The sequence below is a fragment of the Cinclus cinclus genome, chromosome 1 (assembly GCF_963662255.1).
Source record: "Cinclus cinclus chromosome 1, bCinCin1.1, whole genome shotgun sequence".
In the NCBI taxonomy this organism is placed as follows: Eukaryota; Metazoa; Chordata; class Aves; order Passeriformes; family Cinclidae; genus Cinclus; species Cinclus cinclus.
The window spans coordinates 112,614,474-112,686,562 of NC_085046.1; the positions used below are offsets into that span (position 1 = coordinate 112,614,474).

Here is a 72,089-nt window from a genome sequence, read left to right on the forward strand (position 1 = left end):
TTTAGTCCCTTCCTTCATGTTGAAGTGGTGAGTGCAAGCCTGAAGAATACCTCTCTGCCCAGGGCAGGCAGGGAGACCTGAGTGCCAAGATTTAGAGATGCCAAAACGATCTGAAATTACGGAAGACTTCAGGGGATCATGGAGGGAAAGAAACGAATGATATTTAGGACAAGCTCATGTGCAAGCACTGATGTTTATGTGTATTTTCAAAATGTAAACAAAGGTGAACTCATGAATGAACAACAATTCTGACAGAGCTGTTCCTGTGCAAACCTGTCCTCCTTACATCCATGTCAATGTAAATATGAATAACTCAGGCTGGAAGTTATAGGCACCACACTGATCCTCATCAGATTTTGCACAGGGCATTTCAGAGTTATGAAGCCTACAGATGGATCTGGAGTTGGCACAGTATAGGGCACAAAACAAAGGTGGAGATCTGAGTGTATGGTATTCTGCTAAGTTCAAGATGAAAAATTAAGCAAAAAAAAAAGTGCCTAGAGGAACTAACAGTGAAGGTAATGGAAATAAGTGTACAGAAGACAAACAGACTCTAGAAAGAGATTCATGTTGATTTTTCTACAAGACATTGCCTCTACAGAGGAGGTCAAGGACTATAGAAAATGCTTTGCTACACTTTATAATAACATAATACATTGGCAATAAAGTTCATAATTCACATTCATGTCAATGACTAGTTATATTCATAGTAAGGAAAAGGACGAACGCTGACAAACCACAGTTAGCAAATATCACAGTATGTATCAGAGATAAAAAAGCATTTCCAAAGTCATCTAAGAACTTATGTGAGTATGCATATTACATAGTAATTTAGGTAGAAAATATTGCTGACTTTCCACATTCAGCCTCCAAAAAAACTGCACTTCATACTGCTAGTAAGGCAATTTAGTTTGGATCAGGTGAATTAACTATAAATTTAAATACATTTATTAAACAGAATTAAGTTTCTAAGTGTTCAGTTTCATTCAAAATTAAAGTAACATCAATATAGTATGACATAATTTTCAAAGTGAATTAAGCAAATCCAAATTAAGGCTGTCTTAGTCCTACGAAAAAGAAATCCCTGTAGGTGTTCACTCTAATTTAAACAGTCATTTTCACAAGTCCCTTTCTTAATGCTATGTAGTTTATTCTCTGGGCTTCTTTCAATTAACCCAGAAATAATTTTAATAATGTATGAAAAATCTCCAGTCAGATCCAATATTCTTTATACAGGGCAAACTGCCAGAAACTTAATAAATCACAAGGAATATTTGACTTATGATATTTGTTTTCCAGAGGATAACAAATTAGCAACAACTAGGCCTCAGACTAATGAATAAAAACAAAGGTTGTTAACTGACAAGGAAATGTACTGAGTTAAAAACAGAAGCTTTAAGTTTATGCAGCAGTTCTGGCAAATATCTGTTCATACGTAATCAGTTAAAATCAGGTACGACCCACCCATTTTTTTCTATTGTGAGATGTTCTACACTGATCCTTCATCTGAATCTGCTCTATGGTATTATGCTTGGAGATTTATGTATCTTTTACTACAGCATCAGTTGCACATTTTTGTTTGTTGCAATTTTTTTATAAAAAAAATAGATTAACTTCTTTCCCTAGAGAACTCTATCTTCCTTTTATTTACTGCTTTCTTTTGATTAGAGCACTTTATTAGGCTCATCTGATACACAAAGCTATCCAACTGACTTCTTTAAGGAAGACTGAATTTTATTTCTCTTACATTATTGCACAACTAAAATGCATGTTTACAGCACTTTATGTCAGATCAGAATCAGAATGACTTGTAAATAAAGAAGAAGTGCTGTTGCAACTCGAAAGACTTAAATAAATAAACATATTCACAATTGTGTCCCTCAAATGGGACTTGAGAGAAAACTTTCAAACTTAACTTGAAAATAAATTTAACATCAATTACATTTCCTTTGTGTGTCATGAATAAGTAGTGAACAGAGCAGACAGTATCACTCCCAAACATTGAAAATTCATGATCTAGTCTAGTCTCACACTGCTTAATCAATTTCCTATCAAAAATAGCTGCATTAAATAGTATTTCATATTTTTAAAGCAAAATTCCTTAGGTAATTTTCTCATAGAATTTTCTACAACTCTAATATACATCTATTTTTAAAAGCTACAGATATTTGCAGCCTTTCAATAAACTCAATATGCAGAGAGATAGTTAAAATACTCCATCATATCATCCTCATGCATTCCACAGCAACTTCTAAACTCCCTTTACAGGTATAAAATTCACATACAATTTTTCATTTTCTCTTTGAAGTGCACTCACACAAATAATGACTTCTGAATTTCTCAGTGTTTCTTCTCCAGTGTGGGGAAACCAAATTAATTCAATACATTTATTTTGAAGAACTTCTGCTTATAAATATTCCCTGGATTTTCTTGCATCACTCAGTGAAATGCAGTGAGCAATTTGCTGCAACTCTAGAATTTTCTTCAGAGAAATTGCTTAGGGACTTGTTTTACAGTCTACATTTCATTAATCATGTGTTCTTGCATATAGAAAATGCTTCTGTAGGTAAGTGTTTCATTTTGGTACACCAGCTCAAAAAATTCTATTTAAAGTATGTCTTTTTTTCTTAAGTCTCTCATATTTTAATACTTTATGAATAAAATTACAATTATTCTGAAAATGTAACTTTTTCTTTTCGCAGGCAAAATATGAGCTTATTTATATCCTCACTGTCACTGGAAAAAAATATTTTCTAATACAACAGAGAAGACAGATATAGAGTCATAGAATGACAGACTCATAGAATTATAGAATCATAGAGTAGTTTGGATTGAAAAGGATCTTCAAGACCATCTAGTTCCATCCTCCCTGTCACAGGCAGGTACTTCCATTACAGGTTCTCAGAGCCCCATCCAGTCTTGTCTTGAGCATTTCCAGGGATGAGGCATCCACAGCTTCTCTGGACAAACTGTTCCAGTGCCTCACCACCCCCATGATATAGAATTTCTTGCTAATATCTAACCTAAACCTACTTTCTTTGCGTTTAAAGCCACTCCCTCCTGTTATATGCTATAATGCCACTACATGCCCTCATCAAAAGTCCCTTCCCAGCTAAGTTCTAAGTTCTCCCAGAAGCCTTCTCTTCTCCGAGCCGAACAACCCCAACTCTCTCAGCCTGTCTTCATAGGAGACAGTTGCAAAATTGAAAAATTTAGTATTTCCTCCCAGCGAAAGACACTTCATTCGTGTTTATTAGATCTCGGCAGGTAAATTTGTAATGTGAAATTCAGATTTTCCGGGTTTCACTGCAGTCTGTCATGAGGAATGAAGCAGTACTTCAGCAGTTCAGCCACAGTAACATCGATACCACCTCTGCTGGTATGAGAAGGATCAAAAAATCATCAGCACTTCAATTAAAGGCCTTATAATCCTATCCCTCTCGACGTACCTGCAGTAATATGTGTCAGCCCTAGAATTAAGCCATGGATGGTATTTTAACAACCTTCCAGCTGGAAGTTTTCAGAATTATCTGGTACTCAGATCTGCCTTGTCTTAGGAGAGGAAACTTTTTTGCCTTCTTACACTCTCCTCTTGCAAGTTCTTCATTGCAAACCCCACAAAAATATATTGCTAAATTATTTGGCTGAGAAAGGTACACTCAGATTTTTCCCTCTCTGGTTTATTTTGTTCATAACATTGTATTTTTACTTAGACCTTTATAAATGCAGGTTTTCTCACCCATGATTTTGTGGTATTAGTAAAAGGAACCTCATAATCTAAACCGAAACATTTTATTTCACTGAAGTGCCAGTTGTTCTTACATATATAATAATTGCAAATTGCCTAGGGCAACCTGCATAACTAGGCAAGACATGAGAAGTCCTTTGGCGCTGACAACTTGCACATAATCACTTTTTTCTTTAGGCGTGAGCAGCAGAGATCCTTGCATCTGTGTGTTACCATGCCCTCACTTCAGTTTCAGTGCACAAGGCTGATGCTGGCCTTAGGAGCTGTTCATCTTTAGATTGCTCTTGAAGGCAAAAGTGGGATATGCATGCCTCCCACGGAGAGGTGAGAGTGGCTCTGCCTCTGTTGCCTCCTGAGGAAACCTGAGCCAGTGATCCCAAACAGACTGAATATGTCCCAGCATCCACTTGAACGAATTACCTTGAGCCCGTGTCTCATACGTGTCTCTTACTTCAATGGTTTGTTCAGTATGGGGATATTATTTTGAAGTTTTCCTTTCCAGATTAAGCTCTTCCCAGGTCAATTCTGGGGGAAACTGCTGGTAAGATCAACTAGCAAGTTCATTTGTATTACCTTAAATTACAAGTTCCTTTCTGATAACTGACAGTATCGTGATGCAATAGTTTTCATATTCATGAGATTAGTCTACAAGTAATAGTCCTCTGATTTTTAGCCCTACATGTAAGCACCAACAAGTCTACTTGATTTGTTTTCATCTCACTTTTAACAAAATTTTAAATTCCACTCCTAAGGTAAATCCACCCAATAATCATGAAGGTGACAAAAACAAATAGCCACCCAAGCAAGCTGAGTGAAGTTGAATTAAAGAGCACATGTGCGGTCAGGTGGAGATAGATTTGAGTAGTGGCTGACTTACAACACCTTGGTACCAATTTAAACTACAAAACATCTTGGCCTTCAGTGTGGCATTGACTTACAAAGTCTCTTACCTTTTCAGCTGCACAGTTATAACCATTTTTCAGTAGGAGTGTAGCACATTTACATATTTAGAATTTTTCCAGAAAAAAAAGTATCGTCCCAATATTTTCAGGGTTATATTTTAAAAAGTGAGACGTAAGTATGGAAAACAAACTCCAGGATAAGTAATTATGTTTGCCTGTAGCATTCATTTCCCACAGTCAAGCTAAATTCAACATAAATTAAAATTAGGAACTTACAGTACTGAATTGCATCAATCTAAGATGAACTACCCTGTAGAACAGAGATAAAATTCAACTACTCTTGAGAAATTATAAATTCATCTAGATTCCATATTTCATTGAGAAAAAAAATTCAGTAAAGTTTTCAAATCCTGGAGAAAATTGCAGAGGTTGAATTATATTAGAAATGTTCTCACAAGTCTGTGAATTGGTTTTCTTTTCAGCCCAGGGCTTTGAAATATGTTAATCATATTGCTCTATCATATTCCACTCCATTTGCCTGCTCGGAGTCCACATTTTGGCTTTGGTGAGGTTTTACATTTGTCCTTGAGTAGATTAGGAAATTTATAAATAAAAAGCATGAAAGAATTAAGAGAAACTTAACTATTACCTCCATCAAACCAGTATCCCAAGAACACTGATGGTGTGGATCATGGATGACAGTGCCCAAGTAAGGAACAAGGAACAGGCAGAAAATGTTATAGCCAACAGTAGCAAGCCTTAGCAGAAAAAAATCCTACATGGAAGTATAAATAAGTGTTTGCGCAAAAAATACTTGTCAGGGAGAGAGAAATTATCATAATGGATTAAAAAAAACCCAAAAAACAACATTCTGGTATAGAAGCTGAATAAAGAAATAAGTCAATGCCATTACAGTTATAATACCTATAATTCAGCATGAAATATCATTTGAAAGACATAAGCTTAGGTGAAAAAAATTACCAGGATAAATTTATTCTAGTGTTCTGGATAAGTTATTGGTAAACATAAAACCTTCATGGCAAAACTAAAACAATAAACAGTCATTTTAGCACTCTCTGGAGGTCACTTTTGACATGCCTCCGACTTTGGTCCATCTCAGAAATTCATAAAAACTAGGAAAAAAAGTCAAGCAGGTTAAAAGTGGTTTTGAATTAGTTTATTAACATGTCATATACTACTTCAATATAGTTTCATTGCTGGAGATTCATGATAGTTTATGTACATACAGAAGAAATTGAAGATCCTCATTGTCAATATCTCTGTTCTGGTACTGAGCTACAGTTCAGGTGTTTAAGGTGATTCTTAGCAGCTTTTTCTTGCCAGTTCTTGTCTTTGCTATGTTTAGCCCCTGAGAGTTTGCCAATCATCATTTGATAATCTTTTGGTTCCCCAATCAGGTAAAATTTTTAAGAGCAAATAATCATAGAATCATGCAATTTGCTGAGTAGGAAGGGACCCAACAGGATCATTGAGCCCAACTCTCTGCCCTGCACAGCACCATCCCCAAGAGTCACACCACGTGCCTGAGAGCATTGTCCAAACGCTTCTTGAGCTCTGTCAGGCTTGGTGCTGTGAGCACTGCCTTGGGCAGCCTGTTCAGTGCTCAAACACCCTCTGGGTGAAAATCATTCCCCTGTTATCCAACCTAAACCTCCCAACTCAACTTCATGCCATTTCCCTGAGTCCTGTCACTGATCATGAGAGTGAAGAGATCAATATAAAAGATGGCAGAGTAGCTTCTGTATGAGGTACTTGGAACTGCTCATTATAAACCTCGGTATTTTCAAAGTAGTCTCAGTGTTCTGGTTCAAAAGCATTTCCTATTTTGAAAAGCATTCACCCCTATCTTCTTAGTGAAAGTTCAGTATATTCTTCTAAAGAAAATAAGACATTCAACTGCAAATATAGGTGTTTCTGTGATTTTCAGTTTTCTAAAATATATCAAAACCATGATTTCCATCATCTTACCTATATCCTTGTCCCCATATTTGCATCTGCCCATCCTACAATGAGATAAGGAGTACAAGATGTGTTTTAAATCTTGCATTCCTAAGGAAGTTTTCTCAAAAAACTGACCAATTTCTAATGGCTACTTTCTAATTCTTTCCTCAGAATTCTCATATACTGGATGAAGGGTAAGCCACATGTGAGACATGATATCAAACTATAAAATGAAGGTCCACAGCATGCCAACAGAAGACTTCAGGGTTACCCAACAAATTTCTCCAGCCACCCAAATGCTCAGAAAGATCAAAGTTCACACACATGGCCCTTCTGAACTGTTGTGTACACCTACAACATATGGCAGAAATGCCTGCAGAGGAGCCAAACATTTCAACAAAATCATGCAGTTTTGAAGCTTTTTTTGAAGAATAGTATGGAAAAGTAAAAAAGGAAATAATTCATCAGCACTTGGAAGCATAAACACCAGAAGGAGCCCTGAAGAGATGTGTCTTAATGCATTTTAAACAAATATCAAGGTAGGTATCTTGAATGATAAACACACTGCAATTTGATTTCAGTAGTTTATTAAATGAACAAAACCACATTTGTTTATCTGAATTGCTAAAATTGCATAAGTTGTCATGTTATTTTCTAGCACCATTTTAGTCTCAAGCATTAAATACAGAGGTGAATTTCACTTGTTTTTTTGAACGTTTTGGTACCACAGTCCAACACACAGAATATACGCTCCATAAATTTTCTGGGCAGAATTAAGGTTATGCAAACACATCATTCACCATATTTTCTGCCATCTTATGACAGCTATATCCTTACACTCACTTCTACTACTAACAAAAGTACTTACTTGGATTGTTTACAAAAAGTCATCAGATTTTAAATCATCAGATTTGTGTTCTAGGAACCCACTTACCTGTACCCCATCACTGCAGTGCTTAAATCACACACAATTGTCATGTGTAGAAAGGGACTTTAACACACTTTTTGCCTACATGTCTCTCAATTAGGTCCTGGTTCACACTTCTGACCAGTAACCATATACTCCAGGAAGAGAGTTCGTGCTCCAACCTGCTCCACTCTGCTCTGACCTATACTAAGGCAGTTTCTTCAGCCACAATTACAGTTGTGAAATTACTTCAGTCCTATAGACCATCTTTTAAAGGCATCTATAAAAGCAGATATGCCTTCAGTGCTGCATTTAAAACATACTGGCACCGAACTCCTTCAGGTAGTCAGCTACCTTAGCATTTCCGAATTAATCTTGCTTGAAATTACCCTGCAAATTTTGCCCACCTTATCTCTTTGATCTCACCACAAACACCTGGGACAGTTTCTGGGCGCAAGCTCCAGTTTTACAAATGCTGGTTCAGGGTACTTGCAGGACCATCTTTCACTCTTGGAGCAGTTAACTGAAGAGTTATACTGTAAGCTTTGTAAGGGAGAAAACATTACCAGCTTTTTTATTTTTTTTTTTTTCCCTGAAAGTCCTACAAGTGTACTAATAGTTTCTGCTAAAAGCAATTTGGAATTCACGGCCAGTTTCCACCAATGCAAGCTTCCCATGGATACTATTTGCCTTCACTTGTTCAAAACAAATTAAAAATATGGTGTGGAACAGAGTTAGCATCTGCACATTCATTTATGCCCAGCACCCTGAGCTTTAACATATGATATATTGAAACATGAATTCTTACATGATCTGAAGCCTCAGATCAATCAAAATATTGCCTACATGAACTCTTACTAACAAAGCAGAGAGTAAGAAAATAAAGAGCTGTAAAAAGTGGGTAACTCTTTTCTGCTAAAAGCAGCTGCTCAGGCTGCCTGAAATACAATAATTCAATTTGTAGCAACAAAACTGAGACCACTTGAAAATGTTCAGGGAGGTACAGAAAAATCTTTGAACACATACCTGAAAAGCCTCCCATGCTTGGAGAGACACTTATCCAGCTGGTTCCCTACTTGAGTTCCTTACCCAGCAGATCTGTAGCCCACTTTTTGCAGTGCTCTCATGACCTTTCTCCAGCTTTACACCAATCATAGCCTTGGTATCGGGTCTAACGCAGCAGGTCTGACACTGCCTGGGCTGGACCCACTTTCTGAGGAGCACAGCTAAGAGGCTGTCCTGCCTCAAGCCTCTGTGCAGATCATCTCTACCATGGCATGGGCCATTCCTGGGTCTCACATCTACCCAGAAGTGAAGTTACAACTCAAAAGTGAGTGCCAAAATGTTTTGTTTCAACCAGAAATGAAGCCACTATCTAGGATATGGGAGATCCACATTATAGTCCATGAATACCTCTTTTTAGCCATACTAAACTGTCTCTCCTCCTCCTCTTACTCATCTCTGGTAAGCACCTAAACTGCAGCCCTTCTGGAGGTTGTTGTGTTTGTTTTCACTAAAAATGCATCCTAAGAAACCGGCCCTGGAAAAGTTCTATTAGGGAAAAGTCATTGAAAAAGAATTTCAGTTTTGACTAAATACTTTCCAGTCATGAGTACAGCTCGCATGGCTGCATCCTAGGGCACAATTGTATGCTAATTACTGGGATGTGGAGAGCTCCATTTGCTGTTTACTAAAATAAAAGCAAAGGCAGGAACTTTTTCTGTCAGCTGCCAAGATTATCAATGAGCTAGTTTTCAGTGAGGAAAGTTTCTGGCAAGCTGTCAACCAGAAAATTGAAAATCAGAAAGAGAATATTTATCAGAAAGAGAATATTTATCAGAAAGAGAACATATATTTATTATTTTCCACACTTGTGAAAAACAAGTGTAGCATTTAGGTACATGCTTAGTGAAAGTCTTGGTTTCACTGCACACAGCTTGTCTGTGTGGAGTGGAAAGAAATAGGAATGTGTATCTGCTTGGGAGAGAAGGAAGGGAAGACATTAGCTGGCAAGGGGGAAAGTGCTGAGGGAATTTGCAGGAAAGTCTAATGCATCCAGTTTAACTTGTTTATTTACTTGGGAAATTCTGGACATAGGTCCCAGTGGAAGCCCTTTTCTGTCGGGCTTTTTTTGCCTATCTACAAGGAAGTTCACCTTATGCTTGCTACACAAGAGTATTTGTCTCCACTGAGGACAATGAAGAATGTTGAACTGGAAAAGATTTCATCCAAAAACACAGATGTTTGTAGTATTCATCATGACAAATTGGAATGTTGCTCTAGCAAAATCAGTGTCTTCCTACCACAGAGGCAGTGACTCTACAGATGGAAATTCACCACACTTCTGAACTCATCATACATATCAAACAACACATTTAACCTCCTAATTACTTATTGACTTTCAACACCAGGTGCATTTTGAAGTATGACATCAGATAATAGTTTTCTAGAACTAGTAACTAGCAAGAACATGTGCTGAGTAAAACAGATATGAAAAGCCTTCACACTGAGGGCTGAGGAAATGTTAGGAGTATATGCAAGGTTTACAAATTACAATCCTGATGATAGGAATCTATGACCACTTAAGGAAAAATTCCTTTATTCCCCTATGAATCCTTCTTTAATGCCATAGAAACACAGAATCTTAGAATAGTTTGGGTTGGAAGGAACCTTGAAGATCATCTTGGTCCAGCCCCTATGCCACTGGCAGGGACACCCTCCACTAGACCAGGTTGCTGAGAGCCCCATCCAACCTGGCCTGGAACATTCCCAGGGACTGGGCATCCACAGATTCTCTAGACAACATGTGCCAATGCCTCACCACCCCCACAGAGAACCTGCTCCCAATATCTAATATAAACCTGCTGTCTTTCAGTAGCCATTTCCCATGTCCTTGTAAAAAGCCCCTCCTCAGCTCTCTAATGGGCTCACTTTTAGGTACTGGAAGGCTGTCCCAGAGCCTTCTTTTCCCCAGGCTGAACAGCCCCAATTCTTCTCAGCCTGTCCTCATAGGAGAGGTGTTCCAGCCCTCTGATCATAGTCATGACCCTCCTCTGCAGTTGCTCCAACAGGTCCATATCCTTCTTATTCTGGGGATCCCAGAGCAGGATGCGGCATTCCAGGTGGGGGAGAGGGGTTGGAATCACTCTCCAGAGGAGGAGAATAATTTCCCTCAACCTGCTGACCCCTCTCCTTCTGATGCAGCCCTGGATACAGCTGGCTTTCTGGGCTGCAAGTGCAGCTAGAAGGCAAGGAAGGAACCGTCTGACAAATTCATGCCAGACTAACACTATAAAGCAGAAATTTCCTAAGTAGTGCATTTGGTTTGCAGTTTGGGTGCTACTTGTAGAAAACACCAACAAGGAAAAGACTGGCTATCTCACCCTGCTAATATATGTGCTCTTCTCTGTCCTTGTAAATAATATTGTGATTCCTCAGAGCTAGATTGAATGGTTTTCAGATATGTATTTTAAGAGACAGATAACATTGAGGTTTCCAAAGGCACATCAAGGGTGTATTCCTCATCTCAGAAACTGAGTGCCATTGTGCCAGATGAGCAAGATGCCATCTTCCTCCAGAAAATAAGTAAAAAAGACTGTTTTTCTATCCTCTTTTCTCCACTCCCTCCACTGTAGTATTTTTTTTTTAAAGGAAATCCATATTCAGGTCAGCTCTATTAATAAACAAGGCAACTTTTCCCAGATCCAACTCCTTCCCTGCTAAGTAGCAGATTTCCATTCCTTTCCTCCATTTGTTAAAGCAATGACTCAGAGGGTTCTTGCAAGTCTGAAACTCCCAGGATGTGTGAAATATTCATATCAAATCAAGACACAAGACAGCTCACTAATTCATAAAAAGCTGCTAATATCATAAAAATCCATAAACATTTTCCTCTTTGACACATTTTGACCCTTTTCTATTTGCAGGGGAGAGGAAATTTATTCTACAATGCTCATCTCATGAAGACCTCTCTCTCCAAGCAACCACCTTAAAAAAATTACTCTCTAGGCCCTGTCTGAGTTTTTTCCAAGCTTTTAAGATCAATAAAAGTAGGTGGTAGTGCTAAAATAAAACATATTTTTTGTTTCCTTCTGAAAGAAAAAAATAAGTTTATCAAATAGCAGATATACATCAACAGAAGAGATATGCAAAATTCATGGCCTGTTCCAAACTTTCCTATAGCATCTTCTGGAATGGCATATGTTCCCAAACAAGAGCAAATAGCCGAGTCTCCTGTGATGGGTTGACCCTGGCAGGATACCAGGTGCCCACCAAAGCTGCTCTATCATTCTCCTCCTCCACTGGGAAGTGAAGATGAAATATAACAAAAGGCTTGTGGGTCAGGATAAGGACAGGGAGAAGTCACTCAGCAATTATTGGCACAGGCAAAATAGATTTGACTCAGAGGAATTAATTATATTGCCAATCAAATCAGAGTAAGACAATGAGAAATTCTTACTACAGAACAACATAATGCATTTTTTAAAGCCCCACAAATATCACTCTATAAAACCTTTCTACCTTTTCCTATAAGAATTAAGAAACAAACAAAAAATGTTATTCATGTTGTACAGTGGTTGTATGAGGGCACCTACTCTGCTATAGTACATATATATCATGTGTAGGATTCCGAACCTATTTCCTTCTGTCCAGAACTGGTATGAAGAGTTAAGCAGGTGAGTTCATAAAAAGAGTTCTGTTACTCATCTGATGCTAATGGGGTTTGACTTGCAGCTGTGATCTTCATGGGGTTATCATTAGGCCATGGGACTTAACTGTGTTTTATTCTCTGTTTAAAATTCATCTATCAGAGTGAAATCAGAAATGTGGTTTCTGTCACACATAGAGCAATTAATCTTAGTACAAAGTCTGTGGAGAGAAAGGTTTGCTGTTCTTTAAAGAGCAGGTAGAATTTAACAGCAGTTTTTACAGCAGTAGCACACTTTCTGTGTTTTGCCCAGCTGCCATTTAGTACTACAGAAACCTATAAGCCTATACATGTCAAATTTTTTGCTTTTTTTTTATTAAAGCCAAGCCTATGCCAAACTCAAACAGCTCATTGCCTACCTCATTCTTTTGTCTGAGAGTTGTGGTCTCAGAAACCTCTCCCACAAGCTTCTTGGGCTTCAACATGAAGTACAGTTGCAGCTGCTACCATTTGGTGTTCAAGCAGATGAAAATAACATTGTAGTAAAAGTATTAACTTCACATATGCACCATGCTCGAATCCTGATCTGAGTCCTCCCACATAAAGTTTGAATATGTATAGAATGCTGAAAGCATCCTGAAAATGCACATGGAAAACCCTCTGCGTTGCAGAAGGTTTGTTGAATATGGAAATTGCAGTTTTAAATGGAAAAGTTTTTGTTTTTCACTGTATAAAATTAAATAAAGCTCATGGCCATAACTGAAGCATTCCCCAGGGATGAGAAAGCTTCTGTTCTCCCTATGATACCAGAGATAGCACATGCTTTTAATTTCATTAAGTGAATGAAATGACACTAAAGTCTTATTTTGTGAAGAAAAATATCCTTTTCATAACACTCTATGTGATACTATTATTATTATTATTATTATTATTATTATTATTATTATTATTACTACTACTTTTCGCTTTTATGGCTGCCACTCTGAATTGTGGAATCAATTTGTAAGTAGATCTGGGTTATGGCTCTATCAACGACAAAGCACTTTTAAAATGCACAAACACAATTAAGAACTAACTACAAAGTGCAGTAGAGTGGCTAAATGTCCCTTTGCCCTGTCAGACAAGAAAAAAGAAACTGCGTACCAGGGAGCACTGTATGTGCATACTTACATATGAAGAAGAATTGTAACATCTGACAGCTCCCATAAGGAAAAAGCACCATATTTTAATGTGATTCATATAGCTGGGGGTAATCTCTGAGTTTTAGCCACACATAGGAGTTAATAAAAGGGAAGAGGAAGGAAAAAAAAACAAAAAAATATAATATGGATTTACAGATAACAGTTTTATGTCTACATAATTTCTATGGGGTTTTTTTTTCCTTTGTTTTGGGTTGTTTTTGTTGTTTGTTGCTGTTGTTGTTGTTGTTGTTTTTCTTGGTGTTTTTTTTTGTTTTTGTTTTTACCAGAAAAGAAGACTGGCACTCAAGTGGGAGTTGAAAGAAGAGGAGGAAGGATACACTAAGTAAGCCTAATTTCTATACAGGAGCTGTCCACTCCAAACACTTCTTGCACCATGACATACAACAGAGATAAGAAATATCAGACTGAGGAAAAAAGTGCTCCGAGAGTGCAAAATACCAGCTTACCTGCTAAAAATGGCAGCCTATTAATGCTAGTTTTCAGCTGAATAAAGGCATTTTTCAATTAGTACAGTCTTGGCCATAAAAATATTCATCTTCAGGGAAGACAGAAGGAAGTACATATCCCTAAAATGCATCCTGCCATTCCCAGGGCTAATTACAGTGGGTTTGCCAAGTACATTACAGCTTCACAGTACAAGAGTATTTTCACTGATCAATCAAATATTCGTCCAACAGATGCAGGCTTTCAAAGCTTTGTTTCAGATATCTGGAAATAAGAGATAAATATAGTCAACAGATTTTTTTTGCCCATACTAAGCATTTACTGAAGAACAAGATTTAGTTGCAGGTCTGTCATTCGGCTGCCTTCATGACTGTTTCCTGGTGTTGCTTTCTGAAAAGCTTCTTGTACAGGAAAGTATTTTAAAAATGATAGTGGCTCTTTTGGAGACAGACAGCTAACTATTTACTTTAATGAGAGACAGTTTGGGAGGAAATGCATCAGCAGTAATAAGTACTTTTCTTCCAGGACATGATGGCTCTACCAAGAAAGTCTGCAGTGTTTCACAGTAGTTTCCAAACTCTCCTTTTACCTTGCACCATTCTCCCACTCTGCCAAATGTTTTGTACTTCAGTTCCTGTGTTGTCCACTTTATCTCTACATGTCAAGGCCCTCTAAATTGTTTGTGTTTTCAAAGCTTTTAGAACATGTTTCAGTTAATTTGAAAAGAAATTTGTTTGCTTTATAATATATATATAAGTGTAAACATATAAAATCAGAGTTTATAAATTAAAAGCAAAAAGAAATCTTGTACACCAATACATAGGTACATACCTGCTCACAACCTCTATTTTTAATGTCTCCTAGTTTCTGTACACTTTTCCTAAGCAACTGCTGTCACTGTCAATACAATTTTCTCATACTGTGTACCAACTTCACACAATTAAATCACTAATAGACAATAACATCTCCAGGAGGTTTACTACAGGGTTTGCTGCAGCTTTTCAGTGGAGTACAAAGCTATAGGTATTTTAGATATTTGTTTTAGTGGGGAAGTAGCAACCTAGATTCCTATAGCCATCAGTCTGCCCCAGGGCTTGTTTACTTATGAAGGAGATGGGTATTTCCCTTCTGTAGATCCTTAAGCCCACCTGAGATGTTGCCATTGGCATTAACAGAATTGAAAACTGAATAAGAGATCTTGCATTTGCTGCTGACTAACACCAACATTGGAAGGAAAGCAGACTGAACAGACTGGTGACTTCCATGATTATTTTCCAGAAATTATTGTCCTGACTTCAGCTGGGTTATCGTTAATTTTCTTCTGACCAGCAGGTACAGTGCTGTGTTTTGGATTTAGTAAGAAAATATATTGATAACACACTGATGTTTTAGCTGTGGTTAAGCAGGTCTTACCCTGAGTCAAGGACTTTCCAGTTTCCCATGCTCTGCCAGCAGGCAGGTGCACAAGAAGCCAGGAGGGAGCACAGCCAGAACAGCTGAGCCAATCTTGCCAAAAGAGATATTCCATGTCACAGGATTTCATGCTCAGTGTATAAATTGAGGGAGCTGGCCAAGAGGAGCCAGGCACTGTGTGGGATGGGCATTGGCCAGTGGGTGGTGAGAAATTGTATTGGGCATCAGGTGTCTGTCTTGGTTTTTATTTTCTGTCTCCTTTTTATTATTAATAGTATTAGCATTATTATTAATATTAGTATATTTGACTTTGTTTCCATTATAAAACTGTTTTTATCCGAACCCACAAGTTTTTTGTAGGGGCGGGAATAGGCAGTGAGAAAGTGACTCCGTTGTTCTTTGTAACCAGCTGGGGTTAAATCACAGTGGTGTAACCTAAAGCTGAGCAGCCCTTGCACACAGTGTGTGACAGCTTTTACCCAATGCAGCAGCAAAGCAGCTCCTGATCTCAGTTCCTTCCTCTAGCAAGCAGCTCCCAGTGCTTGCACAGTCTCTTGCATTAGCCACACAGTTGAATGTCAGAACACTTTTAACTAACTTATCAAAATCTGCAGTCTGAGATAATTCTACCTTGCATGTCAGGGTTTTATGCAGCAACAGTTCTCAAGCCACATGCAGTTCAACAAAAAGAAAAATCCAAGCCAAAATACATTGATTCAGTCAGTTGAAATATCTTTCAGTCTATCTGGCATTAAATAGATGTAATCACTATATTGCATTGCACACCTGTAAGATACAGTTAAAAATAATACAGGCACAATTAATTTTTTATTTGACAGATTGTATAACTTATCACAAACTCAACCAATTTTGCTGAATCCACATTTTTTTATGAAGAAGAAGCTTCAATGGGAAGAAAACAGCCATATTTACAATGATTATGTTTGATTAAGAATTGATAAGCAATTAAGGAAAAAAAATCCCAGCACAAACTCCTTGTCTTCTTTGCAAAGACTACATTAATTTACTAGAACTTAAAGGAATTCTGGCTCAAATTGGTGTGTTTTTCCTTTGTCTTTCACAGGAGAAAAATTTCACTTTCAGTTTTCCTCTGAATTTCTTGTCACGTTGAGCGATTGCTCATTAACAAAACTTGAGGTTTCTCAGCATCTGAAAATCATTTCTCTGCCATCTGTTGGTCTGTCCTGAACCAGAACACCAAGTATGTTTTCCAAATAAAACTTTTCTCAATTAAAAGATGCAGAAAACACAGAAGCGACATATTGACTATCCACACTAGTTGATTGATCGGAATTTAGCCCCACAAACTGTTCCATGACCATGCTTTTGTGGTATTGAATTTTTGGAACCTCCAAAAAGAAAGGGAGGTAAGAGTGGTTGCAGCAAGTACAACTAATTCCCAGGCTGCTTGTATGTGTCTGCCCCAAGTTACCTTCCTCCAGGGCCCATGGGGCAGCACAGCCTGTCCCTGCTGCCCCATTCCCCACCCAGACCTACTCCTGGGCCAGGCAGCTCCTACCCTGCCTTCACCTCTTGCTCCCTCCTGAAGCCAGCAAAACAGAGAAGTCAGTGGCCCAGAGCTACAAAGCGAAGTGCTTTGCAATGGGAATTTCATCACCTAGAAGCAGATCCTGTGAGCATAACCATAGTACCATTTTTAATGTACTTTCTCGTGTGTTAGAGATATCTTGGCCAGTTTTCTGCTGTTGTTCAGTGAAGTGTAGTAAGTTGCTCAGTTTGACAAGAAGCCTTCCAAGACACCTTCCTACTGCATTCAAACTAATTTGGCTGTAAATATTCCATTATAAAAATAAAACTTTAGGACACATTCCGATAACATTTTGCAAGCTTAATTGTTAGGAAGTTCTACTTTCCTCCCACTGTGATAGAAATTATGATCTCCTTCTTAAAAACATAAACCTCCAAAATTATTATTAGAAGCCTCTCTTTTTGCAAATTAAGAACATTGATTTTTCATTACAATGCAGAGCACTGCACATAATGTGTAGAACAAAAATTCTATTCAAGTACAGACATACATATGCAAATGGTAAGTCATGAATGAGAACACAGGTTACTTTGAATGAAAATAGTTAATTAGATTCTAGTCCTTTCCCATTTCATTTGCTCCTAACTTGATAAATATCATGGATTTTCAACTTTTGCCTTAAAAATTATTTTTTGTGGCCATTTAAAGGTCAGGACTTAATTTAGAAAGGTAGATGCATATTGAAAAAATGAATGAATGACAGAATAAGAGGTGAGACTCACTCAGCAGTTGTGTGAGCATCATTCATTTCCCTAGGTGAAGCAAGTATCCTGAGGTCAGCTATTATACTTCATGTTGAAACAATAAGAAAGTGCTAGACTTGTCCAGAAAGAGTTACCTTGAATATTTTAACAACAACAGCATATATCAACTTGATATAAAAAATACGTGACATACATGACTGTATTAAAAATAAAGTATATGGAAGTCCTGCAGAAGGCTGATTTTCTACAGCACTTCCACAGGAAATGCACTGCCAGCTAGTCCAAGATAAAACTCATTTTTCTACTGGTGTGCATAAAGCATTTTTGGTCTGATAGGACCAAATCAGACTGTGTTTCTGAGAAAATTTGCCATGAAATGAAGGCACCCACCTTATTCATTCTTTTGTATAAAGAACAAAATTAACAAGAAGATATATGGTGTATCTGTTCAGGGTGAAGATAATGAGAGCATTCTTCCAAATTTCAGCAACAGCAGTATTGGGATTGGTAATATATAACATCAGGAAGACAAAAGTCTACAGAGTGGAAGTTAGGCTCAGTTTTACCTTCAGCAAGCTAGTAACAGATTTAGCTGTGCCTTGACACCTCCATCTTCACAGGACAACAGAGAAAATTACTGAATTCATAGGACCATGTCAAAGAAAATATATCAGCAACAAACCAGAAACGTTTTCCATCAAATGCCATTAAAGTATCCAGTAATATTTAATTTCCTTTGTATCTATCCAGTTAGTTCACATGCTACTTCACTTGTTTCTAATTTGTCAAATATTTATTTCAGTTTGTTTACATATTGTCCAGGAAAACAAGTCACATGAGAGTGTTTCCTCCATATAATGCATGAAACACAGCTTCTCATCACTTCTGTAACAAGTGAAGTATTTGAAGTTTTCTAGCCTTTTGTTCAATATACACTCTGAAAATGCATCTATTATTCAGACTCGATAAAGAAACAATCACCTTGGAAAATCACACATACAAAGCATTACACGCAGGTGATTAAACATGTGACAACAATTCTCCTTAAATTCCAATAGTTTTGAGTGCCAAAAGGTTTTACTGTACACAAACACAATAAAATCACTTTGATGTGTAGATATATCATGCTTAAATTGGATTTTCACAGCACAGACAAGGGTTACAGATAAATTAATTGAGAACAATATCGATTATAGCTCTGGCATTGTTCACAGAGACCTAACACGGTTCACTGTTAAAGAGGACCAAGTTATCAGACTCCATACTTTAGAAGTAATCACTGCTGGGGCAGAAGTTTCTGGTATAGCTCAGTTTTCTGACCAAACGTCGCTTACTACAATGTTATGTATTGCAAAGAGAAAAGCCAGAACTATTCTTATCCAGAATCACCTGGTGCAACACTATCTCCTCACTCTGCAAAACTGTGTTTTAATGTTGACTCAAGTACAACAGATAACAGTGCCAAAAACTGACCATCGTCCAGGTCCTCTTCATTTGAGTTTATTTCCAGGAGGTTCTTGTTCATCAATAATAAACTTGCTTTAGTTCAAACTGCAGGGATTTCTGAAACATTCCAGGAATGTCTGTCTGGGTGAGTCGATTTCAAATGGCAGTGGTAATCTGTGTCAGCCCTAGGTCGTTGGACTCCTCTCTCTCCTGAGGACAGTAAGACGACATTTCCACAACTAGTCATACAGGTTTGTTTGTCCCACCTGCTTCCCTCATGTAAGCTGGGTCTTGCACAGTGTTTCTGACTCTGCTGGTGCTCTGCCTGTCCATCCTCATCTTGAAGGGGAAACAGAAGTCCTTGAAGCATCTCTTGAAGTTTTCATCCAAAAACGCATAAAGGATTGGGTTGAGGCTGCTGTTGGTGTAACCCAAAGCAATGCAGAAGTAATAGCTGGATATGGCAGCAGTACTGTGGGACACATCTCCTAGGGCCTCAACCAGCACAAAAATGTGGATAGGAGTCCAGCAGATAATAAAAACTGCCACAACCACGAGAACCAACCTGGTGATACGACGCAGGTTTCGATCCTTTTCTCGCGACCCGGAGAGAAGCCGTACGCTTTTCAGGCGCAGAATCATCAGAGTATAGCAAACAATTATAATGAGAACTGGAATAACAAATGCAAAGACGAAGACACAGATTTTCATGAAGATGTCCCACCACACATAATCTCTGTCTGGAAACTGCAAGGAGCATTCAGTGCTAGCAGTATCTAGAAATGAAGGAAACAAGAAGAAAATTGCTTTGTTATTAGACACTCTAAACAACGGCATTATCACAGCATAACCTAGGAAAAATGATTAGCATGTACTACGATGTTAATAAATTATCATTAAATCACTCCAAGGAAGCTTTCAGTTACCTTTGAAACTGTTTTTATGCAGCTGTCTCTAGAAATTACTGAGTTTTGTGCTTTATTAAATGCAAAATATTTATCCTGCCTCTTTCCCATGGGAGCATCTAAAAAAGTAGAGCACAAAAACAAAATCTGTAAAGTTGTTTCTATTTGAATCTCACTGAAATTGAAAACCAGACTGCATACCACGTTCAGCAAAGTAGAAATCTCATCATTATTATCAAACTACATATGCTTTTGTCTGTGGGTGGAGAAAGATTTTTGATAACATGACGAGTAGAAGCTGAAGGAGGTTTTGATAGTAAGAAAATTTTGCCAGTATATGATAATTGTGTAATGATCTTTTCCCATATGCCTTTTTACAGCACAAATAGAGTACACACAAATGCTTACATTCAGAAAAACTCCTGGAAACATCTTCTTTTCTGTTAAGGAGAAGCAAATTAAATACACGTGCACATGGAGTCAAATGGAAGCTACTCTTTTTGCAGATCATGCCTTTGAAAACACAGCCTATGCAGAGACTGCAGGATCTGGGCCACAGAGATCAGCCCACTCCCTTTCCCATTGCCCATGCCAGGATTCAGAGCCACAGGCTGTCACTTGAATGTATTTAACAGAAATATTTCATCTGACAGGAGGTGGCTAAGGAATTAAATACTTCAGCTTTCATTTGCTGACCTCACTGGAGACTTCCAGCATATAAAACATATAGAAAATAAATAATAAGATAAATTAAAAGGCAAGAGTCAGTACTTCGACTCTACTGAAGACAAGTCAGGGTAAAAAGGGATTCTTCACTCTGAATTGTAGCTTAGATTTTATCCTGTAAAATTATTTGGACTTTTTTTATAATTTTCTCTACTGATTTTGTCATTCATCTACAAATTATTATGTATTGTTTTTCATTGATTCAGATTTAAGAGTGGAATACTCCTGCACATCAGTTTTTCATATCTGTCTCCATCAGGACATGTCAGAAAAAAAAAAAATCAGGTCATATTTCCCAAATCAAAAAGATATTGCTGAGAAATTATTTTGAAAAACAATTAAAAGAGGAAGTTATCATTATAGTGCTATACACACATTTCCATGGGTAGTTATCAGAAAGCTGTTATGGAGCAATATTGAATATGGAAACATTTTAATAGAAAACATTTACAGCTATGAAAGCTAAATATTTTGAGGTTTTATTTTAAATAATATGTATGTTTCCAAAAGTCTAAAATGGAAAATGCATATTTTTCAAGGCCAATGCTGGATACTCAGATGACACCACAAGTATGACTCAACACTCAGTGAATTTATCTAAACCCTTTGTGATGTAGGTTTTCATAAGCATAGTTGCTTTTACTTAGTTTCTTTCTAGAAATGCCAACAATCATCAAAGAAGTTTTACTGACAATTATTACTGTTAATTGTAGTATATCATGGCTTAGCAGCAGACATAAAATGAGGATGCAGCTGTATTATTTAAATTAGCAAAGCTGCCTCCAGATGTGTGGGATAAAAACGAAGTGGGATCAGGGATGGCTACTCTGGACCACATCCAGCTACTCACTGAAACTCACTCCCAGAAGAAATTAACTCTTCAGATCTGCTGACATAATTTCATATATTTATCAAAATCATTAGGTCATCCTCACTATATTTGCTATAATTTGTGGTTGGAAATGTTATTTTAGAATTCCAAATTATCAAATACAAAATTGCTATCTTACATCTAATTGCAGTTTACTTTCTATGGAAAATCTAATTCTAAATTCACTAATATTCAAGCATTGAACTTGATATATGCAATGCCATAGCATAGTACTCTATGGAATCAATTTACATTTTCCCAGTTTACAAGTAGGAAACAGTCAATAGAAATTCTGGTCATAATGCACAATGCCACATTAATTTTCTGGAACTGGAAGTGGAACTTAATAAAATCCTTTTTTTTTTTTTTTTTTAGTTTTATGGCCTGAAAAGTTGCAGAACTATTAATATAGTCATAAACTTCAGATGTCATACTGACATTTTCCACTTTGAAAGCCAAATATTCTAAATTCATTGAAATATTTGAGGAAAAACACTGTATTCTATATGGTATTTGGTGTAGACATAATGTGCTTGATAAACTACCATTTAAGATTAGTCTTAATCTTGATCTAGGAAACATGCATATTATATATATATATCTAATATTGACTGTGTCACTTTCATAACCTTCATACCCTTACTGGCAAAATTAATAGTTAATTTTATACCTTTATTTTTTGATAGCTGAAAATTCTTCAGCAAGAAAAGCTCCATTAAGGCCAAAGCAGGAAAATTTACACAGATGTAAAATTTATTCTGCAGGAAAAAATGTATCTAAAAGGACACACCTGGGAGCAATTCTGAGCTGTGGTAACAAAATGGATTAACTGAGCACGGTGATGGAACTTCAAGTATAACCACTTTTCACTTTCTGTTCAGTTGTTGCCTAAATGTGAATCAGAGGGCCCGAAGCATATAAACAGCAACTGTTTTAACCAACATAACATCAAGTTTCAGGCCTGAGCTCCAGCTGTCAGGCAAAGGGAGAGTCCTCGCCTTTCCACTTCAGCATTTATCAGCTCAATTCATGAACACACCAGACAAGGTAATTGACACTAAATGCTCAAGCGAGACTTTAGATCAGACAAGCAGGGAGGAACAGTAGCAGCTGACAAGCAGTTGCCAATATTTCCAACCTCATTTAGTCCAGCTGTGTTCTGTATTACCAGTCTCTGTTTTGTAAGCTGAAGAAAAGGGCTGCCTTCTGTGTGGCATGGAAAAGGCATTTAATCATTGCTGGTGTCAGAGGACCCCCTTGACTGAAATGTGCTGCTGACATTGAATGACAGAAATATTCTGTTAGTTGAGCATGCTCCAGCAAAACACCTGTCTGAGCCAGTGTCCTATGGCCTTCAAGATCTTGTATGTAGCAAGATATTTTTCCCAAATATAACTGAAGTTAATGTTTCCCCAGCTAGACCTTGTTTTATAGAACCTTTCAAAACTTTACTGGGGCAAATTTACATCAAGACACATGATCCCCCAAAGCGCTGAATGAAGAGCTTTCAGAGGACTTTTCTGTCACCCAAATAAGAGAAGACTAACAGCAAGAACAAAATCTATATATCTTCAGCCAAATCTGTCAGCCCTTGAGCAGCTGTAACTGAAACAATTTTTCACATTGTTCTGTGTCAAACAGCTTAACATACAACATTTATTGTTTCATCTGCCAGATGAAACAGTGTCCTTAGGTAAACATTTGTCTCAAGAGGAGTGAAACCATTCTAAATAGAAAAGGTTGATAGAGGAGGAAATTATGAATCATTTTTCTAAATGTTGTTTACATCTCAAACAAGACTCCTACCAAATAAATGCCTTATATTTTATCCAGCCATCCAGTAACGGGATGACTCCAACCCAAGGACACCATTAGAAGTCTCCAGCCGCTTGAAGACAGCGAGTTGCCCCTGCACTGCATTTACACTTGTGGGTATGAAGCACATGTGTGTGAAAATGCTTCTCCCCCTCCTTCTCAAGGAAGATCTCGAAATCAGATTAACCCCATAGCAGAGTAAGGAGTCAGGAGCTACAGGGATAAATCCACAGTCCTTTATGGAATAGAAATTTTGAGCAAAGTCTACACATGGTCTGCAAACAGTTTTCAGTGACTTTGTGTTCTTGTAGCTGTTTCCCTGCCACAGCCTGCATAGCTTGAATTTCCATTTCCTGTGACAATCCTTATTCTCAGCTTTTCCATATAAATTCCGTATAAATTACCACCTTTTTTAAAATATGATCTTGAGATATTGTCATATATAATTTATCTTCATTTTCTCTCTCCAGCTACTGACTTTTTCTTTATTCACCATGCCTTCAGGTTCTGTGAAATGGCTGGTGATAATAAAGTCCCAAGAATTCTAATTTCTGATCTTGGGACTTCATCAGAACTATTCTCACAACACTTACAAAAAGAACCTTAAGCTCACATTTCAAGTTTCAACCTAAACTGATCCCAGATTTATTTGCCCATTGTAATTTTCCCCTGCTGTCTGCTTGTAGCTTTTGATGGACTCATTCTAGCACAGGCAGTGCTCCAAAGGGCATCTTGTTCTTCCATTTGGCACACAGGCATCTGAACTTAAATGATTTATATGTTTTATTGTGATGCTCCACTATGTATTTTGAAATGTTAGGAATTTAGGTGTACTTTTGAAGAAGGACTAAATAAGGTTTGATCAATATTTGAACCTACAGTTTTTTGTCAGTCGAGAAATAAAAAGACTGAATTTTGAATGCTCACACTCACCTTCCCTCACTTTGGTGCCTCCAAGAACTATTGCTGATATACCAACAGATGAGGACAGCAGCCAGATACAGATGTTGATTATCTTTGCTTTGAGAGGTGTACGGAAGTCCAGAGCCTTCACAGGGTGACACACAGCAATGTATCGATCAACACTCATCATGGTGAGTGTGAAAATGCTGGTGAACATGTTATAATAGTCAATAGAAATCACTATTTTACACAGCACATCACCAAAGGGCCAGGAGTTCATCAGGTACTCGGTGCTTTGGAAAGGCATGGTCGTGGTAACAAGTGCATCTGCCATAGCCAGGTTGAAGATGTAGATGTTGGTCGCTGTCTTCATCTTTGTGTACCTGCAGAACAAAAAACATAAGGCTTTATTACTGCAAGATATGATTATGGCCCTTTGGATATGTAACAGTTCATCAGTCAGGCTTGTCCATAGCTGGGGTTTTTATGTCTTTTCTCACATGTGATAGAAGTGCACACAAATACAAGACCCTTGGGATAAAAGTGAACACACTTTATTCAACCTTTCAGCACTTATGTTAGCAGTTAGAGCTATTTATCACAGGAAAACCAGGTATATGAATACATTTAATCTAATCAGACAAATTTCAATTCTGTTTTCTCAAATCCTGCTACAAGAAAATATCACTGTTAAATTTGGAAGTGATCAAAATATTTTTTGTTTCCTTTTCTTATAGCTATCTGTCAGTGATTGTGAGATATCTGGGTTTGTTTTGTGGGAGAAACTGTTATCCCATTCTCCAGTAAGAAAACAAGTTAACTGCTATGTCTGCTGGGCCAGATTGCTTCTTATGTGATAGTTTGTCTTCCTTGAATTCACTACAGTGCCAGCTGATACAGGTTTAGTTATTTTCCTTCCTTGCCAATTTGCTCTCCTTTCTTATCACCAGCTTTTCTGAGTCCCCTCTTTTATGATTGATAATGTAAAAGATCATTATTGTTTAAATAGGATACCACACTGGGCTAAAAGCTGTCATAGCAGTATTTTTTTCCTGCATTCTTTAATTCTATCAAAAGTAAGCCCTTGTTTTGTCCAGCTGGTAGGAACTTTAGCCTACATAGAAAAATAGGATCTGATTTTTTGAGACGACACCCTGGTTTTTTCAGCCACAATGACATTTTTGGGAGACAGCCTGTAAAGGACTGCTTCCTTCTATGGGCACAAAGGATGATGGAGAGCCTTCTAGCATGGGAATTTACCTATCACTCCTTTCTGAAATGCTTCTCCTCAATACTTGTTTGCTCATTGCTGTTAATTTATCATTGGATTTAATGATATTTTCTTTCTCAAAACTGCTTCAGTCCCATATTTTCAGCGTGTGTCCAAACTAGAATGAGCACACGTAACACACATAGGAACACACTTAGCTACATTTTGCAATATGTTGCTAATAATTTACAGTGGAAATACAAGATTCAACCACTTTGGTGAATGAACACATAGGACAATGTGTCTATTTGCCTTTAAAACTTTGATGTGCGGAATAAAAAAATAATTTAAAAAAGAAATAGAGCAGTGTTGTCAAGTTGTGACCAATATGTAAATTATCTATAGAATAAAATATGGGCAGGAATTTCATTTTATGACCAATATGAAATGTTAAATATAGCATTGGTTTTTCTAAAACATTCTAATTAAAACTTATCAAGGAAATAAAGCCAAATTGTGGTTTGAAGCAAAGGGGAAAACACTGCAAGGAAAGAGAGAATACATCCTTCTCACCCACATACCAACCCATCAGTCAGAGATGGGCTTCTGCCCCCCACTAGATCAATCTCCTCAACAGACCCTCCACAAGACATTCTGTCCTGTAGGCTACATTATAGCCCTTAAGGCACTCTTCAAACACAAATATGATTTCTTGCAGCTAGAAAAAGCAAATATGACATATTAAAAGACAAAAACTTTCCTCTTGGATAAAAAAAAAAGGGAAAGAAAAAATATTATCTTCAAGTGTATCTCAGCTATAAAATAAAAGCTTACTAAAAACTCAAAACTCTCTCCTAAAATAGACTCATTTTCATTAAATGAAACAGAATAGTAGAGGGAAAGTTTTACTTCTATGGACATCACTGATGATATTTGGAATTTCTGTCTTGTTCATATTGCAATAAACACACTGTGGAAAGCTGAAATGGTTACATAAAAAGCACTAAAAATAAGTGAAGGGAGTGGAGAAAATACTTTCACTAACTTAAAGAGCTGAGCACATTTAGTTTATTAGAAAGAACAGCAAGAGGTGACTTGATTGCAGTGTCTGAAGACCTTCACAGGGAGAAAATAGCAGGTACTGAAAAGTTCTTTCAGACTACACAGAAAAGCATAACAAGAGCACATACATAAAACTCTTGAGAACAAATTCAGCTTAGAAACAGTGACATCTCTTTCCTAACAGCTAAGGTGATTATTATGGAGAAAAAAGAAAGGTGTAATTTTTCCATCCACTGATGCCTGCAAATCAAGGTCTGCTGCTTTACAAGGGATTTGCTTCAGTCAAATACAAGTTACTGGACTTAACACAGGAACTTTCAGAAGAAATGCAAGGACCTCTGATATGCAGAGGTGACACAACTAATCATTGTCCTGAATCATTTTTTCTGTAGATCTTTAAAAACTTTGCCAAGGGTTTAAATTGGGAAAGTTTTCTTTCAAAATACAGAAGAATTAGCTTGACCTTTTTTCCTTTAAGAAAATCAGAAAACTGGGGGAAAACATCTAAGAGTTTATTAGCTTTGAAAAAGCAAATATCCAAAAGTCTTTATATCTCACATTTCCCATTGCTTGCAACTTTAATTCAATTATTCAGTGTATGTGCCATTACAGCTCTATATGCCATATTTTCCCAGCACCCCTTACCCTTTTTCTCCTCCCTAGCCCTCCAGTGGAAGAATAGCAAAGAAGTGTTGTAAAACAGGGCTAGTAAAGATATTGATTTCTTTTGCCTGGAAACATTGGCCTGTGTATAAGTGTGTATAAATTGGCCTTTTAAAGTTATTAGGCAGCAAAGATAAAGTCATACATTCATGTAGAAGTTTATAAGATTCAGAAATGCCTTTGAGAATCTGGACTCAAGCATCCAAACTCCTTTGAATGTTTTTAATTAAACACCTAAAAGTTATTAGATGTCTACATGCCTCTGAAGAGACGTGCTTGCAGGTTTAATCAAAAGTCCAGATAAAGTAATGGAGTGACTGACTATCAGACCTTTCAGGTGGACCCTGGTCAATCCCACAAGATGAGGGATTTGCCTGCTTTCCTACAAATCATTCAATTGCATCAAATCATAGAAGGAAATATTTTTTCTGGTCTGGGGTTTTCTTACCATACTCTTCATTCATTTGAACAAGGTCAAAACAGTGATTGTGTAAGGGAATCTTGTACTCCTTTGCAAAATTAAAATTCGTGATCAAATATCTGAATTCATTTAAGTTAAAAATATTTCTATCTGCTTTAATTAGTTTAGCAGGACAGATGGGGTAAACTTAGACATAATTGCAGCATAGGTGGCACAGCAGGAATTAATAACATTTTCCTAGTGTCTGAGGTACAAGTTTCAAAGACTATTATAATATTTAGAAACCATGGCTCTATTAACTGTTCGTGGGAAATTCCATGTCTGAAAAATGATTTGTTAAATACTGGGACTTCTTAAGAGAATGGCATAATTTCTAACAGTACATAGGAATAGGAAGTCCCTCTTTTAAACCAGATTTCAAGCAGCAGAAAAAACTGATCACTTAAGCTGGTGGATCTCAAGACTCCTTGTAAAGCTATAAGCAGGCCTCAAGCCTCTGTAGATTAAAAACTGGAAGTTATATCAAAACTGCAAAAAAATAGTCAAGATGAAACATAACACTTTCACGTGGATGCTTTTTTTTATTATTTTTTGATGGGTATATGATGAAAGCTTTTAAGGAGCAAGTTTTAAATGGTGTGTGATATGTCATTTTGCTTTTGATATGTGTCAAAAGCAAAATGACGCTAACTTTAAACTGATTCCTAGAAATTTTCCCCTTTCTCATCATTACTGTTCTTTTCCCTCTGGAGTAGGACATGCTTTTAAGGCAAGCTTTTAAGACAGTAAATAAGAAGAAATCACACCTCCAGCCTACACTAGCAATGAAATTGTGGTAACAGAAGAGGGAAGCATGCTACTAAGAATCTGGTGTGCTTTCAGAAAAAAGTCTGCTACTAGAGCTCCCTAAAGTTGTTATCTCAAGCAGAGGAGAGGAGTGTGATTCTAAAGTACACTTTAACATTAGAAAATCTGATGAAAGGTGAGAAAGTGGCTCTGGTCAAACTTTTTTCATGCAACTGTCATAGGATGAAGTAATATAATGTTCCCTGCAGTGTAAAATGAGGGATGGGGAAGGGAACAAAACTAACAAATATGCTAAAACATTCTCCAGTTGCAGAGGGAAAGTACAAACGCATAAACCACAGTGAGGAATAGCAAACACAGATTTTTCACAGATACTTGGGTAAGTGAATGACAATTAAAGCTAAAGCACATCTAAAGCAAATTGCAAAAACATCTATCAGCAGGATGCAGCCTCTGTTCCACTAGGTTCCTCTGAATGAAGTCTATGGAGATCAAGCAGCTAAAAAGCTTAGTCAGAAAAGCTCTAAATCTCAAGGCTATATTCCGAGTACATTCACTATAATACTGCGTCAGAACAGGAAGAAAAAATCAAAAAAGCAATCCAGGAGGATCTATTCCAAACCCATACCATGTCGAAAGGATGGCTCATATCTCTCTTGGATATTTGTAATCCAATATAAAATCTTATGCCAATATGAAATTAAGTCTACAGTCATTTAAAGAATATGAAAATTAATATGCTACCATTTTCATGTTTGTGTTATCACACAAAAATTATCACATTTTAAATTACCATATTTTAGCAGTAGAGAACCTCAGATGACACTTTAAATAAAGGAAAATGTTGTTACTGCTCATATTTAATGGTTGCCTGTCTTAATCATCAAATATTTTAGGACACAACAAAGAATTGTTGTCTACAGAATTATATCATAAAATTGAATTATTTTACTAACAAGCATCTAAAGATACCAATTTTAAAGCAGCTCAAAAAAGAAAAGCATAATTTTGTCTTTTAGTCTCCCCACAGCATAATCCATGTGAATGTCAAAAAGTATAGTAAAAACTTTACAAATTTTCATTACTATTTCTTCTCTGCACTAGCCATAAACTGAGCCTGAACGAAACCTTGTGGATTTAGATTGTATGTGGAAGTTGTTTTTTTGTTTTTCCTGAGCTGAAGAACCAGGTCTGAATTAGTTCAAGTCTACATATATCATGGTCAATGTGGAAGAAAACTCACACTGCTTAACAAAAATGAACTAATTTTTCTCCTTCTACGATAAAGGTTTTTAATATTTTTATGTGAGCTCAAAAGCCTCTCTTTGAAGTAACTATAAAATGGTAGAAAAAAAATACTGTGAAATTTTTGCTTCCATGACTTTGATAGGAGAGCTCAGAGGTCAATGATTAAAATGAATCAGTGAGAACACAGAATTTCACTAAATTGGTACTTTATCTAAAACCACAATGTGTAATAACATTATGAAAGAGCCTGGACAATTAGCTTAGATTATGTATGAAATTTTTTTTGTTCTCTGTTGGTAAGTAGAGATGAATGCTGACCTTGTCAAGTAACTTATTTTATCTCTTGAAAAATTTCATGGTGCTGCAGATGTCTACCAGTGACCAGTCATGCCATAGGGAGTTTCCAGGGTGTTATACAGACCATCTTATTTCTTTTTACTTGCCACAAGTACCTTGCTCTAGTGAACATTGAACCTCTGTCTCTGGTAACATCCACCTTTCCTGTTACTCTTTTTTCTTAGAAGAAGTTTTGTTTTTTTTCTTTTTTCTTTCTTTTTTTTCTTTTTTTCTTTTAATAAAGGGCATGAGCTCCCTCAGCAAAGTACTTCCCATGGGTTTATGGGAGAGGAAATTGAGTAGGACAGAGATTGCCTGGTGAGGAGAAAAAATCTCATTGCTCAAGGAAACAGGGATAATCGCTCCAGGAAAAGATTTCTCAGGGTCTTTCTTTCCTTGTTGGAAGCAGACAAGTTTTATTGAATGTTTGCTTCCCCTAGATGTTTCTGCAGGACAGTAAAAAGTGCTCAGAAACCACTCACTCGGGAGTCTTGGGGTATGGGTTTCACTCTACTTCCCAAAACAATGCACCTGGTCTCCATTTTGCCAGAGGGATGAATAACAACTCACACAATTGGGAGTGGTTTATAGGACAGCTACACACTCAGATGTGTGGAGACCCAGATCTCTGGTCAACACTCCCATAATAAAGATTAATGGGAGACAAGGGACTTTGCTCTATAACAAGTACAGGATTATGTGGTAAGAGAGCAAATGCACATATCGGTAGTGAGCCAGCTCAGAGAGAAGTCACCAGTGCCTCCTAGGAGGCAGCTGGGAGGCTTTCTGTGGATTCCTCCCATTTATCTGTTTCCCTCACCTGCCTCAGGGAAGCCCACACCACAGACCAGTTGAATACACACATTCTCAAAGGAGATGGTTCAAGTGAAATGCAGAAAACTTTAAGTCACAGTCGACAGAAGAGCAGAGCTTGTATCTTCAATGGTGAAAATATTCTTCTCATGTGCACTTCAACAAATGAGCCATTCTGAAAGGTGAGTCTAGCAGAAAGTCCTGATGCAGTCCATCATCCAGCAGCATGGTAAAACAAAACTTTTCTGAGTGTGAATACTAAATTAACATTGAATAGACTGTTGGAATTAATCCTACCATGCAGCTTTCTCATCTCTCACTACTCAAGGAGGCTTTTGCTAGTTGCCCAACAGCAGACACAGTGGCTGGACTACCAACAATGCAGTGGGAAGTGCATTTAGCAAATATAAAAGCCTCTGTGTTCCACATGCAGCACAGCTAAATTTGGGAACTCCAGACATTCATTCTTAACGCATTGCTGACTTTTGGAGCAGATATGAGCAGCTGCATGTTACAAAGGTGTATTGATATAAGAAACAGAGAAAACATGGAGGTTCTGCTCACTTTCTTTTGCAGAAGAATTTGCAGAAATTCAGACACTGAAGAAAATTGTCTTCTCATACTCATGCAGAGAATACAGAGATTTAATTGAAAATAATGTCTCAAAACTGAAAACAAAAAACTGCTTAAAATTAATTTTAACTTCCATGAGGATTAGAAGGTGAATCTAATGAGAGCTGAACCCTCTGGCTTTGGGAGAAATAAATATTTCAAAGGTTATTCACAGCCTGGCATGACAACTTCCTGATAGAACCATGTCAATTTAAAGCAAATTAACAAGTAATGTTTCAATGTTATCAAAATCTAGTATTATTTTCAACCAATATCTTAAATCAATTTCATTTTTGTGTACTGTTTTTTAAAAGAAATACTGTGCACCTTTACATATTCTTTGTTTATTTATTTTTTTAATATTTTCTGGAATGCCAGCATGCTCAGACATCCCTCTTCCAATATCCTTGTTGCATCTGTGCACACCCTTCCCCACAACTATTCCAGTTTGTGCCTGTCTGTAGACAAAATTATATTCCTACTGCCTTTTCCTCATATCTCTCTAAATTCACAAAAGAAGACAGCAATAAGCTAAGCACAAAATCTTCCTTAAGGAGAAGAGCACAGATTCCTCACCTTGCCAGAATTCTCTGATATTTAGAGATGGGAGGACCAAAATGGAGACCTGAAGTATACTTTCTGGAAGTGAAGTACAGCTGGATGTTTTTTCTTCAGAAAGAAATGTGTAACTGGAATCAGAATTCTTTTTGGGAACCGATCTGTTTCAGTGCATTTAATTTAAAGGGGCAAATTAATCACATTTTAGACAGTTGGAGTGGGCAAAACAGGAAGATTATCTTCCCTTGTCCTTATGTGTTCCAGGAATTCAAATCATCCACTTAAGAATTTCCTTTTACAACACCCTTTCAGCACATTCAAAATCCTCTCTCAGAAAAAATCTAAATGAAATGTCCCCACTCTTCCCTCATTTTGTCCTCTTCACCAGAAGGGCTTAGCCAGTCTGTCCTCCCCAACTGTGCACCTTCCCTGTGCTTCATCCAGGATCATGAACTGCCCACCACTCTCCCACCTGACAAGAAAGTTATCTCAAGCTTTCTGCCATGCCAGCAGCCAAACTGGAAAGTTCTTCTAAGTTTTCACTTTCTTCCAGTTCAAAAAAGTTCTCTGCAATTCATCGTGCTTCCAGACACTGATTCCAGTTATGCCTTTCTCTGAACTAAATGATTACCTGGCTGTTAGCCCAGCGGAAATGTCTGGATGGATACCAAATTACTTTTCAGAAGCCAAACACGTTACTCACTGTAAGCTATAGCCGCCCTTTAACACTGTCTCTAGTAAATATTCCTTTCAGGCCTTTCCTCTGCTCTCCCTGTCTATTTTCAGTATCAGCTCTTCTTATCATAGCATGTCCATGAGCTGGGTTTCTTGTCATCTTATAAATCCCAGGTCTCATTTAGTCACTGTCTAGCTGGGTTTTAAAAGTGTTAGAAATAGTAACATTTTATTTAAATGGTTTGTCCTGTCAGACTATCGATACTCTTTTATAAGCCTGTCTTCTTTCATGTTTCCTGTTGCCTTGTTCTTTGTGCCATCTGTAAAAGTTTTTGGTAATGATCAGTCTTCAAAGTCGTGATGGAAATTATGTCACGTTTGAACTAACCCTGCAGAACTGATCAAAATTACCTCCATTCAGTGAAGTAAGGCTAAATGCTCTTTGAAATCTGTGATGAATTGCTATGAATCCATTTGATGCCTCTCTGCTGGTAGTAGTAAGCTGTCAGATTTTTGATAAGCAAAAGAAAGGTTAAAAGTCCTAAACTTCACAAAGTATAGTACAGTTCGCCTTTTGCCTTTAGCAGCCGAACCCTTGATTTCATAAAAGAATGAAATCATACAAACTGCCAGCAATAGGGAACAGGTAATTCAGTTAGGTCCACTCTTCTGGGGCTTAAATTTTCAATTCAGAGCAATATTCTTTCCAAATATAATTTAATAAAATTAGGACAATAATATAAAGCAATTTAACAAGTGATTTTTAATGGTATAAAAAAAATTAATTTAAACAAATGTATTGAATCAATTTCATTGTTGTGTACTTTTTAAAAATAAACTTTTACTGTTGTTTGGAATGAATGATAAAAAAATTTTAAAAACAATCTGGCAAGGAGTCAATTTTATATGACATTTCTTAATACACTCTTCCTGTTATGTAAGATGCATTCTGTTCAATGAATATAAGAACAAAAATGTATTAGTGGTAAAATATTTTCTTCAACATTAGACAAAACAGAAGATTATAAGGTTTCTTTTTTCCCTTAGGAATCAATCAATCTTAGGAATCAATATCTGTAACACAACCTCTTCTTAAAAATTCTTGAATGTAGAAAATTATTCAGTTCACTGGAAGCTCGAAAGAGAATTTTAAAACAAATATAGGATTGCCTCTTTGGGATCCTGTTGATATCAGCTGGTCTCAGTAAATTACTTCAGGAATAATGAGGGTAAGATAAATACATAGAAAAAGTACATCTGGAGAGGGTAAGAGAAAGCACCTCCCAGTGTTTTATCAGAGTATGTTTATTGTTTTGATAAGCACAAATCCATAGTTAACTATAACTTTAGACAGATTTTCTTCCCTGTAGCTGTCACAAGAAACTACCATTTTGCTTACAGACACCATTAAAGTTTAAAGAAAAAAGGTCATGAGGGAAGAGAAATTAAGAAAAAAGCCTTTTTGCTTCCAAGAACAAATAGGTTTTTTATCCCCTTCAGCCAGCTATTTTAACTCCAGAAAAATCTTTTGAGAACTTAGAGGAAAAGCTAATCTCAAAAGAAAAGGTTTGGGGTTGAGGTGGATTCTGGTAATGCCAAGAACCACACAGCTGCAGGACTTTCCTCAGGTGAGGTCACATAACTTTACCTGGCATTTACAAACCCATTTCATGCTTCCCCTCCTCCTCCATAGGGGAAGACTTTGCTTCCCCCACAGCGCCCATATTTCCCACCAGTACAAGAGGCAACGGGATGCCCTCTTTTCCTCTTACTCTCTCCCCAGGAAAAGCAGCAGCCACAGGACAGCATCACATCCCATGTGCCATGGCTCAGCATGGACTGTCCATACACCCAGCTGACAGCAGAGCCCCTTGGGATGGTGCACGTGCTGCACAGCAGATCCCAACACGGGGACAGTTCCTGCAAACCACCCACACTGGGAGGGCCATGGGCAGGAGAAGAGTGCCAGTACACTCTCTACTCAACACAGAGTTTTTTCTGCACGTTAAAAATGACTACTCTGAGTGTGTCTGAGGAGCTCAGGCTGTTTACAATGGACCTGGTCTTTCTCTGTTATAAGTCTTAGTGACTAGACTGTGGCTTTTAAACCTAACTGTCACTGTGTCTTTAAAGAGAGTGAATGCCAACATCTCCATTTCACTTGTGACAAAACCATGAAGTGACATCATCAGGACAGGAAAAATGTTGAAGCCTGATAGTAAAACCAAGAGAAGAATCCAGGTCTCCTGATAAATGGTGTAAGAGGCCATGCTGTCAACACTGTACTGAAGGACCATTCCCAATCAGACTTCAACACAATTCTCTCCTCACAGGAACTGTATCAGATTCAGATACTTATTCTGTCAGGAGTTCCTACATGTGACTGAAGTGGCATTCTCCTCTTATTTTTTCCTCTGAGAAAGCTCTTGAGTTTTCCCTCTCAACAGGAAAACACCCCACCAGAAGTGTAAGAGATTTCATTCACCCAGCACTCTATGCACAAGCTGCTGAGATGCTGACTTGCTGGAGTCCATGAGCTTCTTTTGCAGCCCTTATACAAAAGTAGCAAAACCAGTCCTGTAGTGGTTTTAAAGCAAGGAATTGGCCAAGGCCTTCTCATATACAGGCTATGGCTGCATTTGAGCCAGTTTCTGAGGCATCTCAAGATTCTGGAGTCTCCTAAATCTACCACAGCATTGACACTTCAACACTTTGACTGAAAGTCTCAGAACACAAGGGGCTTTTTATTTATCACCCAAAAAGTGACCCAGTGTCAGGCCTCCTGGAGTGTCAGGCAGTTGGGCTAGATGATTATTGTACTAATTCCAACTGAACTATTCTAACAATATTAGACATTTAAATGAACAAAAGGAGAAGGAGTCGTGCCTGCCTTGCCTGCCTCTCCATAGGGGGTTAGGAGGAGGAGAGCAGATCTGGAATTCAGAGTTGAGAAACTACAGGAAAGGGCCTCAGACAAAGCCTGTACTCAGCTGGAAGGTAAAAAAAAGCCACAGTACATCCCCATCCCATTTAGAATTTTGTCAGCTGGAGGGGGCTATTGTGGGATGGCTGGGGGACATGATCTGCCTTTCCCTTACCATCTTCTCTCACAACTTCCCACAGACCTTGTCTTTCTTCACAAAAGGACATCACTGCAGGGTACATGGTTCATGGGTCATTAAAATCCATCCTGAGACACAATCATGCAGAGAGTGTATGTGAGGAAAAAAATGGGGGGAGATGAGACGTATGGACAAAAATTAAGAAAAAAAGGCTCTTGCAGGAACATTTCAAATACTTCAAGACCATAAGAAACATTTTAGACTGTTGGCTTGTATATTCCTGCACTTCAGCTAATGATTCTACCAGTGTTTAAAGCATTTGCCACACACAGAAAACCTAGGAGAGAAAGGTAACAAAAAGAAAATTACCAAGGGGTGTTTTGTCATATTTATTTATTTTTTTACTATGTAATCGAGAGATGGGCCAAGAGAAAAGTCAAGAAAAGGCTATTATGGGAACTAGAAGGAAAGTGAGCAATAGCTACCTAGAGCCTTACACAAAAAATCTTAGGAGGGTAGCAGAAGGAGATTAAAAAGTGAATATATATGTGCCAGTAAATTTGGATTTATTTCTGCTGCCCAGGTCACTTAATCAGCTATTTTTGTTACCAACTGATGGCTTAGAAAATTTCTGCCTTTGCAGCTGTGTGACTGTCAAATATGGAGTGTCTTTTCTTGAAGGAGAAATACAAAAAGAAATTAAATCTCTACCCTGAATGAAGGGCAATAGGGCATGCAGGGGTATAAAAATCACATCATAAAACTGGAGCCAACCAGTTTTTCTAAACGGATCTCTCTTTACTGCACTGACTGGCAAAAGGGATTTTATTTTCATTATTCAAGAATATTCACCTGATTATGACTCATCTTTTTGAAATACCTTACCTACAACTTCAGTGGTTTTCATAACTTTTCCTTATACCAAGTCTGACAGTTACTTCATCATTCTGCAGTTGCTTGACCCTTATCATACATACATTACAAAAGAGAAACCCTTCCAATACCTCCATCTTTTCCATGAACAAGCTGATTTCGTTGGAGCAATGAATACTCCACACTTCTGGGACTTGTTTTTCCCAAAAACTTTACCAGAATTCAAACGTGCTGTGGAGAAAGAGTCCAAAAAGTTGCATGATTTCAGTGCCCTGGATTGCTCATTTTCACCCTGCCCAACAGTATTGTCCTAGCAACCCTATAGATTGCAAATGAAAAGGACAAAAAGAGAGAGGAAGCGCAGTGCAAGCTAAAATATGCACCAATACACAAGTGTAAGTACAAGCATAAGTATCAGTGCATTTCATTAGGGGTTTAGTTTGAAACCTTCACTGACGTAGACACAGAGCTTTCCCCCCTTTCCTGAAAAACAATGGAAAATGTATTTCAGCACCTTCTCTGCTTTCTTCAGTCCAACACCAACAAGTGGAGTTAAACACTGCTGAACAGATAAAACGCATCCCTTGCTTTACATTAAGCCGTTCCTCCTATCTTTATCATTTCCAGGCTTTCCCTCCTTGTTAAACAAAACATTATGTGCCAAGGCAGCGATGTATCAGTGTCCTCATGACTGGACACACAAGCTGTCCCTCGGGGTCTCCACACAGTGGAAATGAAAGCTGCCTTGTAGAAGTTTCCTTCTTTCCCTGGAGCTTTTTTCCCTCGGATGCCAGCAGCGTCTCGTCCCTAGAGGGCAGCCAACGAACACAGCTGCAGGCACAAAGCGCTTTCCCTCGGGCTGCAGGATTTATCACATTTAGCCGGCTTGTCCCTTCTGTCTCTAGCACAAGTCCGGGCGAACCGCCGTGCCTGACAAGGTTTGGACCATTTCAGTTGCTTTTTTCCAGTTCCTGACGGTGGAGATTCCATAATCCACCCACTCCCCCACCCTGCCAAACTCAGGGACAGCCGTTTGCACCTCTTCCGACCGGTACCCAAAACCTCTTACCTTATGATGACAAACATGACCAGGGAGTTTCCAACCAAGCCGACCACGAAGACCACGGAGTAGACAGCAGTGATGATGATGGGGATGGCGGGGGAGATGCTGGTGTGGTTGTGCTGGCTGTCCCCAAAGAGCCCGGTGGAGTTGCTGTCGTAGTCTGCCCAGCCCGGGAGCCAGCTGCTGCTGGTGCTGGGCGGTCGGCAGGGCCCTGGGGAGCAGGTGGAGTCTGGCTCCTCACGGAAAATCTGTATGGGGGCATCCATAGGGGTACAGTCCCCACAGGCAGGAGGGAGATCAGGAGGAGAGTGCACACAGCAAGATGCAGGTATGCTGGATAGAGGGAAGAGAGAGAAAGAAACAGAAGTATTTTTACAGCCACGGAACATTAAGACTTCTGAAATTTGTATGTGTTAAGGGGAGCTCTGCTGTGATGGGAACTGTAATTTTCCAAGCAGAGATTTAAGCAAATCACATTCATATTAAATGATTGCAAGTTTTTTATCTTCCTGTGTAATGTTGCTTCTCCAAGTGCACAAGGAAAGTTTTCCTCCTCTTTCAAAGGCAAGCCAGATGGGAACAGCTCAGATCCACCCCCACACTTTAACCCTGTCTTTCCCATCTTTCATATTTTAAGTCAAACTCTATCCTAACAGGGGCTCCTCATTGCCTAAGCTCTACTATATAAAGGGGAAGGAGATGAAGAAACCCACCACCTCTCTGCACACCTGCTTTAACATCCTACCCTGAGTTATTTTTTTTCCTGAACCCATACTTGCTTTCACAGAAAAGACACATTAATGAAAAAAAAATACCTTTCAGTCCAGGAAAAGAAGCGTTGTCCTCAAAGAGGTGCTCTTTGCAGGAAAAGAAAACAATAAAGCCGCTGTGCTTGGCTCCTGGAAGTGCCACTGACCACCTAGGACTTTTGAATGTGAGGCACCTGCGCCCTCAGAGAGGCGTGCTGGCAGCAGAGCCTGTTCCCAGGCATAAGCTGCACCGTGCAGCAGCAGCAGCGTTTGCTGTTCCAGCTCCCACCGCTTTCTCTTTTCTCTCTCAGGCTCCCTCTGCCTCCCTCTCGCTCTGCCAGGGCTCCAGCAGCACTCTGCACTGATGCACACGTTCTCCACTGTCTCTGTCCCTGCAGCTCAGAAGCTCACATGACTTCTTTCTAAACACTGAGATGCAGATAAATTAAAAGAAAAGCAAGAAATAAGTTCTGTTATGAATGAATGCTTGTCTTAATACACTTTTCCAAGTTGTCTTTCCAATTCCCCTGTGCTCCCAGGCCTCAAGAAATAATCCTCTTTGCCCTATTGAATCCCACAGGATTTCAGACTAGTAGACACTGAATAAAAGAGGAATTTTAAGTTTAGATGCCTTGCCTGGTCTGTCAGCTCTCTCATGCCTCAACTCCACAACTGTGTGTCCAAAACATTTCTCACTGAAATTATAGTAGCTGTGCCCTTGTTCCTTTACACCTGCAACTCCAAAGTCAGAAGCCGGCTACCAAAGAAAAGAGGGGAACTATACAGTTTTTTCAAGCTGTCCCACACCATGTGAGAAGCCCAGAAATCCCTCTAGCACTCCATTCTCCCAGCTGCAGCAAGAAACAGGGAAGTGGTGTCTACAGAAATCACATCCCTCAGAGCTTACCCCTAACATACTCCCTCAAGCAGGAGCTGGCAAGGCACCAATATATGTGTTCAGGTATCCCTTAATTTGCACATAGACCTTGAAAACCCCACCAGAACTCTCTCTAGATGGCAAACTAGGAGAGAAGAGGCAAGACCCTGCATTATTCCTATTATTATTATTATTATTATTATTATTATTATTATTATTATTATTCCTATTATTATTATTATTATTCCTATTCAGAAGAGGTTGGGAACAGCCAGACTGGCTGCATCTCAAAGTTTGCAGCAGGAAAACCAGTCTCTGGAGGAAGAGAGAGGCTGCAGGTTTCCTTCAAGCTTTTCCTATGTTGAAACTTCACTTCATGCTCCTCTTGTTGAGTGTCTGTGTTAAGAATGAGTTTTCTATCCTAAACCAATTTTCTTCTAATCCTATAATCAAGAGATTAAATTATGCCAGCTTTGAGTGAGAAGTCATGTAAGAGGCTTAAAAGGTACAGAACACACTCTCTTAGAGGAAAAGGCTTGTTCAAATATGATGGCTTCGACTGTGGTCACTGTTTCCTCCAGAATTTCAGTAACTGCTCATGATCGTGTGTATAGAGTTGTCTAAAAGTTTCACATCTAATGATGATGGATAAAAATGCAAATTAACAAATGTGTGACAGAGATGTCCCTGAGACAGGGACACAAAACTGAGAAATAATCATTCTTTTTAAGATTAAGTAGATCCTAACATAAAATGCACTCTTATTGGAAAATCTCAGCTTTACAGAGATGGGGTAACTGAGAGGCCTTTTTAAAAATATTTTATTCTATTATTGAAGTGTTGAACATAAGAGATGTAAAACTTTGCACTATTTTATTATTTTGTAAACTTTCAATCAAACTTGAAAAATACATTACAAATCCATTTCTCACAGTTCTCAAATTCTGTTTTTATCCTCTGCAATCCATGATCTCCTGCTCATGTACTGAATGGAGCTACTGTTGCTTTATTTTCTCATAGATAATAAATCATTTTACTGGCAATTTTCAACTTTCTTCCTATTAGCATCTTCCCCAGAATTTTCCACATTCTGCAATTAAAGTATACAGGACAGATTTAAGATAGCAATGTTTTAGCACTCATTCGTAATTTAGGTCTTATGAGCAATCATTTTGTCACTCTGCAATTCCTCCAGGTAGATCCAAAACTTCTACATGGGGAAGAAAACCTATTATTGCTCTGAGTAAATCTGCAGCACAGATGATACCAAAAAAAGTAAGATAAATAGCAGACTTACAGCTTTTTCAAGCACCAATGGTAGGGCAGTAAGGTGCTCATTCTCTAGCTAAATCCTGTGATGAAACTCTCTACAGATCTTAGAGTTAGCACAAAAAAAAGATGAGCTCACAGATGTAGTCACTGGCTCATCATGGAGTTTGCACTATAATTACATGGAGCTGGAATGAGGTGGACTTTGACCACAACACTACAAATTACAGGTTGAGCCAGAGGCAATGTTTAGGTTGCCTGATGCTTTTAGTTTATGTGTGCACCATGTTGGTGGCCCAGCCTTTGCTCTCAGTTGCTGTAGGACTTAGTGATACAGTAGAAAGAGAGTACTTGGCTAAGGGAAATGGGTTGTCTTCTAAAAGTCAAATCAAAATCATATGCACTGTTAAAAATAATATTTTCCTTTCTTGCATTGGCTTTGCTAATGAAAACCTGAATATCAGTATTATCATCAGTAAATGATGTCACTGCAGGTACCAGAAACAACTGCCGTGATATAAAAAGAAAAACTAAAGGCAGAGGGAGAGCCAGAGTGCATCACCATCTTCCTCTCCTTCAACACCTAACTGCACAATGCCTCTACACCCTTCCCAACAGTCCTGTGGAAAAGGGCAGGAGTATCCTGGAGTCACAAGGTCAGAGAAAGGCAGGGTTTGCAGGTGACCCAAGCCAGACTGCCCACACACCAATGGCAGAAACCACTGCCCCCTCTGAGGGCTTACATCAGACAGAAGGCCCTGCTTTCAAAGGAAAGCAAGGAAATATATAGAGAAGAAAGACAGCATAAAAAAAAATCCCCATCATCTCTCAACTCAGCTGCAATTTTCCTCCAGGAAGGAAATATATAGAGAAGAAAGCATAAAAATACCCCATCGTCTCACAACTCAACTGCAATTTTCCTCCAGGAATGCTCTTACAGGCATGTGGCTTTCATGCCCGCCAACCTTTTGCTGTAATACTTTAGACCCGCTAGTGTTCACCTCACTGGACTTCAGGAAACACAACAGAAACACTTGGACTTTTAAAATTAAGAATATACAAAACTATATATCAAATTCCATAATTAAAGAAAATGGTTTAAGTTGTAAATTCCAGCCCTCAAAAGTGAAAAAAAAATATCACATTCATCTGCCCAGTACCTAGGAACTACAAGTGCATTTACACAAATTTTTGTTTTCCCCAGGCTCTCTGCCTCAATCAAAAATCGGTTGCACAGTATTGCTAAATACAAGTGGAAGAGCAGCCATAAACTGGAATTTTGTATCTGTAAAATGTTTTCTTTTGCAATCCTAGTGAAATTCTTTAAATGAATAAGAAATATGTGGGGAGGGAAATACATGATATTTAACAATAGCAGGTAGGAAGGGTTTCAGCACTGTCTTTTTCCTTACCAAAAGCTAAAGAGCTGCCCCCATCGGCACAGGGTTTTAAAGAAGTGGTGGGACATTAACTCAGCCCTGACTCAGAGGTAAGAATGAACCACTTTGAATCACTGGCACAATCAGCAGCACTGTGCCGTCTGCTCACCGTGCTGCAGCACAGACCCAGCTCCATCACCTCAGCCCACTCAGGCTTTGAGTGAAAGCTGTTTAGGTCCTGACATTGTTTTCTAGACATGACACTTTATGGGTTTCAGACAAATATGCAGGATAGGACAGACCTTGAGGTTCACCCATGAACTGTAACACCGGACACTTTGGAAGAGGATCATTTCCAGAGATCACCTTCCATTCCAGAGGCTGGAGAAGAGATCACATGAGTTAAGTGGAGCACATTATCAAGATGCTTTTTCAGCTAATATTTGTTTTTACTACATGTTTGACCAAAGGCTACGATGATAGTGAGCCTGTGCAAAGGTACCAGATGCTGGAAGCACTTTCTGGCAGCTCCAGTTGCCAAGGAAACAAAGTTCTCTTGTCTCTCTACATCCAGAAATGTTAGCTCTCTGTGTGAACACAGCTCCCAGGAAATGGTGTGTTTTATGCTCTTCAAAAGACCTGCAAAGGAGAGGAAGGGGGGAAAGAGAGATGAGAAAGTATATGCAATGCTACTCAAACAGCTTTTGTACACATATTTTGCTCACAGCAGACTAAATATTCAGCATAAGACTTGTGCTTTGCTTTTACTTGTCAACAACAGAAGTTCATGTTACATATTGAAAAAAATTACTGGTACAGACCTCCACTGTGACCTTCAGAAACCAACCCAATAAAGCACTGAGCACTGGGATAGCTTCTGTCCCAAGACATGTCCTCCTTCCTCAGAAAAGTCCCTGGGTGGCTCTGAAGAGACCAGCCACCCTCAAACTGCCAGCTGCAGGGGAGAACTGGGACAGGCATTGAAAGGTTTCTGACCCTAGGACCCTAAAAACTAGGAGAGTTATACAGAGAAGAGCTAACTGGCAGCGAGGAGGTCAGTGGCTGGGATTAAGGAGTTGAGAAGATCCCAGCAGGAGGAAGCCATCTGCCATGCTCTGCTGTCACCCTGCCTCCCCCCAGCAGCACATCTGTCCACAGCTGGCCATGGCACACATGCCAGGATGCTGGTGCAGAGGCAGAATTGTCAAAAGAGGTCACCACTTTGCCATCTTCCCTGGATTTCATTTTATCAAGATCCTGAGTTGGATCAAACAGAGATCAGCTCAAAAGTTTTATAACTTCTCACTTTTATGGAGCAGGCTAGAGCTGTGAGTCCAGAGGAAACAAAAGGATGATTAAATGTGAGCTACAGAAAAACTTTTAAGACATCCCTTTAAAAGAGAAAATTGTGGTGTTCTTCAGATAACTGTATAAGGATGCAGGTATCTGATCTACAGACCAGCTCATCTGATACAGGTTTCTCTAACAGAAAAAAAAAAAAAAAATCACACGAATCAACCACACAAAAAAAAACCTATGACAGAGCAAAACAATTACGTCTCTCTAATTATTATTAGCAAGTACTTCTCCTGTGGGCATTATCAGTTCATGATCTTTCATGGCAAGTTGGCTTCGCACCATGTGGAAGCACAGCTCTGCTGGTGAGTGGTTACATTGTTCCAGGGAGGGAATGGGGATCAGCTAACACACCTTGAACTTCCACCCGACTTTGGTTCTGAGACAGAAGATGATGATCATGCCATTCTTAAGTTTTATGGGAATAAATAAAAGCCACTATAAGATTAGCCTGGTCGTTCCTTTTTAGTATGATCCCAGTAGATTGTGTGGGATAAGTACTGACTTTTCCCCAAAGAGCTCAAGATCTTGCAGTCTTCTCATTACCTTTTTAACAAGAAAAGGATGATTCATTTCCAGGAAGGGTAAGAACTCTGATGATTATATGTCAATGATACCTAAATCTTAATCTTCTTTGCTTCATACTTAGAATTGTTTGTTGACTTATTCTAGTGCCTGGCAGAAAAGGGAAAAATGATGTAGCTGTAACTAAAGAAAAGTGAATTTTCCATACAGCCCCTAAACCTTGCCCCTCCCACCTGTCTGCCTCCTGTTTTTGGCACCTTCATTCATAATTAATGGCTTAAAGACAAGTGCTGTGATGAATGAGGGGTGAGTTTAGCTCTCTGAATAAGGTTTGTGCCTGCACCAGCTTACTAAACCCATTATCTGCTGGGTCTGGGCTGCTGGCTCCAAGATGGAGTGGAGAAGGCTAAACCCCACTTAGTCATTCCCCCTTCCCTTTTTGCAGCTAATCAAGTCCTATTAGTCACTCACTGAATGCTATAGAGAACCTGAAGCTGCAGAACAGTGCAGTAATAGTGATTCTAAGAGAGGGAAGTATCAAGTAAGACAAGGTGTGGATGCCACAGTTTTCCTCAGCACAGGAGTGGTCATCTTTTACTTAAACGTGTACAAGTAAACCTCACAAAACAAACCCTCAGTTACTTGAAGTTATTTGGGTTTATTTAAGTCACACTGAACAAAGGTGTGAGATGTTACATAGTGATTTGTGTCATTATGGAAATACACGATGAAATCAATATAAACAAGAATATTGATTCCAAAGCATGGACATAACACATAGGAAAGTCTAATAATTTCATTATATTTGTTTAAATCACTTTGTTGTAAATCACAAACTTTTTTTATTATTACTATAATCATGAATTGTATCCACTTCTATGCATAAGGAAAATGTGAACTTGTTTGGACATGAGCAGTCTTGTCACTGCTGTTACCTGCTTGCTAGAAGTGCAACCTGAGAACATATTCAAGTCCTGTCCAGAGCTGGTGGGGGCTTGTAGCCACTGCTGCTTGGGCCCTAGCCAACATGTTCGGGCTTGCTCGGACTTGTACCCCAGCACGGTGGGCATGCTACAACCCACCAGAGACTGCCTATAAAAAGGGCAGTGACCAAAGGTAAAGTGGATGTGTTGGTGGAGTGCAGACTCCCTGCGTCCCCAGCGCTGTTTGCCTGTTCCTTATCAACGAACAAATAAATTGCCTTATTGATTGACCTACCTGATTTTGGTGAGTAATTTATTAAAAAGGGCTAAAAACTGGCAAGCTCAAACTCTAACTCGAGGGTCAGGGTGAAGCCCAAAAGTTGCCAAACTGCCTAGAAAGCCCATTTAGCCAGAGCACACCGGGAAAGAGCAGGTGGCCTGTACGTGACAGGGGACGAGCCCCAATGGAGGTTCTGGTAGTGGGGCCCTTCACAGCCATCTTCCCTCCTATTCTGCCTGGTTATATTTCATAGAATCACAAAAGGCTTCATTAAGGATGGGAAAGACCCATAAGATCATGTATTCCAACAGTTAAACCAGCTTTGTCAAGCCTACCATTAAATCATGCCCCCTGGTGCCACATCTACACAGTGTTATAAATACTTCCAGAGACAGTGACCCCACCACTTCCCTGTGCAGTCTGTTCCAGTGTTTGATAACTCTTTAGAAATTTTTCCTAGTATCCAACCTAAACCTTCCCTTGTGCAGCTTGTGGACATTTCCTCAGGTTCTATATCTGTTACTTGGGAGAAGATACCGACTCCCACCTGGCTACAACCTCATTTTGGGTGGTAGTAGGATGTGATAAGGTCTCCTGTGAGTCCTCTTTTCTCCAGGCCTAACAACCCCAGCTCCCTCAACCACTTCAGCACCTCCACTGCCCTTCTCTGGACATTTTCCAGCAGCTCAGTGTCTTTCTTGTACTGAAGGGCCCAAAACTGGACACAAGACTAGAGGTGTCTGGTCAATCACAATCCTTTCCCTGGTCCTGCTGGCCACACTATTTCTGATATAAGCCAGGATGATGTTGGACTTCTTGGCCACCTGGGTGCACACTGGCTCATTTTCAGCTGGCTGTCAAGTGAGTCATTTTTTTCTAGGCAGCTTCCCAGGCACTTGTCCCCAAGAATTATCACTGCCTGAGGTTGTTGTGACCTAAGTCCAGAACCCATCACTTCACTTTTCTGAACCTCAGGTAATTGGCCTCAGCTCATGGATCCAGCCTGTCCAAATCCCTCTGCACAGCCTTCCTGCCCTCCAGCAGATCAACACTTCTGCCCACTTCGGTGTCAGCTGCAAACTGACAGAGGGTGGACTCAATTCCCTATTTCAGACTACTGATATAAAGGTATTCAACAGGAATGATCCCAAAACTAAGCTCTGGGGAACACCACTTGCGACCAGCCACCAGCTGGATGTAGCTCCACTCACCACCACTCTCTGGGCCTGGCCGTCCTGCCAGATTTTACTCAGCAAAGAGTATATTCATCCAAGCTGTGAGCAGCCATGTTCACAACTACTTAGCAGTATCAAGCGATAGCAAGGTACATATTTTAAGCCTTTTGCAGCCTTTTACTTCAGCATGTTTGATAAAGTAAAGAACAACATTTAAGCTCATGCATAAATGTCACAAAGAGGACAAATGGCCATTTTACGCTCTCTTGCTTGATGTTGTTACTAAAAAGAAGATTACAAAGTGTGAAAATGAATCTGAAAACTCTTGCCAATGCTTGGCAGCATATGGAAGTGTTCCTTTAGAGACATTTGTTTGAACAAGCAATGCAAGAAGAAAATTAGCCTGGGATCAATTTGTCAATTCCTTAAAGCCAAGCTGAGTATAAAGCTGGAAAACTCAGGCTCCATTTAGAAGGTACTCATTAAATACTAAGTCAAAATTTATTGTCATTACTTGCTGTGTGTAGCATGACTAAATTCAGTGATACTGCTCATGGAATAAAAATACCAGGCTAAAAAAAATTAATTTCTAAAAGACGAGGAGAAGGGGAAAGATAAGAAAATCAATAGAAGTATAAGAGAATATTTCAAAAGCAACACAAGCTGAACAAAACCTACAGAGGGAGAAAGTGTTGACTAGTCATCAACGCAAGCAAGTGGCATCAAGAAGAAATACCAAGTGAGATATAACAATTTGGAAGGAGAACAAAGAAAATCATCAAGGACTTAATCATTACGCTGATGTATGCCATGTGGATGGGTTGTCTTGACCTTTCTTCTGGTTTCACCTCATTTACTGATAGTATAAGTTCCTATTATTACAAATTGTCACTATGTTCATAAAGTAAATGACACCAAGCCAGTCTCTTTTTATTTTAATAAACTATAATCTCACACCAGCTAATTTTCCAAAGTATTTTTCCATTGAGGTGAAAGAAGAATTCTAAATACTACTGGTTGGTAATTGCTCTACATACCAAAGGATTCTTTTAGTAAATGCAAAGATCCTTTGAGATCTCAAGAATAGAAAGTATTTTACTGCCCGATGGCTTTATTTTCCCTGTTATAATAGTACGACTTAAGTGAAGACACAAGTGTGTCTTTACTACCTGAGTGCCCAGGCTTACTCTGTCGCACAGTGACAGAAACTGCTGATTTCTACCAGTAGGGATAGTTGGCCAGTCAGGCATCTTACACGGATGAAAGAAAGTAAAATAATTTGGGGCTCATCCATGAAGATTATTGAAGGACAGTGCACTAAACATGTTAAATTAAAAACAAAACAAAACAACAACAACAACAACAAAAACCAAAAACAAACAAAAACCCCAAACAAATGAAAAAAAATCACTGATTAGCTTTAGAAAACCCAAGACATGCATATAGCTTGTCATGTTCCTGGCATGTAATCCGTGTTTTTATTTTCATCCTACAGATAGAAACCCTCCCAGAAAATACTCGCCTTAGAAGAACCCAACCCATCTGTCAGTTTCTTATGCAGATATACAGTTTCTAAGAAAATCTGCTTCATAATTAAAACCAGTGTTACGCCTAAAGTTTATCAGAACATAAACACTTTTTAATAAAGTGCACAACTAAGCAATTTTGCACAAAAACAGTCAAATTCCCTGAGACTGTCCTGCAATCAGCTGGCACAACTCTCTTGTATAGCAGGTTTTCATCAAGCCAGAAAAGACCAGGTTGCCCAGAGAGGTGATAAATTCCCCATCACTGAAAACATTCAAGATCAGGTTGGACAAGGCTCTGAGCACTCTGATCTAGTTCAGAATGTCCCTGCTCATTGCAGTGTGTTGGACTAGATGGCCTTTAAAACTCTCTTGAAATCAAAGTATTCTATGGTTCTAAGATCTGCAAATAGCTCATTCCTGAACAGAATAGCCATTTATTTCCATGGCACATTTTTACTACCAAAGATGGAAAATGGATGCATAGACCTTCACAAGGTGATTGAGAGAGAGGGAGCTCCAGAGCTGAGCCTGGCAAATGGCACTTCTATGCTTTAGCCTTTACTCTTGGAGCCAGCCCATCATAAACAAGTATTCAGAGAAAGACAGATTGCTGCTCTAGTTTATTAGCCAAAACTCTTGCTAGACATGTAAAAAGCCCAGACTCACCTCCTTGCTCCAAACCAGATACTATAACAGCCTTGATCTCCCACATGCTGACCAAATGAACCTGTTCTACCAGTAATGCACTTCATTTCATCCAGAATATTCATATTTAAATTTTCTGTAGGAATTTAACCTGTATATTATAGTAATAAAACTTTCATATTTCAATGTAAATTATAAAACCATCTCACTATATTTTTAGGTGTTAATCTGAGTGTCTAACTTAAGTCATTTAAATCTGAACTTTTGACTGTTGATTTTAATTTATTTTTACCTTGATTTTACCAAGTGTTTATAGGATATTTTATATTTTAAAGTCACACAATATTTGATACACCTCTTAAATTAATGAAGAGTTAGGAAAGTGTCAAAAACTGTTCAGAAAATATTTATTTTTTCAGCTAGTCAGCAATAAATTTAGATAAAATTTTTTGTCCTCTATCAAGAGAAGCTTACTATTTATGATGTTAAAATTGTAAGATAAAAGGCTAAAAGTCATTAAAAAAACTTATTCAAGGAAAATTATGTCCTACTGTTCTGGAATAGTCATGCAAGTGTAGCAGGATTAAAATATTTATTTCGGAATTGAAAATGCTGAATCCTTCTCATGCTGACTATCAGTGACCCACACAGTATTGTTTCAGAAACCACAGAGTATACATGTCATCTCAGAGGAGATCACCTTAGACATTTTCAGGGATGAATCCTCAATACAAGAAAATGAGGCTCTGGCTTATAAAGACAGGTCCACTGAGTGCAAAGGATACCTCTGGCAATTAGCTTTCCCTCCATTATGACGAATACAGAAAAATAGGACCAGCTTCTAGTAACTGAAGAGAATAAAAGAGATGAGCTACAGGAGAGGCGACACTCTAAATTTTATATGTAGCCCAGACAATAGAAGAATGAACCATTTGAGGCCCCTGCTCTTCTACCTTTGTCGCCTCTGAAAAAAAAATTGAATGATCCTCAGGCTGCTGCAAAGAGTTACATTCCTGGCTTTCTATAGGTGTCATGGGGGAAAAAGCAGATAAGCTCTTCCTATAATTAGATTTTCTCCTATTTTGAATGTCCATGGCAACAAAGTAATGAGGTCTTTTCAGAGTTCATGGGCATCCCTGTTGCTGAGCCAAATCCCAGGAAAAAAAATGAGTCCCACTGGTCCTTGAAGTGCTTCATGCAGGCATACCAGGTTTTAGGTGAAGGTCTCCTTTCAGGGATGTTGCCATGGAAGCTTCTTAGTAACTTGGCTCTGATAAGCCTTTGCTGTGCAATTACCAGCAGGTGGTTTGGCTCAGAGAGTCTCCAGTCCCTTGGCACTGTGATTAATCTGAGACCCGTGGTGTGTTGGAGCTGATGCTGGTATTATGTACCTGGGGTTTGCCTTGACTTGTTAGCCCTCCACTCAAACTGCTGGTTTTCCTGGTCACCCATTCTCCCTGCAATTCCTACTCCATAGCTGCTAGTTTACTCCGTGGCTTAGTATATTTTACCAGGAAAATATATATTAGGGAAAAAAATCATAAAGGAATAGAGTAAATTCTTTCCAATTTAATGATTAACTTTTGCAACCCAACTATTTCTGCATATCTAAGGTGTTATCACCATCTGCAATAAGATGGGGATAATCAGGTGAAATAATAAACTTGTCTAAATCCTATGAGCTTTCCACAGACATATTTTCTGCAGCAACTTATTTCAACAAATTGAACACCCTTTCAATTTATTATTTTGCAGGCTATGTTCATGAATATTGCTCTTTTGCAGATTCTGTCACTTGAAAGGATAAGTAAGACTTCACCATTTCCAGATTAGTAATTCCTCCTGAAGAGAAGATGCTCCTGAGAAAGGATCCAGGTTCAACATTTTTGAACCTACGTACCATATACGCTCACAGCTACTGCTTTCTCTCTGTGATTGTCCCATGTTGCTTCAGAGTAATGTACAAATTGAGTTTTGGTGTAACCTTCATTAAACAGTTGGAATTATAATTCTGTATTCAGAAGGCAAATGAATTGCACATGATCTTATCATTTTGGTAAGCTTTGAACATCTCTGCGGTTTGAAAAAGATTTCTTAAGAAGTATTAATTGATACATGGATCTTCAAAGAGGTGCGGCATTGTCATCTTCTCAATACAACCAAGAAACAAGAAAAAGAAAAAATAAGGAAGGATGGAAAGTCATAGAACGTAATGTCATTAAAACTGGGAAAGACATCTGAGATATTTTTATCTAACCATTAAGCTAACACTACCAGATCAATCATTAAATCACGTCCTTGAGAACACATCTACACATTCTTAAATACTTCCCAGGCTGGTGATTCTACCACTTCCTTGGCAGCCTGTTCAAATGATTCATTTAATTCTGACACAAATTTATCTATAGGTACAATCACCATAGATATGAGATATATCTGCCAAGTTATAATTTTCTCCTCTTGGGGAGGATTCCATTTTGGAGTTTTAAATATTCTATTAAATATTCTAAAATATTTCAGAAATTGTTCCAAAATAATTTATTCCACTAAATACTTCACTCCACACTGTTTTTCTACCATAGAAGATGCACATATTTTTGCTTCTAAAATACTACGCATGGACATCCCCCTAGAAAAAGAATTAAGGTATTAAACTTTTCCCATTATTGTTTTTAACAATTTTTTTTCTTTTGTCTTTCAGAATTTTTCCCTCAACAGGAAAGACATATTTCCTTTGCAATCAAATCTGCTGCAACTCGATTCTGAACACATAACTTCTGATCTCTCTCTTCACTGTAAGATCCAAACTTAATTTCTACTACATGTGTATTTGCATTTTAAGGTACAGACATACACGTTTAGAAGATGAAATCTGTAAAATAGGACAGCTTCCCTGGTTCAAATTTAGACATTTTTATCTTTTGAAGTACCAAATTTGTTCTACCTTGATGACCTTAGTGACTCTTCCTCAATTTTAAAAAAATTGTTCTGCACCCATCAAGTATTTAATTCAAGTAGCATAAAGACAGCTATATGAAAAGGAAGAAAATAGTAGATTATATTGAACATCTTCAGAGAGTTGTATAGTTTTATCAGTACTATCATTCCCGTTTTCATGTAAAGTCAAATTGTCAGTAGTAAAAAATCATCAAACTCAAAAGAGACAGTTTATGCCTGACTAACAAGGAAAACACTTCCAGAATGAATATTTGAAAAGCTCCCTTAACCTACCCTAATGTCCTAAATATATTTCCACTGAAAACTGGAAAACCAGAATAAACATTAAGAAAATATGTTTCCTTTGAAAACTGGTCCCAATGGCTTAGATGGCTACAAGTAGATGTTGGGATTAAGCCACTTTGTCAAATCACCAAGTTCAGCAAAACAAGCACAAGACTGTGGCCACAACTGCCTTGCTCCATAGCAGCCAAGAGAAAAGCATCATCAGCAATCCCTAGAGAAAAACGAGTGACCTCCATCTACAATATGCAAAAGAAGTGTCCCCCTGCCCCTTCTCACATTCCCCAGTGGAAAGCTATTCCCAGAGGGTTTTAAATCAGCCCTTAATTTACTGCTGCAGCAGGAGGAATTGCTCAAATGTTGTCCTCTCTGAGACACTGTTTCTCAGTTTTTAGGCAAATTTTAATACTGGATCTGCTTGTATTCTTTTTCCTTCATTCTAATTTTCAGCCTTTAGTTTATTGATTTTGAGTCAAATTTGTAAAGAAGAAAAGATACACAGAGTGAAAAGACAAAGGGGAATATTATAAGGTTGGGGAGAGATAGGACAAAGAGGCAGAGACACACAAAAGCAGATGACTGTTTGCCTTCTGCCTTTAGACTAAGACATAATAAGTGTAAAAACTACATGGAAAAATATTATTTTTATAAGGTCTGTAGAGAGAGTCCAGTCTAAGAAAAGAGTCTGTGATTATTTTTTAGCTTCTGAACAGAGACAGTAAACCTAATTCTGAGCACTTGAATAGTTTTTTCTACCTGTTCCACTTTAACATTTTTTTCTGTAACATTCCCCATCAGCACATATATCATTGAATTACATGGAATAAGAACAGCTGAAAATTCAAGGATTTGAGTGTTATCTCCCCATATTTTTCCAAAATATACCAAAAGAACAGTAAGATTCAGAAGTTTTGATTTTTCTGGCCTGCAGGAAACACAAGACTCAAGGCTCACCTACTCAGACTATAGGGAATTACTAGGGCAGGGAATTGCTACTTCTACCATTTTACAGCTTATTTTACTGCTCATCCCTCTCTTCTACAAGCCACGTTCAGCAGGGTATCTTTCAAGCTTCCAACAATCAATCACTATGTTCGTGCCTTCCTCCATTGCTGCCCTTAACTTCAGAAGTCCATAGGAAATACCATAAAATTAATGATTTTCCACCCCATTACAAGGTGGATTTGAAAATTAATCTCCTTTACAATCACATTTATTAAGTTTATTTTTGAAAAATGCTTTTATGTAAATCACCCAAATAAATTGAATTTAGACTTGGGAGAAAACCAGATCCTCTGAAGTTCTGTGATTTCAGTGCTTGATGTCTGCAGGTACTCAGCACTGCAGCTGGTGAGGTCGTTTTTTTGCCCCTTTTGTTAGAGTCCTTTATTATCTGCTGTTCTGTAGTCTGATATGAAGAACCTTCTAGAGCCACAAGAGCAGACTTAGGCAGGTCCATCAGTTGATAAACATTTGTTGCCTTCACCTCCACCACTGTGAAATTAGCTTCTCTTTTGGAAACAGAAAAACAAAAGATGTGCTCAAAATAGCAGAAAATCTACCCTGGGTTGAAGGTTTATTCCCCATTTCTCTGCCTTTACCTTCTCCCTTCAAAACCCTGTAGTCTTAGATCCAAGAACATATTTAAATTAAAAAAAAAAAAAGACACACTATTTCACAAACCACTTTGGTACTTCCAATAGGACTAACTGTAAGTCTGAGGTAAAAAAAGTTAAACTAAAAATAGAGGGAAAATCCTGAGCATTTTCAAGAATAATTACAGAATAACAACCATTGATTTCTTCACCATTATGACTGTATCTGACATTTACAGTTCTTATGGGTTTTAGAAAACATAGTAAAGGGAATTTTGGGTACATGAAAAATGAAATTTTTCTACACTGAATTTTTCCTAATTGCATATCCTGCCTTCTTTAAAAATCCTTAAACAGATTTCTTTCTAGTTCTTAAAAAACCTTGCATATACTTTTGTAAGAAAAATTTGTTGAACTGCCTATATGCTGTACAATTAAAAAAAAACCTACTTGAAAGAACAGTTATGCTGTCGCAGTTATGAGTGTTTCTAATTAAACCTACATATAACTACCATGAATAAGTGTCTAAGAAAAATAACAGTAATTTAGTATGAAAGCAATTTTTCAAGCTTTGTTTTGATTATGAACACTATTAAATCAAGTATTTAATATTTGAAAGGGGGACCAAGGATGGATACCACATGGCACTTTTAATATTAGAAAAAAATACAAGTAACAAATTCTGCTTTTGCTATGATACCAACACAGTCTTCATGGCTACTCTAGAATGCAAAGCTATAAACCAACATAATAAGTCTACCTAGTTTATAAACAGTCTACCTGGTTTATATACATTCTATCTAGTTTATATATGTTTTGCAGAGATTACATTCTTCCGGTCTAGAGCAAAATGTAGAAGAACGTGTTGTATCTGAAGTTAATCAGCACACTATTCCCAGAGAACCACTCAATCCAGACTTAGAGACACTAAGAGATTGTCAAAATGCACTGTTCCTAGTGGACAAGTGGTGCTCAAACTGGCATTTGGAAAACACAAATTTATAAAACACTTCATCATATAGTACATTTTTAAGTGTACTTGGTTTGGAAGGAATTATGTGTGCATCAATTCTGATGGTTTCTACTTTCCTGATATAAATAATAAAATAGTGCACTGTGCCCCAGACACCTAATCTAAAGCAAGCCAGGTCAGTGATCACCATGGAGACCTTTAAGAACTCATAAATGCTTAAAAAATAAAATCTGCTGTCCTAGAGGTACTGGAATAATTCCTGTCCTCTTTTAAACCTTCTTTTTCAGCTCTGCCTCATAGGGGCTCCTCGTGTGCCCTCTCTTTGCCATCCAACCACTCAACTTCACTAAACACATCTCATGAATTAAGTACTTTTGATTAATCCTTTGACAAATGGGATTAAAATTGGCCAATAACTTTAAAAGCCATTAAAAGAAACAGAAAGAAAGATACAGGTGACATTTAGGTTTCTTAATTTTGCATAAAAACAAGTAATGCAATATGATTCCTACTGAACTGTGGGCACTCTGTACATAGCACAAGATCACCATGTCAATCATGGCGTACCTTCAAAACTGACCAGGTTCTTAAGGCTGGAGTTTAAAAGAAGACAGCTTCTGGAAACACTGCTATCTCACCCTCCAGTCCAACGAAGCTGAAGTTTTTATAAGTAGGGACAAGCCCCAGTGAAGTTAAAGATGCATAGAAATTTCTCCTCTTTCAGGATACATGTGATGCATTAAAATGAGTCCCTACAGTGGAATGTATTGGACATCTGGGTTGTAACAACATCAGAAGGAAGGAACAATCTTCTGAATGACTGTCTAATCTGCTTTATATATATAAGGAATAGATAAACAAAACAAATAAAAAAAAACAATTAACAGGATAAAAACTTTGAAGATTAACTCTTTACAAGGAAAAATGTTGACAAAAAATAAATCCATGTGACAACAAGTCTATAAAGAATTTTTTTGCAAGGCATATATAAACCATGCCCTGTTAGGGCAGGTTCAAAGGAGGGTCATGAAAATTATCAGAGGACTGGAACACTGGTCTTAAGAAGAAAGTCTGAGAGGGTTGGGGTTGTCCAGTCTGGAGAAGAAAAGGCTCCAAGGAGATTTCACTGTGGCATTTCCATGCTTAAAGGGGGCTTATAAGAAAGACAGAGAAAGACTCCCCACCAGAGCTTATAAAGACAATATAAAAGCAAACAGTTTTAAACTGAGAGTAGGTTTAAACTGGAAGGAATTTCTTATGGTGGGAGTGGAAGGACACTGGAACAAGTTGTCCCAGAAAAAATGTGGATGCCCCATTGCTGGAAGCGTTCAAAGCCAGGTTGGACAGGGCTTTGAGCAACCCAGTCTAGCAGAAGGTGTCCCTGCCACACACAGGTAGAGGTTTGGACTAGGTGATCTTTAGAAATGCCTTCCAACCCAAACCATTCTATTATTCTACAATCTTATTATTTTTATCCTAAGTCTAGTTTAATAATGAAATCTACTTGTTCAATAAAAATCAAATATATTATCCAAGGTTTATATAATTAAAACTTCTACCTGTAATCAGGAAACAACAGTGCAAACAACAAGTTGCTTAGAAAAATCAGTTTCCAGAAAAAAAGGAAGAAACCCACAAGTATTATTCATAAAAATAGAAGTATTTATCAGGAAGAGAGGAATTTCTGTACTCATGCCCCATTTATGGTTACTAAAGAAGAAACTCCTCTCCTCATTGCAGCTACATTGAAATAAGGCAAGGGCATTGAAGAACAACCAATGCATATTTTATAAAGAAACAGAGATGTTGACTCAGGATGAAAAGGTCAAAATTAGGCAGAAAATAAGCATTAAGTATAGAAAATACCAGGTGTTTAGAAGTAAATGCATTCATTTCTTCCAGAATAAGATTGCTTAACAGGAGCAGGAAGTACAGTGATACAGTGATACAGAGAATACTTTTGGCATCTACGGTTCAGAAATAAATTCCGGTCTATGACATGTAGCTGAGTGGATTGATACAGATGAGAAAGCAGAAGGAGGAGCCTTTCCTCCAATTTAAAAACAGAAGATTACCACACAAGCATTTCACAGAATCACAGAATCACAGAATGGTTGGAAAGGACCTCCAAGGTCATTGAGTCCAACCCTTGCCCTAACACCTTTACTAGACTATGGCACCGAGTGCCTCATCCAATCTTTTTTTAAACACATCCAGGGGTGGTCAATCCACCACCTCCCCTGGCAGACCATTCCTGTACTTCATTATTCTTTCCGTGAAAAACTTTCTCCTAATATCCAACCTATATTCCCCTTGGCATATCTTAAGACTGTATCCTCTCATTCTGTCAGAGACCAACACCAACCTGACTACACCTACCATTCAGGAGGTTGTAGAGAGTGATAAGGTCACCCCTGAGTCTCCTTTTCTCCAGGCTGAACAACCCCAGCTCCCTCAGCCATTCCTCACAGAGCTTGCGTTCCAAGACTCTTACCAGCATTTCTTGTGACAAAATTTTCATTTAAGTAAAAGCAAGCTACTGGGGTGTATATCAGCTTGAACATTTCTCTGACAGTTTCTTATTTGACTAATTTTTAAGCTACTGATAAAAGAAGTTGAATTTGCAGAGCCTATCACACTTTGAAAAGTGTGTTTTACTAGTAGTTATCTACTGGCTGGGTTGACACTTACAAAGTTGGTGGCTTGCTTAAAAGCTGCATGTGGAAACCAATGAGGTAAGTTAAATTTTTTTATTTTGGCTACAGATCAAAATGACTCACATGGACAAAGCCTGGTAAAATGAGTCAAAAGTGTCACTGCACACACACAAGGATACATACACCATTTGTGGCACCCAACAGTTCACAGAGAGCCAAAACGTGAAATGCAGCTCCATTTATTGATGGAGCAGAAAATCTGGGTTTTTTTCAATAACAAGCCAATAAGACCCAGTTTTGGGGAGAGTCAGGAAGTATCTCCTGTTCTTCACCTGGACTTACTGCTTTGGGAAGTGCAAATTTTCTGCATTTCGGTTATACACATGCCCGGACCAAAAAAATCCACAGGACTCCTGTACCTTCACTACCTTATTGCTCCCTCTCTGAATCTATGGGTATGATAGTGCCTTAGGATGGAGATGAGAAGACTTGACTGAGAGAAGTGTGAATTCATCTTTTCATTGAGATTTTTGCCACCAGAGTTGGAGGAACTGTGCTGTTGCACTGGAACCCAAGAAGGTGCAAAGCTGCTTCATCCTAACTAAAGGCTGACTAGGAAGGGCTAAAGCTGGCGGCGATTCTGCTGTCATGAAAGCAGCTGAACATCTTAAGCAAAGTATGACATGTCCTTAGCACCCACTTAGCATACAGTGGCCATTTGCATTTGCATTTGCACCCATTTTAATAGCAGATCAGTCATAGCCCACTTAAAATGCCAATTTTGACTATGTTAAAAACTACTCAATTAACAGACCACTCTGGCTTTACCTCGATTTGAAGCTAAAACTGAAAAAGAGGAGCAAACTATTTGGAAACATTACTACCCTAAGTTAAAGTCGTGCCTTTATCATATTTTCATAAACCAGAATGATGTTGTTGGCTCTCAATTGAACAATTATCTTATATTTGCCTCCTCTTTTAAACTCTAATTAATCAACATCATGGGTTTCTTTTCTAAAATATAAGTTGAAGTTTTTTCCTTCCTACTAAATTAGTTTTGTGTCTTTGTATTTCTACAATGGATAGGATTGGCAGTACTTGGACTAAGTTTACATCCTACTTTTTTACTTTAGGTGTATTTATCATACATTATACTTACTAGATCTCTGAAAGTCCTCCAAAAGATTCTTTATAAAAAACAAGAAATGCTTACTTTGTTTGTAAAATTAATGTTTGTTTCAAGATCAGTAGGAAACAGGAAGCAAGGATTTGAAGCAGAAATAATTTTGGCAAAAGTAGATTACTGATTTTTCCTTGTCCAGCACTGATAATAATTTAATTAGTAACATAAGAGAATAGCAAGAGAATTTTTTCCTAGTTACAGAAATGAGGATAGATTGGAGGTTTTTATAAAACTCATTTCAAAAGCAGGAAGAAATCTTGGGGTATTCTTGAATCACCAAGGGGAAAGGGAATAATCATCAAGAATGATGACTGACTTGCACTGAAATTTTTCATTGTAAAGGGTAATGCATGCAAAAGAAAACAGAGGAAATAAAACTTATAAAACATTCTGAAAAGTAAGTTATCAGACATAACCAGTCCTGAGGCAACAAATCTGCTTGGTTCCAAGCAGCCAGATTGAAATATCCAAGTAGCTGTGTTGGAGAGGCTGTAAATTTCTCCCAGCTCTATTAGATGTGGTCACCTGGGGCTCCCAGGAAACTGGGTACACCAGAGAGAACCCTTTGCTGTGACCAGCACTGATCAGGATCCTGCCCACTTGCCCACGTGTGCAGCAGGAGTCCAGTTCAGGAGACTCAAAACAGGGATTCCCATGAGATGTCCATGAGTGGGGCAGCAGGAAAGTTCAGTCCAGTCTAGTAGCCTAAAGATAGTTCTGGCGTGGGGAATAATGCTGACTTAAAGCGGGTAGAGCAAAACTGATAGTGAGATGTGCAGATGTGACCTTCTGGCATCATGGCCCTAATGACTGAATCAGAAACAGGAAAATGAAGAATACCCATCTCTACCCACAAACTCCTTTTGCTGCACTTGGTGGTAAGAGCCACATTAGAGCCAACCAGATAAATGACAGGAACATTCCTGCCTAACCCACCTTTCCACTATATCGTTTCCAGCTAGTGTGAATTCATCCTACTGCTTTTTTTAGCTTTTTAATCAAGGTCTCTCTGATATTTGAGAACTTTTCTCTGGCATTTATATGACAGAAACATCCAAATTTACTTCCTGTCTTCCATATTGTAAAACTTCTATAAAAAGAGAAATGCAATGAGTATTTAATATCCACAAGTCCATATTGCTGTCCTTGCACAAACAGCAAGGAAACTCATTATATTGTCTTAGCATACATACTCTGTTTCTTTATAACATGCAGTCTCAAAGTCACTGAGACAGTTCTTTCCTGACACGGGGGAATTAAATAATTCCTAAATTTTAGCTCCAAATGAGTTACAAATAGTGATGCCTGTCTCCTGAAAGGCAGGAGTGCCATAGGTGTCTCAGGACAGATAGGAGCTCATGGTCATTCCCATTTTCAGCACCCACAGCCACTGCACTGAGTGCTTGACCAGTTGCATTCATGGGAGCAATCTGAGCTTAGTCAGGTTCCTATTCCATATCCATTGCATCCATCAGTGCTTGTTAGCAGCATGCTTAGCACAACCCCAAATTAAGATCCTTTATAACAGCCTTCCTACACACAGTGTTAGGCCATGTCTGTTGCAAACTTCTTATTTTCCAAAGAGAGAATAAGAGAATTTCTTATTCTCCAAAGGCAGCCCATCTGCAGGGCTGGGGCTCTTCCAGGTCACTGGGCACTTGCAATCTACTAAGTTAACTCTCCAACTTCCCCCTGTAGTCTGTGAGAGAGACTCACCCCATCAGCTGTGGGCACCAAGAAGGCTGGGCTGGCCTCTTGCTGAGAGTGGCCACTAGATGAGGGGGTTATTTTGCTTAAGTCTGAAACAGCAGTGAGTATCTCCAATCATACAGTTCACCTTGAGGATGTCCTTCAGAGAATAACTCAGTCCAAGCTCTAAATCTCTGAAGAAAAGCACAAATCACACTCATGGCTATAAAGAGAATAGTAACATCAAGTAGTCTAAAAGAACATACTGCTGCTAAACCCAAATGTCCAGTAAAGTGTTCTCCAAAGAATGTTTGACTTACCCACAGTTCAGCAGCAAGGAGGTCAATAAAATGCTTCATAACTTTTGGGACTGCTGTTAGGTCTTGATGAATAAATTACTCTATAGTCCTGTAAGCAGGCTTTATTCCTTGTTTCCTTTAAAATGTTAATAGTCAATTTTAACAACCACATGGTTCAGGTGGTTTCTGCCATTAAATTAGACAAGTACTTCATGCCTGCAGACTCTCCTAATGCCATTCTTTAGAATGCTATTCAAGTTATTCTTAAATACAAAGGGAAAAGTTATTGAAACCTGAAATCTTCCCCCCCGGAGAAATCCATCATTGATTCTGTATATGTTAGACTCCAGTAATACATACAAAAAGTTCAGAACATTTTCACTGCTCTAAGGAGATTATAGTCCTACAAGGATATAAAAAATTTATTGGAGTTTCACAGACAGCTATTTTTTATCCTGTTCTGGTTGGATTATATTCTGTCCATAGAGAATGAAGAAAGGTCTCCTGACCTTCTAAAGATGACTGGGATTACTGGGCTAAATTCTGCTCTTATTCTTATTGAACAGCATGCAGTTTTCTTTCTTGTTTCTGTTTTGTTTTTCTCCTAAAATTTCATCTTTATGTCTAAAATTTACTTTGCAATTATTGTAACACTTTACTTGTCCATTGTGTCAGTACATCGGTACAGTTCAGTGTAAAAAATAGAGTTTTCAATGACAATTATTTTAGTCCCTAGGAAATAAAAAAATATTAAATATCTCCATAGTTGTTTGCTTTCATTGTATTTGGAATATTCCTGTTACTCCCAGGATGATGGCGTCATTGACTTTCATGCTTACTATGTCTCAGTACACTATGCATTGTTTTACAGACAAAAAGGCAATTTTCTAACCACCCACACCTTGAAGACTCAACGCCACCTATAAGAATAGGAGGATTTTATGGGGTTTTTTTAATTACTATTATCCCATTCTCATCAGAAATAAACATTTTCAGACCAAATCTTGGCCCTGCCTGCATTTCAGTAATTGTGCAGTCTTCACCACCGCTTTTGGAGACAGCTGTAACACCATCACACTTAGTGCAGTGAGATTCATCAGCCCATGATCTCCTTTAGCAGTGGGTACATATAATTTCTTCAGTTTAGCCAGTATTTCTTTGATGTGACACTAACTGTGGCTTTGTTGAATCAGAGCAGTCATGTTTTCAAACATCATCAAAAGGCTATTTCATCAATGAAGGTTTATCTTATGAGCTCCTGGGTTTTCTAGCACAGTGAATTTCTGAGGAAAATAAAAAGGGTAATTATAAACAGTTAGTTTGTTTCCATACCACTGTCATTACCTAGGGCAAAGGCAAGGCACCTTTTAATATGCTTTAATAAAATGTTTTATCTAACTGATGTTTTCTTCCTTGTAAGAACGTTTCAGGTTGAGATCCTGGCCTCACAAAATCCAGTCTCATTGTGTCCAAAATTGCTAGTCATAGCCTGTCACTTCTGCCACTCCCTCAGCCTACTAAGAATGAATGGGTATGTGGAAACCAGGCTATGGTTTCTCAAGCAGCCACAAGAGCTTCGGGGAAGTGGTCTTTGGAGAGACTGCATAAATGTTTTCCCTTTGAAATTCCTCAGCTATTCTTTCTAACCTTGTAAACAACATATCTGCACCTCCAACAAGCCTCATGTTGTTCTTCAGCACTGAGCTGGTTTTACACCCGGACTTGAAATAAAAATGTTTTGCACTTGCATTGAAAAAATAATGGATAGACATATTCAGACACACAAGGGCTGTGAAATCTTGACCACTCTACTGCGTAATGCCAGCAGGAGCTTTCATTCCCCTGCAGTTAGTGTGCTGAAACATTCATGTGTTGCAGCATGTTTTCCCTTTTTGTGGTCAGCAAGATCCCTGCCAGCACAGCCCAGGACTAGGCACTGCCTCAGCCCTGTGCTACTTCAGAGAACACAAGTGTGACTTTTACTTTCATATGCCACAAAGACCTAGTTACGGAAACCACCAGTGTTGCAAAGCTTGACAGATATAGAAAAAGAAAATCCATAGAGATTCCAAGACTTTTAAGAGGGTTTAGATATTTTTTCAATTCTTTTACACCTTAACCACCAATGATGCCAGTTATGGTCTTCTGGTCTATATTAAAAACCAGAACTCTCTCAACCACAACTTCTTCACATAAAATAGGCAAGACAATGGTCCAGTGCTGGTCCAGGACAAAAATGTATCTATGTCAGTGCTACTTTCATTGTATAGATGTTTCTAAAGCTAGCCAAACTATTTTCAAACATTTTGTTTATTCTTGAAATTTCAGAAATCAAGCCCAGATTGAAGATCAACTTGTCCTTTAAAATGTATGAAATTTTTACAAAGTTTGTATAGTATCTGTATAGTATACAAATCAGTTTCAGTTTGAACAAATGCCTGATGTCACACTTGTCACAGAACCTTACCACAGGACTCATTCAACCCAAACAGCAGGAAAAAAAAAATCATAGAGCATAAAGGAGATCATATATCTTGTAAAGTCCATCCATATTTGTAATGAGCACAAAAAAAAAATTTAATCTCAGAGATCCTTACTTCTCATCGAATTATTATGAAATTGTTGTAGCATTTTTAATCTTAATTTTGGTATCAAAATGCTATTTTAAGTGTTATCAGTTATTTTTATAATATTTAGAATATATTAGTATTTCTTGAAGCTTTTGATCTTCTGAAAACACATAATATTGTCCATGTCTGTGTATATGTAAACATAAACAGAAATATGCAAATGCAAAACTATAATAGTTGATTAAAATTTTTAAAGAAATTTTTAAAGCTATTTTGTGCTGTGTTTAATTCCAGCAGCATTTTTCAGATTACTGAGCAACTATTATTTGTCTTTAATTACCATGGTTGAAATTTACTTATTTAAATGCAACATTTTCAGTGTGGGAAGATCCCCAGGCTGGGTATAGAAGAGCCATAAAAGGCAGAGGGAAGATTGCTTGGTTCTGACTTGGCTTTATCTGTGCAACTCTCCCTCCTGTGCATATGCATTACCATGGAGATTTTGAAGGAGATGAACAGTTTTGTTATTACCTTCAGGATTACTGCTTCACGCAGGGAGCACATCCAGGAGAGAGATGTAGTGAAAATATCACTATAGCTTTATTCATTAGGATTGATGTGAGCTGGTGCCAAGAGCAGCCCAACATCATCATTGCAGCTGTGGGATGCTGCAGGAGTCCAGGTTCCAGTTTAATTTCAGAGACAAATTTCTTTGTAATATTAAACAAGTCCTGCCAGGTATCACATTTGCTAAGGGAAAGGCAGAAATATTCCTCAACCTCACAATGACAGGTTAAGGTTGAATTACATAGCATCTTGCTACTAACATGCATTTGCTCACAACTGGACAATTATAAAATAAATTCAAGTCTTAATTCAATGCTGTGCGAAAACAAATTGTATGGGCGGTGTTTCGACACTTCTCTTCACTCTCATCTTTATAAGTATATAAATCTACAAAGTCTGTGGCCTCTCACTGCAGGCTCTTCAATTCACCAACTATCACAACTACCTATCTTCACAGCTAGGAAGAAAGGTGAACAAAGCATATATACATTCATCATCTATTCAACATCCACTCACTTCTAACCTTGCTCAGATCAGGAATTTCTCATTTCAGAATCCTGTTTAAATCAGGTTTCTTTTCTAAGTTTTTGTCTATTCTTTGCCCCAGCTGATTCTTAAACAGCATCTCTATGTCATGTATCTCTGTGGTGGGTGGACCTTTGCTGAATGCCAGGTCCTCACCCGGCTGCTCTCTCACTCCTCATCCTCAACAGCACAGGGAGAGAAAATAACATGGAAAAGCTAGTGGTTTGAGGTAAGAACAAGGAGATCAATTATTAAGTGGTCCAGACTGCAGTTACTGCAAGAAAACCTCCTCCTCTGTGGGCTCCTCTCAACAGGCTGCAGTTCCTACAAGGAGCCTGCTCCTGCTTGGGCTTTTTCGCCATGGTCTGCAGGGGACACATCACATCCCAGGATCCTCCACAGGCTGCAGTAAGGATATCTGCTCTGCTGTGCTCCTCCATGGGCTGTAGGGGGACATCCTGCCTCACCGTGGTCCTCACCACAGGCTACAGGGGAATTTCTGCTCCAGCACCTGGGGCACCTCCTATTGCACCTGGAGCACCTCCTATTCCCCCTACACTGACCTCGATGTCTGCAGAGCTGTATCTCACATATTTTCACTTCTCTCTCTGAGTTTCTGCACAACATTTTTTATCCTTACTTCAGGATCTTTTTCAGAAGCAACTGCAGCTGATGGGTGCAGCTCTAGGCGGTGATGGATCCATGATGGATCTCACTGGAACTGACACAGGAGCAGCTCCTAAGCTCTTCTCAGAGAGGCTATTCCTGCTGCCCCCCGCCCCCCAACACTAAAATCCTCCCACGTAGACACAGTCCCATAGACTTTACTGTATCTTTCCCACTCTATTTGAATATCAGTTCTCATTAGGTCCAAACATCAGACTCCAATGCACACACAAGAAATATGAGAAAAGAAGATGAAGATTCATAAAAAGGTACTGAAGAACTCTTTTTATACTTTATAGAAAATAGAGAAGCATTTCATCAGTCTTCTTGCAAAGTATTTGCCTCGGTATCTTTGACATTTGCTAAAGGCAATATTTGTCATTTTCCTCCATAACATTTCATCGTTCTCTTTCAATACCAGTTGAATGACATGATGCTTTTTTAAACCCACTGTGAAGTCTGTAAATCAGTTTAGTGCTTAGAACATATGAAATTCATTATTCAAGCACCAGTGCTACTGACAGTATATCAAAAAGGTCAAATGAGCAGATTAAAACCTTGCAGTATGAATTAAACATATCAGTTGATCTTTATGACATCGAATATATTTCACACAGGCAAAAGAGGCTTGCACGTTTCCTGTTAACAAATTTGGGCACATCTTTTGCACTTGCTGCTTGAGGAAGTGCAAAATATGTTTGGAGAGAGGCAGATGACAAGCAAGGAGGTAATAAGAATGAAAAAATTTTCCTGTCATTTTAAAGGGAAATGTGGACTGAGAATTGTAATGAAAAGAGCATAAATGTTAAACCTCCTAAATCAAAGAAAAAGAAATTCTGACTGAAGAGATTGTTAAACTTTTACATATGCGAGTACCATATACACAAAAATTTTTTGATTTTTAAAGCATCCTATAAACAATTTCCAGAAATCATATTCACTTTGTAAGGTGTATGCAGTCTTTGCTAATCTAGGAATCATAATTCTGAACATTGTACATAAATCAGAGTCCATTAGACTAGAAAATCCAGACATTGGAAAAAATATCCAGATGTAGGGAGTAATGCAAATTTCTAATAATTATGCTAAAGAATAGAGTTTGAGCTGCATAACAATAAAATAAAACATAAAATGAAATGAAATTAAATTAAATTAAGGTAAAAGTGAACAGAAATATATACAAATATTTTGTGTTGGGTTTTTCTCCTGGTCTCTGAAAGCAACAAGCTCCCAAGATAATAGGTGTGACTCATTTTTCTCACTGACCTCTTTCAGATAACGGGTGCCATCTGTTCATTTGATAAGTGTGCAGTATTGCATCCTACAGGTAATTGATAAAGATGTAAAAGTCCCAGGACAGGCCCCTCTGGTGCTTTGCTTCTCACCAACCTCCAGGTGAGATACAAATACAGCCCTTTAACCACCAACCTCTGAGCCTAACCATCCCAGCAGTCTCTAGGGCATGGCAGTGCCAGAGAAACTGTCTGATAAACATGATAAACAGCAAATTAGCACAGCGCTGTTCTCCATGCTAGGCCTTTTATGTGGAGAGATTTTTCCTAACTGAGTCTGCTTGTCTGAGTAGCTGCATTTTCCATATGTCACGAAAAGAGAAAAATCATACTAAACAGGCTTGTTTAGTGAGACTATTTACATTATGCCGGGTCATATAGGTGCTCATGGCTCTAAAACCATAAAACACGCATTCAGACAAAAAAGAGAGACAAGCGACCAATAATCTGTGGGAGACAAGAATTACGAATCAGCAATCATGAAAGACTACTGAGAAACAGAACAGAAAGAAATAACATCGGTCTGAACCCTATGGAGTAGTTGGGCTGTTCCTACTTCTGGTGTTTTAGTCTTTAAATTACAGTTTTCCACAGCAAATTAAAGGACAAAGAAAATAGTTTTGGTTGCATCTGCAGCTGTCTGTGAAGTACAACAGCAGATTAAACAACAGCACTACAAAAATAACAGTTATGTTTGGCCAAAAGGAATTCATCCCAGGAAACATCAGATCACTGGTTAAAGAGGTCAGTGACTGTTTCAGTCAATTGCTGTTGAAACACATGGCTACCTCCTGATTTCACAGCAGAGCAGTACTTACTTTCTGCTCCTGATAAGTTTTGAAAGGACTGTACAGTAAAGATAGGCCTGTTCCCACAATAGTGCATATACCTGGTTTATTATACATTCTATAAATCTGTGCAAACTCTGTGAACATAACTTAGGTAATGTAAGTTTTCCTGTGTCAGTGGTGATTAGGCATCATTAGGTGTTCCAATGATCCAAGCTAACACCTACCTAGCTCTATAGAATACTGCTGTTCATGTCCAGACCTTTCCTTCAAAAAAACCTTTAGCTCCATGACCTTACCAGTCCCCGAGCTTCAGAAGAGAGTGCACCCCACCAACACCCCCTTTAAAGGTCCCTGTCAGCCTGGGGAGAAGAAACCTGACAAAACTGATACCTGGATACTGTACCACACCAGAGAAAAAACATTCATGCCCACACATAACTTCAATTTCTTTTTAAATAAGTATGCCAAATTCAGGGCTTTATAAGTCAGTAGCTTTGGCTGTACAAGTCATAATTTTATCTCAAGCAGAGTTGTCATTCCAAATGCTCAGTCACAAGGCTTTTCTTCTCTCAGCTAAAAGAGCAAATTGGTATCATGGTGCTATAAGCATGGTGACTTCCTTGGAATATAGAGTGGCATCTCTCACTCAGCATCACTCTTGTTATGCAATCTGTATATCCAAGCATCTCAAATGACCTTCTCTATTGTTATTGTAATAAAACTCTGCAGTCCCTGATTTGGACTGGTTTATTTCAGTACCACTCAAGTTTCTCTTTTCTAGTGTGAATCCTTTCTGGATTTAATCTGAACAACTGCCCTTTTAGTTGCAAAATTGATCAAGCAGCAATCCATCCACCTAAGAAAGTTCTTCAGGCAGGATAATTCTCTGTAATATTTCACTGCTCTGGTTTTCAGAGCCTGAACAATGCAATTGCCACCATATGCAGCTCTTTTGAGATTAAACATACATTTTTTCTTTTAATGGTTAACAGTCTAGCACTCTTATTTACACCCACATATAATAGTGAAACCAATGGATTTGAGTCTGGCACTGCTCTGTGGCTTTCCTTGACTCCTGGAGAAATTTCCTTGCACAGACTCAAGACCTCCCAAAGGCCATACTGATAAGCACAGCATCTCTGGCCTAATTCCTGTTCAGTGGAAATGTTGCTTCCCTGGAACTAAAATATCAATTAACTGCTCTTTGCCCAGGCAACCCAGGTTGCTAAGACTCAGGAGAAAATGTCTGTAAAGAGAGGAGACATTCTTTCTGAAGCAGGCATTTCATATCTTCAATTGTACATCTGTGCTGCCATTATAAGCATCTGAGACTTAGGGAAAACTAAAAACATGTTGTAGCCTAAATTAAAATAATCATCAAGTGCTATTGCAGACAATTCAGTGCATAATCAGTCGAACTACAGATGGCATTTACATTTTTACCTTCAGAAGAATCAATCCAATTTTAACTGAAAAAAGCTGATATCATAAAGTTTTAGAATCATAGAATTATAGAATTTGCAGAGTTGGAAGGGACCCCTCAGGATCATCGAGTCCAACTCCTGGTCTAGCTGAACATGTAATAATGAAGATGGTTTATACTTGCAAATTAGTCCTTTCTTCCTTCCTGTTTCCTAAAAGCATTCTTTCTAAACTGTCAAGCGTACTGCATTTAGAGATCTGTTAAGTGGAATAAACACCTGTGTCCTCTGATAGTATTTTCCTGTACATTTAGACCATCAGAAACCTGTCTGGTTTTCCTCTGCATTTATATGATTTGTCATAACTAGGATCACACAATTACAGAGGGTTTATAATATCCCCATCTATAGTTAAACTGCTGCCCACTGTCACACAGATTTTTTGACATTATGTTTCTCAAAGTTTGTGTTTCATATGGAACTTTCCAATCTCCCTTCCACTCCCATTTTCACTTTTTCAATTTAAATGAGATTTTAGAGTGTTTTGTCTCCAACTCTAATCTGTCTAGGTAGCACAGTTATTCTTCTGATTTAAATGTTTTTTGCATGTTGTCACTCCTCTGGACATTATTTTCCTAGCAGAGTATTTCCCAAAGATTTGTATGTTCCAGCTCTGTCTTAAGTGCATATAGATGTAGATAAATAGACAGAGATAAAAATTTTAAAAGGAAGCTTGGCTGGTTTCTTCCCACACCTTTTTTAAGTTAGCAGACTCCACAGTCTAGGACTATCATTCTGTCATCTACAAGCCTTGAATGTAAAGTACTCCCATAACACATCTAATGCACATCTAGCTTCAGATAGCAAAGGGGTTTTAGATTAACCAGCTGTGCATAGAGCCTATGGAACTGTCATTTAAACTACAGGTGCCACTGAAGCTGTGTCACCTCTGCTCACAGTTACATAAAGCAGGTGCTTAGACCTTGTGTCAGTGTGAATTTAATGTGAATTTCTGCTGCATCTTTCTGCCTTCTCCTCAGAAACTAGATAAAATTAATGCTTTTAATTGACCACAAAAACCAGATTTTGCCTATGTCCTGCACAGGGGCTTGAAACAGGGTCCAACATCCTACACAGAAGTTCACAGCAGGTAAGACAGACTGCAGACAACCAAAGTGCCAATCCAGGCTCCTGAATCCATAGCGAGTTCATCTTCTCCAGGCCAAGCAGAGCTTTGTGCAGCATCAACCCTTAACACCTTCAGGAGCTCCAGTTCTCAAACACCCCCTGAACAGCCTGATCACAGGGTATTGGGGCATCTTTTTGGGCTGTGACTATGCAAATGGGCTTCTGGAAAAAAAGGAAAGTTGGGTTAATTCCCTATTGGTTGTCTCCATTATTGTAGCTCTGCCAATGTAAATTAAACTATATCATTCTGATAGTGTGTCACTTAGAATTCATTATAAATATTTGATAAGGTGTTGTTTATTTGTGGCAAGTTGATTGTTTATTTCTCACCCACAGATACAGCTTCAAGGAGTTACATAACCAAGGTATACTTACACATCTATCTATATATAAAAATATATATTTATTATACATATATCTAAATAATATATATAATATTTATATTAATATATAATATTATATAATTTGTATATCCTTTATATATAGTTTAATTTTTATAATCTATATATAATTTTATGTATGAATATATATATATATAAATACACAGTTAAGCTCAGTCCATCAATCCATGTTCTTAGGCCACAGAACCAAATTTAAGTAACAGCAAAGTTCTTTGAATGATAAGCAGGACACACGTGAGGGGATCTTGACAACAAAATGTTTCAAAATCTTTCACCCAACTTCTTTGTAAAGCCTGCATTTCTGAAGAAGTTCAGAGGTGCCTTTAACTAATAGGTGAAGAGCCTCTCAGCCAGAAGTGCAGTAGAAAGGCTCAACAAAAAAGGATTTTCTCTGAAAAGCTAAAAACTATATTCTGACTTTAATAGTTCTTGAGAGATCTCGATATCCAAAAACTGGACTAGAGCTGCAAACATAAATACCAAATTTACGTTTTCCTTACCACATAGTCGTTTCAGCTGAAGCACTTTTGTTTTTTAACCCAACACTTGAGTGAATAAAGCATAAATAATAATAGATAACCTTCCAAATGTTAAATATATTTGTCTGTAAATTCCCATGAGAAAGGTTCGTCTTGCTAGAACAGGTTTTATCTGTTTCTAAGGGTTTCTTTCTAAAACTCCACATCCTCTCACACAGAGCAGAATTAATTATAATCCATTGCTTTCACCCTTATTATTACTGAACATCACATTCAATTTGAGACATAGGTCTATCGCTTCTGCAGAACTATTTCCAGAACTATTTCTGCTTTCTTCTAGTCAGAAGAGTGCTGAAAGGGAGGAAATAAGGTAATTAAGATTGTTCTCCTCACTCATAAGAGCACACACAACATTCAACTAAATTTATATTAATATCACTGAGATATTAACTTGTAGCTTCTTACGACAGTTCGAGAGCCAGTGTAAATTGAAGTTGCTCATTTGAAGGAAAATGAAACTTTAGTATAGGTAACTCTTCAGAAGTGACAGTGATATATTCTGTCTGAGAATCTAAGCTTGAATCTGGAAAAATCAATGTTACTGTAAAAAGTGTAAAAACATCAGCTTCTATAGAACCTGCTCAATAAATAAAATGTCTTTGCTCTAAGAAAACAGGTTTTTAAGTGTTTTTTAATAGAAGTACCTATTCTGCACCAAACAAAGCATCAAATTCTGAGTAAGTGAAGATTCACAGAGCTTGCTGTAGTCTTCTCTCCATACTGTGGACATCTTGCTCTGCCTCCACTTGGAGTAGAAGTGTCCTTCTGTCCTTGCCCAGCTCCAAGCCATTCTGCACTGCAGTGGTTTTCTCTAAGGAGCACTGAGGCAACACTGGAGAAGCACAAGGATCCCATTTGCCACACAGTGGTGCCCAGCTCTTGGCTATGCTGGGCATCAGATGCCCTGGTCAAACACAAAAGTCTGGTGAGCCACTAGAGGATATCAGTGAGCTTGTCCCCTTTTACTGCTTATGAAAAGTACTCCCTTTTAAGCTGTGGGAAAGCACAAAGTGCCACCCAAATTTCCTTTCATAATTTATTCATCCCACATGCATGTTTTTCAGATTCCTGCTTGTGAAGACTGCACAGGGGAGTTCAGAGTAGATGAAGGGGAGGTCTTTTGCCACGCAAATAATTCTGTGACCTTATGTGAAAATGCACACACAGCCATCCAAACACCAAGTGCAGTCACCAACCTGCCTGTTGGCACACAGCCACCACCTTTCCTGCCACCAGCAACTCCTGCTTGGGCTGACCACCCTGCCAGTGGCTGCAGAATGTGCCCATGCCAGTGATGGTGGATGACTAACTCTGACCCGGGACAACTTCACTTTCCAGGGTCAGTGTCTGCTGCTTTTCTCCCCTGGGCATGTTGTGGAGGGTGACTGAAGGAACTTTCCCAGCCTTGATCCACCATGACTTGGACTTTTCTGGATGATCACTGGTCTGGCATTGGGTTGGATATTTCCTCAACCATCTTGTCATGATTTTATCCAGTCTCCAGCAGACCTCATAGTCATCCAGCGTTAGTTTTCAAAAGGTTCATTTCAGGTCAACAGTTCCCTTTTGAGTGGTACTGATTCCTTACAGCTCACCAGTTAGTCTTGTAGCTGTCTGCCAGGCTCCAGGTTTCAAGAGAAGGCTGAGTGGTTTTGTCCACACAGGCCAGCTTCTTAAACAGCAATCCTCTTCTGGAAGAAGCTCAAAATTTGCATTTTCTTCCATATTTTAGCATAAATCTGTTCCTTCCCATCTTGAACAAGACTACACAAAGGCCACATAAAACGGAAAGTGGCACTGAGAGAGATTGTTACTAAGTGTTGCCTTTTTCCTAACCTGGAAATGAAGCTCGAGATAGTTTTAGTAAGGAGGTAATATAGTAAGGAGGTCCACAAAAGACCCCTCCCAGGGGTGAGTACACATTTATAGATTTTAGGAAATTAGCATGACTGATAAAAAAGCACCAGTTAGGAGGACAAGTGGTGCTACAATTCCCCCCAGGTCAAGCCCCTTCTCTGGAGCCCTGTCCAGCTCCAGTTGTACTCTGTCCATGAGAATGTAGAATGTATCAAAGAGTTGTTCCCAGCCTTGGTTCCCAGGAAGAACCAAGGTAGCACTGGAGCCTTGTACGCCCCGGGGATTGGAGCTCTGGAATTTCTTTTGTCTTTCTGCTTAGGGAAAGGCCATGGAAAAGTACTGGGAAAACGAGTCATTAAT

General features: G+C 38.4%; 1 protein-coding gene across 2 annotated transcripts; it reads right to left on the reverse strand.

Annotated features, from left to right (window-relative positions):
• Positions 1-19,189: 19,189 nt before the first annotated feature.
• Positions 19,190-37,835, reverse strand: OPRK1 (opioid receptor kappa 1). Of its 2 annotated transcripts, none has more exons than XM_062501684.1 (3): positions 37,576-37,835; positions 24,197-24,549; positions 19,190-19,722 (listed from the first exon to the last, which is right to left on the reverse strand). In XM_062501684.1, exons 1-3 carry the CDS (start codon positions 37,833-37,835, stop codon positions 19,190-19,192), a joined length of 1,146 nt encoding a protein of 381 aa, XP_062357668.1. The 2 variants fall into 2 exon arrangements, with proteins under 2 accessions (XP_062357668.1, XP_062357677.1); XM_062501693.1 differs by having other exon boundaries at positions 19,190-19,712; positions 24,193-24,549; positions 37,576-37,751.
• Between the last annotated feature and the right edge of the window lie 34,254 nt (positions 37,836-72,089).

What these genes read in the sequence shown, in the direction of transcription:
- OPRK1 (XM_062501684.1), bottom strand. Translation starts at nt 37,835, where the DNA reads ATGGATGCCCCCATACAGATTTTCCGTGAGGAGCCAGACTCCACCTGC. An exon ending in GTCATGTTTGTCATCATAAG is followed by an intron (nt 24,550 to 37,575) that starts GTAAGAGGTTTT and finishes TTTGTTCTGCAG; the next exon opens with GTACACAAAGATGAAGACAG. An exon ending in AGGCACCAAAGTGAGGGAAG is followed by an intron (nt 19,723 to 24,196) that starts GTGAGTGTGAGC and finishes CTTCATTTCTAG; the next exon opens with ATACTGCTAGCACTGAATGC.